The 72,089-nt window shown below is 35.0% G+C and overlaps 5 protein-coding genes across 5 annotated transcripts; 1 reads left to right on the forward strand and 4 right to left on the reverse strand.

The window, feature by feature from the left end:
* Positions 1–11,197: 11,197 nt before the first annotated feature.
* Positions 11,198–12,138, reverse strand: LOC127555339 (olfactory receptor 51B6-like). The gene is given in 2 exon segments (XM_051987570.1): positions 11,198–11,847; positions 11,850–12,138. Coding segments are annotated over 2 exon segments (936 nt in total). The 5' UTR covers positions 12,136–12,138.
* An 11,623-nt stretch (positions 12,139–23,761) lies between these two features.
* Positions 23,762–24,706, reverse strand: LOC127555329 (olfactory receptor 51Q1-like). Its single transcript, XM_051987556.1, has one exon. The coding sequence runs from the start codon at positions 24,704–24,706 to the stop codon at positions 23,762–23,764; it is 945 nt and encodes a 314-aa protein (XP_051843516.1).
* Positions 24,707–40,161: 15,455 nt separating this feature from the next.
* Positions 40,162–41,109, reverse strand: LOC127555325 (olfactory receptor 51Q1-like). Its single transcript, XM_051987553.1, has one exon. It carries the CDS (start codon positions 41,107–41,109, stop codon positions 40,162–40,164), a length of 948 nt encoding a protein of 315 aa, XP_051843513.1.
* An 8,464-nt stretch (positions 41,110–49,573) lies between these two features.
* LOC127557473 (olfactory receptor 51B5-like) lies at positions 49,574–50,524 on the reverse strand. The gene has a single exon (XM_051990786.1). It carries the CDS (start codon positions 50,522–50,524, stop codon positions 49,574–49,576), a length of 951 nt encoding a protein of 316 aa, XP_051846746.1.
* Positions 50,525–65,803: 15,279 nt separating this feature from the next.
* Positions 65,804–66,748, forward strand: LOC127555338 (olfactory receptor 51B6-like). Its single transcript, XM_051987569.1, has one exon. It carries the CDS (start codon positions 65,807–65,809, stop codon positions 66,746–66,748), a length of 942 nt encoding a protein of 313 aa, XP_051843529.1. The 5' UTR covers positions 65,804–65,806.
* Positions 66,749–72,089: the final 5,341 nt, after the last annotated feature.

Consider the following 72,089-nt stretch of genomic DNA (forward strand, 5'->3'; position numbering starts at 1 on the left):
TACTGGGGAATAGCTAATCCTCAGCCACTTGTCCACTTTATTTCATTAGAATTTTCATATGCCCTCCTCACCTGAGTCATAGTCCAGAGGTGCCTCTGTCTCATATGAAGGATCTAGATAAAATATTTAATCTTCAGAGTCTGCAACGAGCCCCTGCCCTCAATAGAATATTTATAGAGAACTCAAATTCTCTAGAGATTCTTCATCTTTCAGTATATTCAATTCCTAGGGAAAAAGCTTCCCTTCCTTCTCACCTGCCTTTGTTAGAGCTAGATCAGTGAGTTGGAATCCCTCCCAAAGGCTTTCAGGTTTCTGACTTGAGGAGGGAGTTGGATAATTAGACTCTCACTATTAAGGTAGTGTAAAGTGAATAATGGATGGGAGACTATGTAAAATGACTACTAAGTCCTCCAATGAAAATTTTGTTTTAGATACTCTACTTTCCCATGTTTATTTTCCCTTATGGCAGACTCAACGTATTCATTGGGTCTCAGCAGCTATCCCAGAAAATCACTCTCACTCATCTGACATCATCTATTAAAACTCCCTGCACCTTTGTTCTATGATGACTCAGCAAAAAGTTTGAGTTTCTTTCATACTCCATGAGCTAGCCCTGAATATGATTTACCTCAAGCTCTATTCCATAGATTTCCCAAGGATATTCTAGATATAATATGTCCAAGTTTGATCATTGTGCTATTGAAGCCTAAATGCACTGTGAACAATTACCTGATGCTATTTAGGACCTATTGAGAACCAAGTAGTATCAATATCAAATTCACCTGTAGTTTTTCTATCTATCTGGGGACACCTGAATAGGATCTAGAGAAACTATGAAGCCCCCTCTGACTTTTAGAAGACTAGTTATCCTCCCTTTAGTTCTGCCCTTTCAATGGGTAGCCAGTTTAAGAGTTTTCATGGGAATTATCCAAGCATATTCTTGAATTACTATATGTTTGCCCACTTAGAGCAATTATTTCCTCAAGAAACACAGTCTACTCTGTAGTGGGAAGAAATTAGCCACTGAGTAGATGCTCGTCAATTGGGGAATAGCTGAATAAGTTATAGTATGCATTTTTAAGGGAAGGCTTTTTTTTTCCTACAAGAAATGATGAGCAAACTGATTTCAGAAAAGCCTGGAAAGACTTACAAGAACTGATGCTGAGTGCATTGAGCAGAACCAGGAGAACACTGCACACATGAACAGCAAGATTGTATGATGATCAAATATTTTAGACTTAGTTCTTCTCACTGGTACAGTGATCCAAAACAATTCCAATAAATTTGGAATGGAAAATAGTATCCACAACCAGAGAAAGAATTATGGAGACTCAATGTGGATCGAAGCATCCTATTTTTCACCTTTATTTTTTGTTTTGTTTTTTCTTATAGTTTCTTTTCCCCTTTTATTCTGATTTTTCTTTCTTGACATGACGAATATGGAAATGGATTTTAAATTATTGTATATGTAAAAAATAGAAAAAAAATAAATACAAGCTGAACTTGAAATTATGGGACCCACATGCTAATGCTAGCTATGAACTCTCTATGTAGTTAGCATTGGGAAAGTTACCTAATCTATCTGGATCATGGCAGCCTCATCTGAAAAATGTGGAGGTTGGACTAGATTTCTATTGTTCTTAAGTGCTTAAAAAATGCTTGTTGACTTAGATGTTATGAATCCACAGAATCTAAATCCTTAATTTAAACCACCCAATTCTACTCCTTCTGGCAGCTGGAACACCAGGGCTAGATGAGGCACTGGGAGTCTGGGTTGAATGTTACCCTTAACATGCCTGCTACTGCACTTTCCCCCATCTACACAAATGTTTCATTCAGCAGCTGAAAATCATCCTGTAGCAAAACAGCCTCCTACTTCTTAGTGGGTTTTTTATACATTTACCCTGTTATGTCCAAAAAAATGTGAGACCTTGAATTTAAAATGATATCAAAAGCAAGAAATTGGAGGAGAAAGGTGAAGGGGAAAGGCTGATTCTATGCTGAAGGTCATATTTATCTTTGCTCTATTTACATTCTCATCTTCCATCCTACAACATGATCTGCTGCTATCTTTCCATTCAAGGGAGTATCATCTAGTTTCCCTCCTAGTTCATGTGGATTACAGAGTCCTTATAATTAATACAAACTCATATGCATTTGCTCCCTCTCCTCTCCGAAATGGCAACCATTTGAGGGTTTCTTTTGTTATATTACATTTTTCTGACAGAGCCCATGTCCCCTGAAGTTCCCCTCAGGTGTGAGAAAGGAACTGGAATTCTTTCTGCTCCCCAGTATGGCTTCTTTTTGTACCTTTTTTACCTGCAGCTCATCCTCCCCGTAAATCCCATTCCTGCAGTTTTCCATAATCTCCAGAAGGTGGCAGTCTTATCTCTTCCAAAGAGCACTAACTCTTACTTTATTGCCAGAGTGTATCACTGTTCAAACCCAGTTCTGCTTCTGAAGTCTTATTTTACTCTGCCTAAGTCATAGCTCCAGGTCTCACTGATAGTCTCACAAGAAGATAGAAAAACTCCTAAATTAAACTTCATAGATTGATTTTTATTCTTTTTCCTATCCCCCTTCCCACTCAGACATGCAGTGAACCTCCTGCCCAAGAATGTCCCTCTAACAGTAATTATTATGTCTTCTTAGCTGTGATTTAGTTTGAATCAGATGAGAGTCACAGGGACTGTTTTTTTCCTTCTCAGAAGGATTTTCTTTTGCCTTCTTTGTATCCCCAATACTTAGCTGGTATCTGGTGCATAACTGAAGATCTTTTGAAAAGATTTGGGGGATCCTATATTCTTAGTGAAAATAAAGATGAGATTTTCCTCAAACATCTAATTAAAATTTAGTATTCAGTTGTATTAGTATTCAATTCAATTACGAATTTAAACGAAAAACATTCTGAGAAGAGATCTTAAGACTTCATCAAAATACTAAAAGGATACTGACACTAAAAAAAGATTTAAGAAATTCTGATGTTTGGAAAGGTGGGAGTGGAGTATACACTTTTCTGTCTTTTCTAAATATCAGCTATGCAAGGAAGGCTACCCAGTCCTTCATAAACTTGTTTTAATGTAAAAAATACTATGGGATGTAATACCCCCACATAAAAACCTTGTTCACATATACATTAATTGATAAATGTAGGAATTGAGCCCTCTCTGATTCAGAAAGTAATTGAGTGTCAGAACTGGGGAAGTTAATTAATTGTTCATTGCTTTCTTTGGTTAGAAGTTATCTAGAGGATTGTCCAGTTTTAATTATCACATTTATAGAAGGAAGTTTCTAAAGTAGAGAATATCTAGGATTATGAGATGCTCGAGAAACTAGAGGATCACAAAAACAAAGAATGTCAAAATTCAAAAAGGTCTATGGAATGTTTACATGAACTGTCACATCAAGGAGGGGTTACATTTGTCTGTTTGGCCCTCAGAGGCAGACTTGGAAAAAGAGAGAGAAGTCAGATTTTGGTATGATGTATCCTCCAAAAATCAAAGCTATCTAAAGGTGGGATAGTTTCCTGTCCTCATTCCCCACTCTCCTTGTACATCTTCATGGAGGTTTTTTGAATGAGAAAAGTTGAATGGGTGTCTATCCCTATAGATAGATAGAAAGATAGATTTATAAGATAGATAGATAGATAGATAGATAGATAGATAGATAGATAGATAGATAGATAGATGGATGGATAGATCGATCCTATAGCCCATATCTCCTGAAATTCCCTTCAGGTATAATGGTCAGTCACCCCAAGGTCTGTGATTAACGACATAACCAGGAAGTTGTACACGGGCTCATGGAGGCTTTGGTCATATCTGATGAAGTAAAAGAGAGTGACATGAACAAGAATTACAGCAAAGAAAGGGATAGAATTCCAAATGGTGAACTTCCTGCAGTTCTGGGAAAATAATCAACAAGAAAGGGATTGTAATTGGCATTTGGCCACGTTGGATAACTCCAGCAGATGGAGGAGAAAGAAGAGAACTCTTTTTCTTGTTCTTTCTTTTCAAGGTGAAATGTCATGTCAGCAATACTCTAGGATCTGCTTTCTTGAAAGAAATTTCAAGATTAAAATAACTTAAATATATTAGCAATATGGTCCTATTTGCTTTTTTTTAATCACTCTCAACTTTTATTAAAATTATAGGCACATAAAAGGCACTTAAGTAATTGGGGAGACACTTCTTTTTCACTATAAACATACTCAGAACATTTTTATCTTTGGAAAATCTTCACTTGATGCTGTTATCCCTTTTAAATATCAAGTTCTAATGTCTTTTTTCAGCTATTACAGGGGAGGAAAACAGTCTCTTTACTTTTCTTCATTTCTTTCACAATCTTTAGTCTTACATATCCAACTGCTTTTTTATACATCTTGAATTAAATATATCATAGACACCTGAAGTTCAACATGTTCAAAACTGAGCTCATAATATTTCTCCCTAAAATTTCCTTTTTTATCTTTCCCTTTATTGCAAAGGATATCATCATCACCCTAATCATTCAGGTACAAAACCTAGGTATCATTGTTTAATTTCAATCCCAACTCACCCCTTTTTACTTTTATGATCCAAAGCGAGTAACTTAACCTTTATTAGCCTCATTTTTCTCATCTGTAAAATCAGTATTAGTTGTGCATGGGAGGATCAAATATTATAATAAAAGATGTCCCCAAAGTATTAATGTAGTTTTAATTTAATTGGCTTTTGACTTTATTAGCTTAAAATTGCACATACACATATACACATGTACATGCATATGCATATATATATATATACATGTTTATATATACAAATATGTAGGTGCATTAGGATATAGAGAAATAATTAGAATTTTCTAACTAATGTAATAGAAGGTAGAATATATATATTAGAAAGTATCTATATGCATAATATATGTATATTTAATGTACTAATATATAAGTACTATTTATATTATTAAAAATATGAATATTGTACTCTGCATAGAGCAACTACTTAATAAATGTTATGATGTTAAGTTCAATGTAACCAATGTTTATTAAACATGTCTTGAATTCTAGGGCTTTATAATCTACTGGGCAGGATATGACATGTGAAGAAATAAGGATGATACAAGGAATGGGATCATGGGGCAAGAGATCAAAGAACTATAGGGAAATATTCTTTGAATGTGACTGACTACTTTACTCTGACATTCTGAAAAATTGTTTTGGCCCATTGACTTAGTAGCCTAATGGTTCACACATTGAACTTTGGGCTTTTTATAAGCTAAAATATTGAGTGATTTAATAATGCTTTGACTCAACCCAGACTGTCTTCCAAATACTGACTAATTATCACTAAGGGAATGAATCAGCTGTATTTTCGAGTTTATCTGGTGTTCCCTGCTACAACCCTGGGCACTTATCTGACCAACACCAGGGATGAGAGACCTTCAGAGTACTAGTCTGAAGAGGTAAGGGGAGAGATATGAGACGAGGGCAGGGAAATATTCATATCATCATTAACAAGTTACTTAACTTGGTGTGTTTCCTCATTTGAATAAAGAAATTGGAGTAGACAGGTTTTTTCAGCTCTGAAATTCTATAAATCCATACTGTACTCTAATCATCCCTCAGATGTTACCTTACCTTGATTCCTAGGGATCCCTATGGTCACAGTCATACCCCATATCTCAGATTTACCTGACAATCTATTCATTGAATTACCATTTACTGAAAATCTACCATGTTTAAAACCTAAGGTTTCAGTTAACATGAGATAATCTGAATTTCTAATAGATGTAATATATTGAGCATCTTGAGCACAATGAAGTATGTAAATGGGAGCAGAAACCCATAGTTGGCATTTGGGGAGATATGATGAATTAGGACACAGAGGGAAGAGAACCAAAGGTAAAGAAGTATGTATGTTTAAAATGGCCACAATGATAAAAGGAAAAAAGTGAGAAGGTGAAGAATTAAGAATACAGGAAGTTGTGGAAGAATTGACTACTGATGAGAGAGAAGGAAGTTTTAAGAGAAGCAAGTCACAGCTAGAGAAATTGAAAGAGAGAATTTCAACATTAAAAATTATTGAGATAGGCAGTTATAGCTAATGGTGAGATATGACCTTTATTGTAATGTTCAGGCTAGCTTTCTGGAGGACCTCCAGACAGGCCTTAGTCTCAGCAGTATAGTCACCACAAGGATAGTCAGAAATAAGAATCTAAAGTCTTTATTCTCACAGTCTGTCTCCTTCACAGTCTGTGTCTGTTACAGTCTGATCCAGTTTTGATCTTAGTGGAGGAGTGCAAGAAGCAGAAAAGCCACCAAGAGGAATGGTTAAAGATAGAATGTCTCATTTCCAGTCCTTCTCAGCCCTTAAATATCTTGGTATGATTACATCACAGCATACTGAATATATGTGAACTAGAAAACCATTATATCACCATGCTAAGTACTAAGTATATGTATACTAAAGAATCATCATTTCATCAATTCCACTGAGTTAACACCTTGTTTTAAATATCCTTGTTTCAAGTACATTCCTCCCGAGTTCCGATCTTCTACACTTTACTATAGGGAAATGAGTTCTATTCCTTAGGACCATAAATTTGGAAGTTACAGTGGAAATAATTCTCTTGTCCATCACTCTCCTTTTATAGATTAAAATAATAGAAATTATTTACCCAAAGTCATAGCAGTCAGGATTTAAACTGAAGTCCTCTTGATTACATTTTTTTCTTTTTTTAAAAATTATATTATAGCTTTTTATTTACAAGATATATGCATGGGTAATTTTTCAGCACTGACAGTTGCAAAACCTTTTGTTGCAACTTTTCCCCTCCTTCCCCCCATTGTTTCCCCCAGATGGCAGGTTGACCAATACATGTTAACTTATATGTTGAAGTATAAGTTAAATACAATATATGTATACATGTCCAAACAGTTAATTTGCTATATAAAAAGAATTAGACTTTGAAATAGTGTACAATTAGCCTGTGAAGGAAATAAAAAATGCAGGCAGACAAAAATAGAGGGATTGGTAATTCTCTATAGTGGTTCATAGTCATCTCCCAGAGTTTTTTCACTGGATGACTACAAATTTTTCACTCTCACCACCACATCACATTAGTTAAAGTTTAAATGTCTTCCAACATTTAGCACAAGATTCTATGAAGTAGGCTTAATAAGTGTCTGTTGAATTTAACTTTTTTCTGACTAAAAACAGCTCACCAAGGAGAGAACAAAAGGAGAAGCTAAAATATTTCATTCAGGGAGGGTAATGTCACTTTGTCCAGGATAAAATTGGACCTTTCCCAATTTCGGAAAGAATCCTATTCTAGAGAGTACAATTTCTTATGTCACTCATTTCGTTGCAAAGAGGTAATTAATTGAGTCAAAGCTTAGTATTTTGGTACTAACCACCCCCTCCTCAAACAGCCCTTTCCTTTTGCAGCCTCTTCCCCTAGCTTATACCTTTTCCCTTCTACTTCTATTCTCCCTTTTATTAGTCTCCTCTCTTTCTTTCCCTCTTCCCTTCCTATTTTCCTATAGATTGAGACAAGCTTCTTTGTGAAGCCAAGTGTGTCTGATATTCTCTCTCTGAGCCAAATCTGATGAGAAGAAGATTCGCACAATGCTCATCTCCCTTCCCTCTTCCCCTCAATTGCAATTGGTCTTTTTTTTGTTTCTTCATGAGATGTAATTTGCCCCATTTTAACTCCATTTTCTTCTTCTTCCAGTAGAATAACCTTTCCTTCTCTAGAATATCTTCACAATAAAATCAAATTATATCTGTACCCTCTAAGTATACCAATAACAGAGATACAGATCTCAAGAGTTAAACATATCATCTTCCTATGTGGAGATATGTACTTTTTAACTTTTAAAAGAAAGTTATTTTTTCTTTTCTTTTTACATTTTTATGCTTCTTTTGAGTTTGGTATTTGATAATCAGATTTTCTATTCACCTCTGGTCTTTTCATCAAAAATAGATGAAATTTACTTGTTTCTTGAATGTCCATCTTTTTCCCTGAAAGATGATGCTCAGTTTTCATAGACAGGTAATTCTTGGTTGCAATACAAATTCCTTTGCTTTCCAGAATATCAGATTTCAGTTCTTCAAAATAGAAGCTTTTATGTCCTGGGTAATCCTGATTGTGGCTCCTTGATATTTATATTGTTTCCTTCTGGCTGCTTGTGATATTTTCTCCCCAAGTTTATAATTCTGAAATTTAGCTACAATGTTCCTGGGAGTTTTCATTTTTGGATCTCTTTCACTAGGTAGTCTGTGGATTCTTTCAATGGCTATTTTACCCTCTGATTAGAACTAGATATCCTAGAGGACATCTGGGCAGTTTTCCTTGATGATTTTCTGAAAGATGATGTCTAGAGTCTTTTTTTTCCATCATAGTTTTCAGAACATTTTTCCCTAGATCTCTTTTCCAGGTCAATTGTTTTTTCAATGGAGTATTTTACATACTCTTCTATTTTCTTTCACTTTTTAAAATTTTATTTGACTTATTCTTGAAGTCTCATTGAGTCATTCACTTCTATTTGTTCAATTCTAATTTTTAGTGAATTATTTTCTTCATTTAGCTTTTTTATCTCCTTTGCATTTGGCCAATTAAAATTTTATAACAAGTGTTTTGTTTATGCTTTTTTTTTCCATTTCACAGATTTTGTTTTCCAATAAATTGGCTTCTTTTTCATAATCATTTTGTAAAGAGTTATGTGCCTTTTCCATTTCATCAAGTCGATTTTTTAAGGAGTTTTTTTTTTTCAGATAATTTCTGGTGCTCCTTTTGCATACTCACTCACAATGATTTCATTTCCTTTCCCTCTTTTTCTTCTAACTCTCTTTTAAGATCTTTTTTTGAATTCTTCCAAGAGAATCTTGTGAAATGGGGACCAACTTACATCACCCTTTGGGGCTTCATCTGGAGTTGATTTGCTTTTAGAATCCTCAAGGTTTTAAGTCTGTTCTTCTCTTTCTCCATAAAAACTGTCTTTAGTCAGAGTTCTTTTTGCTATTTTGCTCATTTTTTTTAAAAGATTGAAGTCTGCCCTTAAGGCAAAGGGATGATAGTCCCTTTAGTTTGCCCTGGGACCAGTGCTACTGACTGATTTCTAATGCAAGATAGACACAGCCAGGTCCTGTATTCTTCTGGGGCTCAGGGATTCACAATTTGACATTTGTATTTGCTTTTGGGTGTCTCACTGAAAATCTGCTGAACCACCAACTTGCAACCAGGACAGAGTACCCTAAGAGGCTTGCAGTAAATTTCCCAATGGGCAGACACTGCAATGCCCTGGCTCCCCTCCCCAACTTCCTGCCCCAGGCTCCCTCCCTAAGAGGCCTTAGAAGCCTCTCCCTCTGCCCAATTGAAACAGACCTTTTCTGAAGTCTTTTCAAAGTATCTTCTTCTGGAAATTTGTAGTATTACAAATATTTGTGGGTTTTGTCACTCCAAAACCAGTTCAGAGGCTTAATCTGCTGTTGATTTGAGGGACCACTCAGAAGAGTTCAGATACAGGTGTATCTACTCTCTGCCACCTTGGCTCTGCCCCTCAGGATTTTTCTGTAGAAAGGTGATCAATTACTTATGAGGAAAGTGTTTTCTCCACTTTATTAAATAAGTTGAAGTAGGGTTATATTTTCCCTTCAACCTCCCTTGACTTCCTCTATCATGCAGCAATTTTTCAAACAGAAATGTCATTCTGGCCCCGGAATTCATGCTTTGGAAATACCCTAAATGACTTCAATCTCTCCCTCTGATTGAATGAGATCTTATTTTATAAGGGTATCTCATTCCTCTACAAGCTGCATGTCTTACTTTTTTCTGTGAGGGCTCCAGCACTGAATATCTTTTCCCCCACCTCCACTTTTTATTTTTCTTTTATGTGTTTTCTTACTTCATTAGGTTGTAAATTTCTTGAAGAAAGGCACTATTTTTGTTTCCATTTGTATTTATATTTCCAAATCTTAGCACAGTGCCTGGTATATAGTAAATATTTAATAAATGCTTATTAACTGACTGGCTTATTAGTGAGGAAGAGGTTGTAAATCTAGTAATTAATGAATATGTAAACATATACCTGAATTAGAAATAATGAGAACAAATTTGGGTTTTAGTTAATAAGAATAAATACAGTAATAAATCATTTAGCACGTCAAGTAGCAGACCAAGTCCATATAGAGTACATATGAGAATGGTAGACACCTACATCTATTATATATACATAACACTTTCACAACAAGTATTGTGAGAATTCCTTCCCACTTGAAAGTATGCTACTCATAATATTAAAATGAAATTTTTATTAAAAAAATAAAATAAAATGGAAATCCTTGAATGATCAAACATCAGTTATAAAGTTATTTTAAAATCCCCAGAGTCACTTAAAGTCCACTTCTAGGGAGTTCCACTAAAAATTCCACTGATCACAAAGCTTACCTTTACCTATTGCTTAATACTGGTCAAAGGGGAGAGTGTGGAGAGACATTTATTTTTGTGTATTCAACTTCTTTATGGTTTTCCCCAACTGGGTAGTTCAGATACTTTTTTAATTATAAAGAATTGATAATTCTCTAAGATCATTTAGTGTTATATACACTGGGAAATTTTCCAGTCTTCTCTTCCTGTCTCCACGTGCCACTGATTGTCTATAATTTATTATTTTTCTTCATATTGTCTGGAATTCACACGTCACTACTTCTGTCCATGACCATATATGCCTCCAGATATACTTGATTAATTCACTCAGTTGGGAGAGAAAGAAGAAAATGGCTAAAATTATAATTTGTTACATATATAAAAAGAATATTTGGCCACCTACCTCTTCTGATCTAATGAATGATTACCAGGAGCAGGGTACTAAAGTGACTGTGGTCATCTATGAAAAGAGGAAGATGATAAAGTGAATATAGAATTAAATAAAATAATAAATTTTCTTTTTGTGTGTGTTATTCTTTTTTTTTTATCATTCTTAAACCCAGATTGTATCTTCTTTCTACCAAAGACTATCATATGGGAGTAGAGCCTCAAATTTATTCCTAATATGTTTCCCCCCATATTTTTTGGTACGACACTGAAAATGTCACAACATATTCTAAAGGAGAAGGAAGGAGAAAAAACATGTGTCACTGAATCTCTTTGAATATTTCATGACTTTCCATCCCCCAAAACCCATCCTTTTTCCTTTCATGACAGAACCCTGTCAAGTTCAAGCTATGGGTCTACGCAGAGAGAAAATACGAAGAATACCTTTCCGTATCTGCTTGGTCTTGACACTATAGATAATAGGGTTCATTAATGGAGGAAAGAGGAAGTACACATAGCTCATGGTAATGTGAACCACATGTGGTACATGCTTCCCAAAACGATGTATAAGTGTTAGACCTGTTACTGTTACATAGAATACCAAAACACAACAGACATGGGAAACACAGGTGTTTAGAGCCTTAGCTCGCTCCTCTCCAGAAGCAATGTTCATGACTGTCTTTAGAATTAATATGTAAGAGAAGAGGATGATAAAAGAGTCTAGGAAACCTGTCAATGCAACCAAAACAACAGGGTAGATGCGATTGAAGGTAATGTCAGCACAGGCCAATTTGATAACATCTTGGTGGAGGCAGAAAGTATGAGAGAGTAAATGAGAATGGCAATAAGGAAACCAGTGTAGTCTCAGAATTAGGGGTATAATGGAGAGAAAGGCTCTCATGAAGACAACAATCCCAATCTTTATCACACGAGAATCAGTAAGGATGGAAGTATATCTCAGTGGGTTACAAATGGCAACAAAACGGTCATAAGCCATAGCAAGTAAGACACCAGATTCCATGACTGAGAGTGTGTGGATAAAATAGGCCTGGAGAAGCATGATTCATGACTGATCTCTCTGTAGTTCAACCATAGGACTCCCATCACTGTAGGCATTGTAGTCAGGGTCACTCCAAGATCAGTGGCTGCCAGCATAGCTAGAAAGTAGTACATGGGCTCATGAAGGCTGTGGTCATCCCTGATGAGGAAGAGTAGAGTGCCATTGCCAAAAATAATAGAAGCATAGACAATAAAGAATGGGATGGAGATCCAGCAGTGTGCTCTCTCCAGGCCTGGGAAGCCAGTCAACAGGAATGGGGCTGTGCTGCTGTTGAGCCACATGGTGGCAATCCTACAAATATAAAAGAGGTATTTTTTTATAAGTACAATCTAAGGTAAATATGTCTTTTCTTTCAATTTTTCCTAATTTCCTTAGTGAATTGTTAGGCCAATAACACATTTTCAAACCTACTTCCTAATTAATTGTAGAACAGAATAGCCAGGGAAAAACTGATCACTGAGAACCAGGATGGGTTCACCAAAGCCAGGAAATGAACCTCTTCTGGGCATTAGGGACACTGAGTAGAAATAACAGGAGAGAATGTCACTACATTGATAAATAAGAAAAATTCTATAGACATTAAATATGTGAATTTGTCAGTGCATTTGATAGATTGTATAATTATATTCTTATGAAGAAGATACTCAGCTGGTTGAGTAATTGAAACCAAAAAATCTTAACAAATGACCAATGCCAGACTTTTAATTTTGAATTCTAAGCCTATAGTCCTATATAATCATTCTGATTTACAAGGGGAATATTAATATTCTCCCTTATCTCACCTAATTCAGACTTTAAAATACTAGTATATCTGAATCAGTGAGTAATTGAAATTGTTTATTAAATGCTTTGATAACTCAATGCTTCTTTTAATTCTATTTATTTTATTTTAGTCATTTGAAATTATTATTCTGAAGAGTTTATAGGCTTCATTCAGCTGCCAAAGTAGTCCATGAAATACACACACACACAAAAAGGTTAAGAATCTCTGCTTCATATAGTAACTAACACAGACTGTCCTCCTTTATTTTAATCTCTGAAAAAGAAACGGGACTTCTTCTTGTCAAAGTTAACTCTTTTATTTGTCCTCTTTGTAAGATTACCTACCATTTCCTCAAGGGAACTTGCCTTATTCAATTGAACATTCTTTATTTCTCTCTAAAAACACAAAGGAAAAAATCACCTAAAAGACTTTTGTTGATTTCAAGTTTGTAACATCTCTAGAACACAGCTTTTTCTCCCCTCTAATATTGCTACCACCCTGGTTCAATCCCTCATTATTTCTCACATTGATTTTTTCATAACCAGCTAGTGGATCTGCCTACCTCAAATCCCTCCCCATTCCAATCCAACTTTTGTTTAGTTGTTAAAGTAATTTACTGTAAGCCTCCTATTCCATAATCATCAACAGCTTATCACCTCCAGAATCAGATAAAAAATCCTTTGCTTGCTATTCAAAGCCCTTCATAATCCAGTGTCACCCCTCCTACACACACACACACACACAGAGAGAGAGAGAGAGAGAGAGAGAGAGAGAGAGAGAGAGAGAGACAGAGACAGAGACAGAGACAGAGACAGAGAGAAAGACAAACAGATTTAATTACCCATTTTATATTCTTCAGCCCAATGAAATGGCCTTGCTGCTCCTTGAAAAAGATACTCCATCTCTGGGAATTTTCTCTAGAGGGTCCTCCATGTCTGAAATATTAACCCTCCATCTCTTTATTGGATTCCAAGGTTTCCTTCAAGTCCCAAGTAAAATTCTGACAGGAAGGCTTTTCCAAGCAATTTTAACTCTTAACTTTTTTTCCTTTTGAAAATTATTTCCTATTTGTCCTCTATATAGCTTGTTGGTTCATTTTTGTTAGTCATTTCTCCCATGAAATGGTAAACTCCTTTAGGACAAGGACTTCATTTTGCCTTTTTGTGTGCTCAGTGCTTAGCACATTGTCTGGTATATAGGAGGTGCTTAGAAAGCATTTCTCTATTGACTCTGGATAAGTAGAGTACATCTAGTGGAGAAAGAAGTAACTCTTTGACTTAATTTATCATAACAAGATAACCTAATTTCTTGTATTATTTTTGGACAGTATTACTAGTAGCTCTAGGAAAGTTTTATATATAGTATATCTAGATCTTAGCAAAATATTTGATAAAGAATCTCAAACTATTTTTGAAGATGGAAGGATGTAAACTAGACTAGTGATGTCAAACTCAAATAGAAACAGATCAAAGAGGGCCACATATTGACTTAGAAAACCATAAACTATGGATTCTGTCAATACAAAGTTATTATTAAATAAAATAAAATTTAAATTTTAAAAAAAAGAAAACCATAAACTGACATTGTTTATATATTTTTGCATTGTCATTTATTTGGTTATCAATTACATCTGAATGTGCCTCAAGCACACTGTGTCAGGCACAAATATGCATATATAGGAAACAAGGTAACAGATAAGTATATGTGTATGCATGTATGCATGGATATATCTATACATATATACATACATATCCATCTATGATATATGCATACATACTTGAACACACATGTATGTATAAAATATTATGTGTATATATATTTTTCCCTCAAACAGAACTTGAATGGGCTCCTCTTGTTTATACTACAGTGGAGATTCTTTTGGAACAATAGAAAGTGACTGCTTATGCCTGAACTTTGAACTAACTCTGAAATTCTATGAAATAGTCACTGTCCTTTTGGAGTTTAAATTATATTGCAAGGGGCAATGTGGATGGAAACATATATTAGGGGGGTAATTATGTGTGTACCTACATGTTTACTCAAATATATATAATATTTTAAAGAGAATGTGAGCTACTTGTGAACAGGAGATATTTTATATTTGTTCTTTTATCATTTAACACACTGACAAATAATAGGTGCTCAAAAATTGCTTGATAAATTTAATTAAAAAGAATTGAAAAGAGAGAACACCCTAACAACTACAGAGATTACAAATGAATTCTAATAGCAGATACTAGAAGGATACTAAGGATAACTCTAAAAGGGAGGATGAGAATACACCTATCTCTTTTGAAATATTTCTTCTGCTTTTTTCCCCCTGCAATTACTTTGGTTTATGTCTAGATGTCATGGTGGATAAGGAGGCAGAATCAGAAAGACTCCAAGTTCAAATATAGCCCCAGACACTTACCATCTGTATGACTTTGGGGAAATAATTTAATCTCTTTGAGCTTCCATTTTCCCATTTCTAAATGGTGATATTAATAATGGGATCTACCTTAGAGGATTGCTGTGTGGACCAAAAAAGATTACATGTACAGTGCTTTGCAAATGTTAAATTACTATATAAGTGTTAGAAATAGAAACAATTGAAATTAAATTATTATTATGAAAACTGAATCATTAGTTTTCTTTCAAAACCCTTGCTTCTGTCATACTTCTCAGTTTCTATCAAGAGTATCGCTATCCTCTGAGTTTCCCAGGCTCATATCTTAGGGGTCATCCTTAACCTCTCATTCTTCCTTTCCCCCCAAATCCAGTGGATTGCCAAAACTTATAGATTTTACTTTAGTAACATCTTTCAAATCCTTCTCTCTGACATTGTCACTACCCTTCTACAAATCCTCATTACCTCTTGCCTGAGCTATTTCAATAACCTGCTAGCAGATTTGCCTGCCACTAATCTATCCCCATTCCAGGCCATCTTCCAATAAATTGTCAGTGATTTTCCTGAAGTGCAGGTTTGACTATGTCACACACACCCTCCCTGCCATCCCCCAGACACATACACACAGGATCCCTCCAAGAGTTCATTCAATAAACTCCGATAACTCCTTATCACCTTTAGAATAAAATTTTGTCTCTCATTCATAACTTATCTCTATTCCCATCCTTCCACTTTTCCAGACTTCTTTCACTGTACATCCTTCCATGTACTCTTCAAACTAGGAATTTCTGATCTCTCCTGTTTTTGGAAAAAGACAATCCATCTCCAAACTTCTGGCATTTTCACTAGCTATCCCATATGCCTAGAATTCTTTCCCATTCCTTTTCTGCATTCTGACTTCTCTGGATTCCTTTGAGTCATAATAAAAATTCCACCTTTGACAGGAATATTTTCTGAACCCTACATAATTCTAGTACCTTCTATCTGTTATGTATTTCCTATTTATCTTGTATATAGCTAGCATATATTTAGCATGTTGTCTCCCTCAATAAAAAGTGAGCTTCTTGAGGTCAAGGGCTGTCTTTTATATTTTTTGGTATCCCCAACATTTAGCACAATACCTGATACATAGTAAACACTTAATAAATGCTTGTTGATTAACTGTTTCCATTCTATAAAATTGCACTCAAGGATCTGAGTTTCCTTTTGTCTCTGATTAATTCTTAGAAATAGAAGCTGTGAATAGCAGGTACTTAACAACTGTTTGATGTCTAAATTGTTTCATTGTAGTCTCTATCTCTTATGACTCTTCCTTTTGCTAGGGCAGCAATAGCTCTATTTGGAATCTCCTGGACTTCATTTTAAGGTTCAATACTGAAGATGTACCAGTGCAGTTCTTTGGATGGCTAGTCAACCTCCTCAATCAGATGACAATTCTCCAGTCTTCTTATGTATAGACTGACTATCCAACCAACCCTTCCCCTCACAAATCTACTGACACATATGTTAATCAACTTACTTCCAAAGACACTGAATGATCCTCCTATCAATTGATTGGTTTATACACACACTGAATGACTAGCAGAGTATGACCCATATTTTTAAAAATTTGCTTCAGGTCTCATGGTGCAGTCTCAGGAGCAATAACATATCAGAAATGTAGCCAAAATTGTCTTTAAAAACCATTCTTACTTTGAAAATTTACTCTTATTACAATCTGCCTTTTCATGTCCTAGTAATTCACCTCGATCTCTCTATAAACACTACAGACTACAAAATAAGTACAAAATAGGCAAAATAATAAAACCCATTTGCCAGCCCTTGAATTGACCTTTTCTCTTTAAATATTCCCGTTAGACCATGTCTATAGACCACCACAATGACTGCAGAACTGTCCATTTTTTCAGTGCCAATACAGCCAGCTACCTCATATTGGGAAAATGCTGATCATATCCCAAAACATTTCTGATTTCAACAGTGCCAACAGATAGGCCTCACTCAATCATTCATGCATCAATTCATTCAACAAATAATTATTGAGTACATACTCTTTGAAAGACTTTATTGGGATCTTTGGATCCAGAGGCCTGAAAATTTTTCTGGGATCTCAGGGCAAAAATTACCTGGTAGATATGGAAAGATGGCAGAACAGAACCTGAGGAAGATAAAAGAAAATATAACTGAATATGGATTTCTTCCATTCACAAAATCTCCCTAGCTCATAGTAAACATTCCCTCATTCTCTCCCAAAGTCTTTTTCTCCTTCCTTTTTAAATTTTTTTTCTTATCTTTTTTTAAATAGTATCTTATTTTTTCAAATATATGTAAAGATTATTTTTAACATTAATTTTGGTAAAACTTAGTATTCCAAGTTTTTTCCCTCCTTCCCATACTCTCCCCTCCCCCAAACAGCAAACAATCTGATATTGGCTAAATATATGCAATCATTTTCAGCATATTTCCATATTAGTCATATTGTGCAAGAAAATTCAGATCAAAAGGGGAAAAAATAATGATGAAGAAAAAAAACAAGCAAGTAAGTTACAACAATAAAAAAAAAGGTATCCTTCCCTTTTGTATAAAAGCATTCCTTTGCCTCTGATGGGAGAGGGAAATCTAAATTCAGTTTCTGGATGATCCAGTGAAGAAGATTGTACATAAAGACATCTTGAATGTCAAAGTTCACATTCTTTAGTGTAAGGTAAGATGCTATGTTTGAGGGATCTCTTACACATAACACTTAAGAAGTTATCATTCCATGCAGCTATAAAACCTTACAGAATCCTCAGTCCTCCAGAATATCTCTTTGTTCCTACAAAGCTCATCTGCCAAAATGCCTGGAAGAAAAATTGCCACTGAATTCCCCTTGCTTTATCTCAGTGTTATCTGAGATCACTATAACTGTAACCCAGAAATGGGGGTTGACAAGTTTATAGAAATATATTTGGAGTATTTAGCTGCAATAGAACATAGAAAATACTTTGTCCAGTATATTTGTTTTACATACCAATAAAGGACAAGAGGACTTCCTCTTGAGTCAAATTCTATAGTTATTATTATCTTCATTTTATAGATAAGTATACAGGATTAGAAATGTTAAGTAATGTGTAGATGAGCTTACAGCCAGTCAGTGTTGGAGGCAGGATTCACTATACTAAGGGTAGGGAGAATAGAAAAATTATGGGGAGCAGATTAAATTTTACCATTTTGAATGTAGTTTGACAGGGGATTCACAGATCTATCTTCTTTCTTACAAAGCTGCAGATCTCACAGTTGGCAAGGCCATCTGAAAATTTCTGAGTGTTTATTGAATTTTCGTCTATATGTAAGTATAAATGTAAGAGGTTAGTTTCCTCACTATATCATCCTTATCCTCCAAGGAAAGATATAGGTCAATAATTCTGTGTCTATTCCTTAGGGTTTCTCAGTTCCTACCTTGGGGAGAGAGTAGTCTATTTAGTATCTTGGGCACCAGAGGGGATTATTCCAGAATCACAGAATTTACTATTTGGAAGGAAACTCTGCCTAGAGGTCTCACAATGACTCAAGGCAGCCCATTCATCTCTTAGATAATCATGTTAGAAAGTTTCTTGATTGAACTTAATTTTACCTCTTTTCAATTTCAACTCATTGTTCCTGCCTTTGTGCTCTGGGACCAAATAGAACAAGTCTAATCTTTCCTTCATAAGAATGTCCTTCTGATATTTAAGGGAATTTTCTTGTCCTTCCCCTTTCTTCAGTCTTTTCTTCTCCAGGCTAACTGCCCACTCCAATTCCTTCAGATAATTCTTATATGATAGAAATCCAAGGTTCTTCAGTATTCTGGGAACCATCTATTGAATATCATCCACAAAATTCAGAGAATTTCTATAGATTAAAAAGGGGGATAAAGACAAAAAGAGGATCTCAGTCCAGTCTTCTACTATGAAAGGGCTTAAATATTCTTCCTTAGGTTAAATTCCAAGATTCCAGATGTTTTTCATACCCACTTTTATATATCTAGTCTCATTCTCTGAATACAATTGCTTTAGATCTGTGCAACTTTGTGGGGAAGTTTATTACCAACAGTGTGAGCTAGCAGTTCAAAATTATTTTGTTCTAATTTCTAAAGGAACATTGCTCTGGTATGTGGTAATCTATTGAATATTGCCCAAATATGATTTGACAAATCATGGTGCATGAGGAAATATATAAACTTGGAAGTACTATAAAAATGTTATTTCTTTTGTATTGTTATGACCACTATTATCTCTATCCTTGAATCTTTGACATTTCTAAATAAGAAGTCCCTGTCTTAAGTAACTTCTGAGACAGTACCTTCCCTGTACCTACTAGGCACTATATAACATTCCCATTATTCTTATTGCTTTTCTCTAATTTGGATGTCTTTCTTCTCATTATCTCATGGTTCTTTTAACAAAAAAGTGATGAATATCAAAATTATATGAAATTAGTAATAGTGAGGCTTGTTCCATCTATAAATTAAAAATTGTGGTCTTTTGACTTTCAACAAAAAAATTTGACTTTCAGTATTACACACACACACACACACACACACACATACAGCTTAATTTCAAGTATATAAGGACAGAAATCCACGGATCTATGATCTGATAAACTCTAAGTGCAATGCCACTATATAGAGATATGTATCACTATAAGATCATTTTACAATTCACTGTGAATGGAAAATCAAGGAGAAACATAGTGATCTGTATAATAGCAACAAATGTGATCCCTACTCTAGGGAAAGGACAATTTATATAAGCAAATACAACTAAACATTTTGAACTTTCTTTAGAAAGTATGGCATCAAGCATATCTGTAGCAACTCCCTTTCATGTATCTGTTTTGAAAAGTTAACAGAAATTTTTTTTCTCCTTCCCACCCTTTGCCCCATTGGAGAAAAATAAAGATAAAATCCCAAATTTCTTGTAATATTTGTGCATAGTCAAATAACTAAGCAGCAGCGGTTTCCAGAGCTCTTAGGCTATAGATGGTAAAGGGATCAGACAAGTGGTCAGAAGGAGATTTTGGAACTTTTTGCTTGACTGGTACAGAACTCTGTTGCATTGCCCAGACACAGATTTCAATCCCTGGGCAAGGGCAGCAAGGTGAAAAAGAAAACTAATCATGATTCCAGAATGAGAAAGAGTACTTCTGGTTGATCACCGGCCAGAGCACAAGCTGGGAGAGAAGTGAGCACACTTGTCACACTTCTTAGATCATATCACTTTGAAAAAATGAAAAATCCATAGGCATCCCAGCAACAGAGCTCAACTTATCAAAAATAAGATGAAAAAAAAAGCAAACAAGGAAAAAGAACCTGACTTTAGAAAACTATTTTCTACAGAAAAAAAAAAAAGTGAGGATCCCTCAGGCTAGCTGGGTATGGCTGGAGCCTAAGTAGGAAGCACAGAAATTTTTACCTAGTAGACTTCTTGTGGAATCAGGGTCTGAGTCTGGGAAGAGAAAGTGAACCTCAATTGATTTGGAATGCCATTCCCAGCTGTGCTGCTGAGACACAGCTCTGAGAGAGAAGAAATCCGTGCTGGATGAGTATGTAGGGAGTAGGGCAGGGACGTTGCTGATTGTGGGTACTTGCAGGAGAGTAGAGCTCTTAGTTTGGGGTTCGTGGTCAGAGAAGACAGCAGAATGGAAGCTTGAGGCACCACCCTTCACCCATTATTAGAAGTACTTACACTAATATCTCTTATTAAAAAGAAAAATAAACCCACAAAAAAGAAAGAACTCCATCATTGAAACATATTATAGGAATAAGAAAGACTCAAGTTCATCTTCAGAGAGGGACACTGTAGTAAAAAAAAAAAAAAAAAAAAAAAACCTTCTACCACAAAGAGTAATGTGAAATGGCTCTTTGGCCAGAGAGAACTTATAGAACTCAATAAAAAGTTTAAAAATCAAATAAAAATAAAAACCATCCAAGAAAACAAGAAGATTATGGGGGGAAAAACCAATTGAAAAAGGAGATACAGTCTCAAGGATGAAAATAATTCTTTGAAAATTAGAATTGGGCAAGGAGAAGCCAATGAAACTATGAGAGACCAAGAAATAACAAAACAGAATCTAAAGAATGAGAAATTGGAAGAGAATGTGAAACATCTTATTTTTTAAAAAGTGACAGATCTGAAGAATAGATCAAGAAGAGAAAACATAAGGATAATTGGACTGCCAGAAAATTGTGACCAAAAAGAGAACCTTAACACAATAATGCAGAGAATAATTGAAAATAATTGTCCTAGAGTGATAGACCATGAGGGAAAAGTAGAAATAGAAAACTTTTCTTCTTCTTCCCCTCATCTCCTTCCCCAGATGGCAGGTAGACCATGTATATGAAATGTTTGGTTGGCTTGTTCTTTTGATTGTCCATAGATATGAGTCAAGGACCTGGAGTCTTTTATTATAATTGCCGATAAATCTTGTATAATTCTAATTTTAGGTCCAGCATATTTGAATTGTTTTTTCTTATTTCTTGCAAAAATTTCTCTTTGATCTGGGGATTTTGAAATTTGGCAACAATATTTTGGCTGTTCTTGAGTGTGCTATTGGTTATTAAACTATGATTCAAGAAATCATAGCCAGAGATCTCTGAAGGCCTCAGAGAAGGCAAACTAGGTAGAATTAGTTAATACTGCAAAGATCAGTGGCCAGAGATACTCTGACACCCTGGGAAAAAGGAGAGACTGACAATGTGAAATGTCGGGTAACACTAGAGCTTTCGCAGATGAAGTAATTGCTCAGGATTAAGTAGTAAAATGTTATTTTACAGAAGATGAGAGAGAATTCCAAGAAAGAAAAGCCACAAGGAAGAAGGAATGAGCCATGGTGTTATGATATGATAGTATTCTGGTTGGTTTTCTGGAGGTCTCTGAAGCAGCTTTCCTTTCAAAGAGTAATCACCACAAGAATAGCCAGGTGTTAAAGTCCAAAGTCCAAATTCTTTATTGTCTCCTTGCCTGGAGCCCAATTAGCTTTCTTGAGGCTATTCAGACAGGCCTTGGTCTCGTGGGGGGACGAGGAGGACAGGCCAGCCACCAAGAGACTGATGGAGATGGAATGAATCTGTCTCTCTTTGGCTCTGAGAGCTTGAGCTCCCACCTTCAGTCCTCTTGTCTTCGCCTGCTCAGTCTCCGAGCCTCTTGGTACCCCAGAAGAGCCACCAGGAACCTGACCAAAGATGGAATGTCTCTGGCTGAGTTTGTCCCAGCTTTATATGCTCTATTTTAATTACATCATCATAAGTGTGAATCTTGTGGAACTATATTAAGTATGAAGTACATGTACTGAACTAGAGAACCATGCTAAACTAGATAACCATTGTATTATCAATTCCACTGAGTTAGTACCTTGTAAGAATCCTTGTTTCAAATATAGAGTTCTGGCCCATAACATGATACCATCATGCAAAGTGCTGTCAAGCTGCAAAACCAAAACCCGTTAATAGGATACAGACATGTGAATAATGGAGGAAAAGAGGGAGATGAGTCCTCAATCACTGTCCGTCTGTCAACGAACATTTATTAAGTGTCAGCAACTATGTTAATGCCTGGAGTAATTTTGTAATTATTTATTCATTTCCAGTGCTGTGTGTCTCTTTACGACCCTCCTTTGGGGTTTTCTTGCCATTTCCTTCTTCAGTTCATTTTGTGGGTGAGGAAATTGAGACAAACAGGGTTTGGTGACTTGATCAAAGTCACTCAGCTAATAAGTACTGGAATCAGATCTTCCTGACTCCAGGTCTCATGTGCTATTCACTGCACCACCTCACTATTTCATGACACTTAACTGCATCTTAGCTACAGATTGGGGACATAAAGGAAAGCAAAAATCAGTCCATGCCTTCAAGAAGATCAGATGTAAATGGGATGTACAATGTACAAATAACAGACAGGGATTTTTGGTTTATTTGCTTGTTTGCAGAAATGAAAGATGGCTGATTCAAAGGGAGGAATGAAATGGCACCTTCCAAAGTTGGAATAAAACTATTGTTTCTCTAAAGTGTCTAAAATAATAGCTTATTCTCTGCTATTTATAGATATTTTAATTAATTTTTTAAAATTTAACTTAATTTGTTAGCTTCATCCATACAAAGAAACAGAAAACTCTCAGGAGAAAGATAGGTATACATAAAATTCAAAGCTACCAAGGTGAGAAGAAAATAGTAGTCTGATTCCTGAAAAATATTGAGGGTGAATCCAATCTATATGGGCTTAGAACTTCAGCATTGTTCCATGGGCAACCTTGTATGTTTTCAAGCCAAAAAGAATAGAAATTTATAGATATAAAGATAGACTTACAAAAGGACATGGAACAGTTTTTCTTTGTTTTTTTTTTAATTTTGTTGTGTTGATTTTGTTCTAACAATATATAATATTACATAGTATTGTTTTTCTATATCTATTTGATCATAAAAAAATTCTATTTTTACTGGGAACAGAGTACAATTTTTGGAAATTTGATCTATATATACATGTACAAACACATTCTCTCACTCCTCTTACCATGCAGATTTTCTCTAGGTGTAAATGTATATTTCTATGTGTGCATAAATATACATTTATATTTATTTATATGTGTATATATACATATTATATTTTCATTTTTCAGCTTGGAATTTGTTGCAAATTTGACATGTATAGAAATAACAAGAAAAAAATAGAAATCCTTGGCTATACCTTGTCTGATTAACCCAGTTATTATATCTTTGTAATTTCATACTCCTATACTTCTATCATCAATTTGCCTTCCCCTGGAAGAGATGGTGAATTCCCTGTCGGATCTGCTTGGTCTTCACCGTATAGATGATAGGATTCATCACAGGAGGTGATAGCAAGTAGACATTGGCCATAATCACATGGACCAGAGGAGGGGCATGTCGGGCAAAGCGGTGAGCCATGGATATTCCCACCATTGGTACATAAAGGACAAGCACAGCCAAGATATGGGACAAGCAGTTATTGAAAGCTCTGAATCGCTCAGCCTGGGATGCAGTGCCCAGGACACTATGCAGGATTAATCCATAGGAGACCAGGATGAGGAGAGGGTCAAGCACAATGATGAGCAATACCAGTCCAAACCCGTACCAGCTGTTGACTCGAGTGTCAGCACAGACCAAGCGGATCATATCTTGGTGGAGGCAGTAGGAATGGGATAGGAGACGAGAGTGACAAAAGGGCAGACGCTTAAGCAGGAAAAGTGAGGGCAGTACTGCCAAAACACATCGAATGATAATGGCTATCCCAATTCTTCCAATGACATTCTCTGTGAGAATAGAGGCATAGTGAAGTGGGCGGCAGATGGCAACAAAGCGGTCATAGGCCATGGCCAACAACACTGAAGACTCCATGAATGAGAAGGTGTGAAGGAAAAAGACTTGGGCAAAGCAAGCCTCAAAGCTGATTTCCCGGACATTGAACCAGAGAAGTTGCATTACTGTGGGTAGAGTGGTAAGGGTCAGGCCCAGGTCAGTTAGTGCCAGCATGGAGAGGAACAGGTACATGGGTTGGTGGAGTGAAGGCTCTGTCCAAATGACAGTCAGAATGGTAGTATTGCCCATAATAGAGATTGTGTATAAGCAGCAAAAAGGGATGGAGATCCAAATGTGCATAGCCTCAAAACCCGGGATGCCCATAAGAATGAAGTAGAATGGCAATTCAGTGGCATTAGTGGCTTCTGACATGACTGGCAAATACACCTGTAATAAAATGACTTTAAACTTACTTTTGTCAGAAATTATGCTCTTTGCAGCATTATTTTTTTTAATAAAATAAGGAATTTAAGGCAAGTAATTACTTTAGGAGTATGTTAAGAGTTCAATAATCATCGAATTTTGAAATAGTTGAGTGATTTGATATCAAAAAAGAAACCCTGAAAGTAGGTAGAGCTGATGTCTTGATATAGGAATCAGAAGAATATATCTCATGCTATAGATCTTTATTAATCATCTGTAATTTATAATCATCTGAAATTAAATGAGAACATTCTATCACAATCATACTGATAGATACACCAATCCTACGTCTAGATACTAATTACAAAATTTATCTTAGAGGAAAGACATGATGGAAAGAAATCTCCTGGCGGCACACATCAAGAGAGCACACACCATTTCAAATTCTATTACACACCCAGTTATAAGAATTCCAAAAGGTCTATGTCAATAGAGCATGCAATGGTGATTCAAATACTGTTCTGTTGATCATGTCTTACCAGCCTTAAGTAAAAATGACTTGATAACACTATTCCCTCATCTCTAATTTAATCAGTCCACTCTAGTGAAATTAATCTCTCTATTGGCCCATTCTACTGTGCTCTTTGGGATTATAGCTCTCTTGTCAACAAATTGCCAACAAAATTATAATCTTAAATTTATGAACAACACTTCTTCCATTTCTTCATTTTAAAAGAACTTTGTTTCTTCTCTCAAAGCTCCCCTTATTGCTAAAATAGGTTTAGGATGTTCAATATGGAGTTATACTTTATTCCTCATTACTCCTTTCAGGTGATTCTCCTCCCAGTACATCACACGGGACTTTTCTCTTTTAAGATCAGGCACTTAATTTATACCACCTTCTCCCTGTACTTATTATTGTTATCAAATAGCCTTTCAGTTCCCTAAGACTTCAGTATCTGGTTCAGTTTTCTTCTCCATCCTACACCCAGCTCCATAATCCTCAAGAACTTTACTATTCAGATTGACAACACTTTTACTGTTCTAATCACTTCTTCAACTTCTCCAATTCTTTGTCCATGACACTTTGATGACATACCGGCACAGTCACATTTTAGATTCTACCATATCATAAAAATGTATCCTTTCCATGATAAATTGTGACAATATTTTTTCTATGAAGAGCTACCCATTTTTCTAACTCTTCCATTCATCAAAATAACAATAGTATCTGATATATAGAGTGTGTCAACCACTTCAGTATCTTTGCCAAGAAAACCCCAAAAAGGAATCACAAAGAGTTGGATAGGATTGAAAAATGACTAAACTACAATGCTAAAATCACTGGTCCCTAACCATTCCTAGTGTGAAAATCCTTTGTTGGTTAAATTCTGCTATCTGATTCATCTTCTGTTGCTACATAAAATGTCAATATATTTCTGTGTAAGTACATAAAAGAATGACACTGACATGATGTTAATTCCCCAAGTTCAATATATTGATTTTGATCAAATCCTTTTTGCTTTTGGGAAATCTTCCTATTTTATTCTTCCTGAACTGTTTACCAAAGAGAATATTTCAAACCTGTTCTTCATTATATTAACCTAAATTGTTTTCCTACATTTACAGCAGAAGGTCCAGCTCTCCACTTCCAAGGGAAAAAAATGATTTTATGTTCCAAGAATTCTCCAACCTTTCCTCTTCCACTCCTCAAAAATTTTCAGCACTACGATGCAAGACAATTCCAAAAGATCCATGATGAAAAGTACTCTTCACCTCCAGTGAAAAAAGTGATGAACTCTGAGTGAAGATTAAAGCCTGTTTCTTTCACTTTTTGTATTTTTCAATTTGTCTAATATGGAAAGATTTTGCATGACTTCACATATAATTAATATTTTGCTTGCCTTCATGACAAGTGGGATAGGGTGGGAAAATGAGAGAAAGGGAAGAATGTTTTTAAAATGTATATAATTGGGAAAGTTTAACATTATTTTAATTTTAAAAATTCAATAACAATATCCACTTTTCTTTCCTTCCTTATGGGCACATAGGACTACTTCTCACTTCAGTCCTAGTTCTGTTCTCAAGGGATCAAACAAAACAAGTATAACTCTTAACATACTTCAGATAATAGGATTATAAATTTAGAGTTGGAGGGGACCTTATAGACCATATAGTCAAACATATTCTACTAAATTCTGTAGAATTTACATAATAAGCCCAACATTATGCAATAGTGTCAGAATTAGGATTTAAATCTATAGGTTCAAGTTCCAAAGCTAGTGTTCTGTCTACTGTACTAAATTGCCTATATTTATACTTTGCTGAAGACTATGTCAACTAAGCCTTTATTCCAAATTGAGCATCTTCACTCCCTTCTACTATTCCTAGTAAGCCATAATTTCAAGATCTGTGATGTATTCTAGACAAAATCCTATGGTCAGTCTCCAGATTAGCTATATGCATATTTAATATAATCCTTAAAGTTCAATTCAAATAAATCTCTTTTAGGAAATCTTCCTTGATTCATCTGGTGCTTGCCAAATATATTAAAATAGAATTCCTTCTATGGATAGGTTAGTAACTAGCTAGAAATTTCATAATATTTTTAGTAATCATGTCAATAATGGGCTCTGATCCCAACTGTTTCATTTTACATCTCTTACATATTCATTGTAAAATATTGTACATCATAGTTATATATATATATGTATATACATATACATATATATATATATATTCTTAGTCTCTAAGTTTTCTGACATCATGATAGTTATCCTAAACTTTGTATCTCCTATAGTAGCCAATATATTTCTTTTCAATATGATATTGATATTGATAAATTTTTGTCTTACTGAATTTAGTAAATTTAATCTCATAGCTCTTAATATGAAAAATATTCCCATGGTTTTCCTTTTGCCTCTCCCCATCTTTTATTTCTTTGCAAGACACCGTACTTTCCTATCTCCAACTTCCTAATTCTTCATTACACTCCATATTCTTCTCTTATCATCACTTTGGGGCCAGTTGCCTCATTTTCTAAAGAAAAAGTAACACTTGTGAATATTTTCGCTAAGTGATAAAGGAAAGAGATTGACATTGTACAGGATCCAAGGCTAAAAGTCATCTTAGAAATCATCTATTTCATTTCATTTATTTTATAGATGAAAAACCAAAAGCCCAAAGTGTTTACATGCTCATACAGCTGTAGGTAATTAGAATTGAATCCCAAGTTTTCTTCCTCCAGCTACAATGCTCTTGAATATAACTCACTGAATCCAAATGTTATTTCTATGCTGATAATTCCCAAATCTACTAGTCCAATTTCTCTGCTCACCTCTAGTCTCACATTAACTATCAGACATCTCAAACTGAATATTCCATAGACTTTTAAACCTAATATATACAAAACTGAACTTCTTTTCCCACCAAAACCTACCCCTTTCCCCAATATCTTTATTATAGTCAAGGATACCATAATCCCAGTCACTAAGCTCTAAACCTAAATGTCATCTTCAACTCCTTACTCTCTGTTACATCCCATATTCAATCTGTTTCCAAGTCTATTCATTTTACCTTCATATCTTGAGTCTGTCATTTGGCTCTTCTAACACCCTCTTGTAGGCCCTCATCACTTCATACCTGAAATATCGAAATAGATTACTGGGTTGGTATCCCTTCTTCAAGTCTCTCCCTCTTCCAATACATCATCTACTCAGTTTTCCAAAGGGATTTGTACAAGCACAGTTCTGTCATGCTTTCCTTTAACTCAATAAACTCCAGTAGCTTTCTGGCATCTCTAGGTGGAAATATAAATTCCTACTTGGCATTTATATCTCTTCATCAGATAGCCCCTCTCTACTTTGCCAATTTTCTCATGCCTTATATTCCTTACCACAGTCACCATGTAACCAGTGATTTTTTTTTCTTTCTTGCTATTCCTCAAACAAGACACTCCATCTCCAGACTCTGGATATTTTCATAGACTATCCTTCTGCCTATAAGGCTTCCCTTTCAAATCTCCACTTTCTGCATTCCTGGGCTTCCATAAAGTCCTAACAAAAATTCTACCTTCTATAGGAAGCTTTTTCTAATTTCTCCTAATTCTAGTACCTTCCTTCTGATGTTTATCTCCAATTTATCATGTATAAAGCTTGTTTGTACATAGTTGTTTGTATGTCCTTTCTTCCATTAGACTTTGAACAACTTGCGAGCAGGTAATGTCTCTTTTCTGTATATCCCTAGTGCTTACCCCACAATAGGCACTTAATAAATGCTTATTAATTGATACCTTCTAGCTATATTGTGATTGCTCTCAGATTAATTTTCTTAAAGCATATATATGACCACATCACTCTTTCAAACATTGCCACTAAAAATATCATTTTCTACAAGATAAACTCCAAATACTTTTCTCTGGCATTCTAGACAATCAGGTTCTCATCGTGCCTTTCAGCCTTATTAACCATCATTCCCCCTCAGATACCAAATATTCTAATAAACCTATATTATTTACTATTCCATTGTTATTTTCTGTATATATTCATATTCCCCCAGTGTTTGTACTTCTTTTCTTCCCTATATTTCCCCTTTCATTACCTTCTTCAAGAACTTATGCATTCAATTTGATTCGATAAACATTTGGTTAGCATTTGTTCAAGGCATATTTTTTTCATTTTTCAAAGGCTTCCAAAATAATGTCTGGCGTGTAGATTACCCTGAAATGCTCAGAAATACTCTCTCTTATTCTTCTGAACTTTGCTTTAAACTTTGTAGCACTTTTTAAAAACACATATCTAATTTTTATTGCCAAAAATTTGTAAATTAACTCTCCACGTAGATTAAAGCTTCTTAATGTCAGATTCAAATCTTATTTTTTTAATGTCTATCTCCTCCCAATATTTCCAAGGATGGGACCCAGGAAACAAGTTTCATCACAAGGTCAAATGACCAAATAAACAAAAGAATGAATGAATGAATAGTGAACTAAGAATGTGTCCCTATGCTCAGTTCCAACATTAACTCTTCTATCCTTCAGTATTCTTTTCCTTCTTACTTTTTCTGTCTTTCCATTCATTCATATTTCATCTATTCAGAAAACTGAAGAAATACTGCGTTGAAAGGAACTTTAACAGTTATCTATTATAGTGCTTATTTAAGTAGAAGCCCCCACTACAATATATGTGAAAGAAAGCATTAGCATCTATTTGAAGACCCTCAGAAAAAAAGAATCCTCAACTTCCCTATAAAGTCCTTTCAACTTTTAGTTGGTTTTGCTCATTTTCAATCTTTTGTGACCCTTTTTGGAGTTTTCTTAATGAAAATATTGAAGCAGTTTGCCATTTTCTTCTCTAGCTCATTTTAAAAATGAGGTTATAGAAGTAAACAAGGTTAAATGGCTTACCCAGGTTCACACAACTGGTATGTTTTTGAGGCCAGATGTAAACTCAGGGCTTCCTAACTCCAGTCTCAGCACTCTATCCACTACTTCACCTAGCTGCCCTATATTCTGCTTTACAACATCCTCAGTTTTTAGGAAGAGACAGCATTATGCCATGGAAATTTTAATGGATTTAGAGTCAGAAGACCTGGTCTCATATAGTGACTGTATCTTCTGATTCTGGTAAATCATAGGTCTAATTTGTCTCATCTATAAAATGAGGTTGAGATAGATTGTCTCTATGGATTCTTACACCTTTAAATTTATTCATTTTATTCTTATATCAAAACTAAAAGCCTCTATGAAATTTATATTCAGTACTTCTCTCACTTACTCCTCATATAAACAAAACAAGTTCCTTGCCTTCCTTCTGTCTTCTCCATTTTCTTTTTCTTTCCATCACTTCTTCATATCTATTCCCTTCTTTACCTATAATTCCACTCTGTTCTGTGTCCTCCTTCCTCCCTACAGTCTGTCTCCCCTCCTAGAATATATCCTGATGGATAGTAACATGTGCAAAGAGAACCTAAATAGAAAACAAAGAGAGAAAATTTAGCTCACAAATATATTCTTTCTTGAAGAGACACATTTTGCTTTCACAAACTTTTCCATTCTCAAAAAATTATTCATCACTCCCCTAAACTGTCATTATTTTGAATTTTTTTTACTTCTCCTTTTACTGGAAAAATGTCCCTTTTCCTAAAGAAGTCCAAGCCCATTTCCTTCATAATTTAACATCAAGATAGCTCTTTGGAAGTGTGAATATTCACCCGTTAATGCAGATCACTCAATAATTTCTTAAAAATTTCTCCCTTTTCTCATGACTTCTTGGAGTGCATCTTCCCCAGACTGTGTTGACCCAAGATATGAGAGTCTCACTCCCTAGAAACTTACTCTTTACTCATTTTATGTCCTCAGAAAGAAAAGGAAAAGCAATAATTTCTTGTGATCTAAGGCTTCTTATACCTTATTATATAGGTTCACAATCGAAAATCACATTTAAAAAGTTGGAGGTATCTAACTTTCTGTTGCCTGGTTCTAATTTTCATCCTTCAAAGCACTGACAGATACCACACTGAAATTATAAATGATCAACAGCAATTAAAGGAGAGAATTTAGTTATTTTACCATCACTAGGATTGCTTGGCTTAGGAAATACTGAACCAATGGTTGGCTTCTAAGAGTCTGAATAGAGTCCCTGTCTCTATCCTAATAATAGTGCAGAATGCTGGTCCCTAGCCTTCCTCCCCTAAAATAGACCTGAATAACTGCACCTGAGGGAACAAGATAACTGGAATTTCAAACAATAAACAGAAATAGGAAGAGGAGGAGAACCTAAGACCATAAGAAGTCCCAAAGGAAGTGCAATCTCCAAGCAGCAAAATATTCAGTGACTTATGAATTTGTCTTTTATTTGTTACAGTCCATACTCTAAATACATTTGCTTATGCCACCCCTGAATACTCCATGAATTTGTTACTCTTGACATAAACTGGGATTGCCATTGGATTGCTGTTAATTAATCTTGTTTCATTTTCTAAAATTTATTGCTTTTGTATTGTTTTGTTTTTGTTGTTGTTTTGTATGAATCTGTCTAAGTTTTCCCTGATTTATAGATTCTGGCTATAACAAAAGTGCTAAGAAAACCTTTGAATGAAATATAAAAGCCATCAGTGTCATCATTAATAAATTAATACTCTCTGCCTTCATTTTTACACTTTAGTCAACGTTTTATATTAGGGTAACTTCATTCTTTCACTTTCCCTGACTGTGAATGAGTTTTGAATGTTTTATATGATGAAATATTCTATTTGAGATGTTTTTGATATACCTCCCTCTACCCCTAGCTTCCTGGATTGCTAAAGTAGAGATTTTATGGCATTGGTATATTAATGCAAGATCAAAAGGATTATAATCCTTGATTCATCACTCAACATACATAAGATATTGTCAAGAATTGATTGTTCATTTCAAGCTACTATGACTCACAGATCAAAAAAGGCATCTCTGAAAAATCTAAATTATTAGTGTATTTATTATACACAGCAAATGGATAATTATGAAAATCATAATAATTCTTTCTAACCTCCCAATGATCCCACTCTCACTTTCTCAGTAGAAACCCTTGCCTCAGATTTCACTAGAAATGAAAAGAGTCCATTCAGCAAGAGCTCTTTTCTCTCTTTTCCAGTACATCTGACAATACTAAGATGCTTTCTATAACTCTCTCCCTTTTTACCTATATCTTATGAAGGTGGGCACCAAAGGTAGATGAGCAACCCTGAAAAGACTTGGCAAATCCTCAAATCAGCTGTGCTAATCCTCATTGAAGATTAAGAAATGCTTGGCACTAAGTGACTGACTGACCCATACTATTTTAGAGGTTTGAGGAAACATTATTTTATTTATGTATTTGTTTTTTTCATTCATTCATTCATTAGTATTGCTAAATCTCACAGATATTGCACTTTCAACCTTCTTGTGGAAAGAATTAACTTGATTTTTGGAAAAGAAAAAGTTAGTTTGGAAAGTCTCATTGTCTGCAAATTACACCTACAGAATTTTTAGCCTTGATTTATATGATTTTTTTCAAGGAAAGGGAGAAAAATGAGCATCTGCAAGAATATTTGTTTGTGGAAACAAGAAGTTTTTTATTGATTTTGATCCTAGTTCAAAATAATTAAAAATCTTGATTTTTTATTTTAAAAGTTTTAGATTTAGCAGCAGTAGTATCTGGAGAGATTAAATTTAATTTGGAAATTTATATCTTATTTTTTAAATAGTTTTTTATTTCCCCCGAATTATATGTCAAACAATTTTTAGCATTCATTTTTACAAGATTTTGAATTCCACATTTTTCTCTCTATCACCCTCCTTTCCCCTCTTCTGAAAATGGTAGGCAATTTGATATAGACTATACATGTATGTAATACATGTTAACATATTAGTCATAGTTATAAAAGAACAAAGAGGTCAAAAGGAAAAAAAAACATAAAAAAAAAAAACAAAAGAAAAAATATTCTTCAATTAGCATTCAGAGTTTTTCAGTTCTTTATCTGGATGTGGGTAGAATTTTCCTTCATGGGTACTTTGCACTTGTCTTGGATATTATGTTGCTGAGAAGAGATCCTTCATTGTTGATCATCACACAATGTTGCTGACACTGTGTACAATGTTGTCCTGGTTCTGCTCATTTCACTTTGCATCAGTTCATATAAGTCTTTCCAGGTAAAACCATCATTTCTTATTGCACAAAAGCATTCCATTGCATTCATATACCACTTTGCTCAATTAGTCTACAATTCATGGGTGTCCCTTCATTTTCCAATATTTTGTCACCAGATAAAGGGTTGATAAAAAATATTTTTGCAATCTGGATGCTTTCCCCTTTTTTATGATCTCTTTACAGATCTAGTATACAGAACTAGTGTTGGTATTATTGGATCAAAGGATATACACAGTTTGGTTGCCCTTTGGGCCTAGTTCCAAATTGCTCTCCAGAATGTCAACAGTAATTTAATACCCCAAGTTTCCCATAACCTCTCCAACATTTACTATTTTCCTTTTCTGTCATATTAGCCAATCTTTTAGGTGAAAAGTGCTATTTTAGAGTTATTTTAATTTGCATTTCTCTTGTCAAAAGTGATTTAGAGCAATTCTCCATATGTTTACAAATAACTTTCATTTCTTCATCTGAAAACTAAATGTTCATATTTTTGACCATTTATCAATTAAAGAATGCCTTATATTCTTGTAAATTTGACTCTGTTCTCTATATACTTAGGATATGAGGCCTTTAATAAAGAAATTTACTGTAAAAAAGTGTTTCCCAGCTTTCTGCTTTCTTTATGATCTTGTTAGCATTGAGTTTTTGTGCAGAAGCTTTGTAATTTAATATAATTAAAATTAGCTCTTTTATATTTTGTAATGCTCTCACTCTTATTTGGTCATGAATTTTTCCCTTCTTCATAGATCTATCAGAGAGATTATTTCTTGCCCTTCTGATTTGTTCATTATATTACCTTTTATATCTAAATCATGTACTCAATTTAACCTTATTTTGGTATATGGTGTGAGATGTTGATCTATATCTAGTTTAGGCCCTATTTTCAATTTTTCCTAGCAATTTTTGTCAAATAGTCAGTTATTATCCCAAAGACTGGATTTATCAAACACTATGTTATTATGGTCATTTACTATCACGTCTTATGTACCTACTCTATCCCACTGATCTACAACTGTTTCTTAACCTTTAAGAATTTGAATGCTATAACATTTGATGCTTACATGTTTAGTATCAATACTACTTCAGTATCTACGGTGCCTTTTAGGAGGCTGTAGTTTCCTTCCTAATCTCTTTTAATTACATCTATTTTTGCTTTTGCTTTATAATTAGAATTGCTAAACTACTTTTTTTTTTTTAACTTTAACTGAAGCATGATAGATACTGTTCCAGTTCCTTACCTTTAGTCTGTATGAGTCTCTTTGCTTCAGGTATGTTTCTTGTAAGGATCATATTGTAGGATTCTGGTTTTTGATCCACAAGCAAGCAAGACAGATTTCTAAAGTTAAATATCTGATTACGTATATTATTCTCTCTTTGAGCCAATACAGATTAGAGTAAGATTCAAGCAATGCCCATTGCCCATCCACTCCTCTTTCCTTATACTGCAATACTTTATATGAAGTAATTTATCTTATTCTATCTCTATCCTTTCTTCCTCTCAATGCACTCTTATTTATTTTTATATCATTCCTTCAAATTCACCTTATATCCTTATTTTCTGTCTATGTATATATCCTCTAATTATTCTATTTTTAAGAATTGTAGGTATCATCTTCCCATTCATGGATGATAACAGTTTAGCTCTATTGAATCTCTCATGTTTTCTTTTCTCTTTTTTGCCTTTTTTAGACTTCTCTTGGATCTCAATATTGGAGATCAATTTATTTTTGACTCTATAGTCTCCTTGTTATTTAAGTTTTAAATTCTTCTATTTTATTAAATAGTCACTTTTCCTCTTGAAGTATTATGCTTAATTTCCCAGGATTGTGATCTTTGGTTATAGTCCCACCCTGTTTGACTTCAGGAAACTCACTTTCCATGACCTCTGATCTTTTAATGTTGCATCTGCCAAGTCCTGTGTATTCCTGATTGTGACTTCCCAATATTTCATTTTTTTCCTAGTCCCTTGTAGTATTTTCTCCTTGATCTGATAGTTCTGGAATTTGGATATTATGTTCCTTGATGTTTTTATTTTGTGATCTCATTCCTGAGGTGATCACTGGATTCTTTCAATGCCTATTTTGCTCTTTGGTTTCAGGATATCAGGACAGGTTTTTTTTTTCCCCATTTGGCCAATTCTACTTTTTAAGCAGTGGTTTTCTTTTTTCAAGCCTTTGATTCCTTTTTCATAATTCTCTTGCTTCATTCTCATTTATTTTTCCAATTTTTCTTCTATGTCTCATATGATTTTTAATCTTGTTTTTAATCTCTTCTGTTATTTCTAAGCTTCCAATTTTTGTTTGAGGTTTTGTCCATGGGTGTTTTGACATTGCTGTACCCCTCTGAGTTTGTATATTTTCTCTATCACAATAATAACTTTCAGTGGTTATACTCTTTTCAGTGGTTGTTTTTACTCATCTTTTATTGTCTTTTTTTTCCTTTCTTTTAAATTGAGCTCTCTTCCCACAGTGGAAGGAGCATAGTCTCAGGCTTCTTGTGCTAGTGACTGTTGCCTCTGACTTTTTACCTGGTGTTGCACCAATGTTGCCCTGAGGCCCATGGAGGACTCATGTCTGGTGCTAGGATGGAATGAGGATGGTTGATGCTGTCAGAGATATAGGAAACTGGCAACTAATCTGGTGCTGATCCAGGGTCCTAATGAGGGTGTCTGGTTTCTTCTGAGGCCAGTGATGTGTTTCTGAGTTTCTTTGGGGCTGCACTGAAGCGCTCTAGCCTCTGACAACTGTTTGTTTTCCCAGGATTATGCTGAGCATCTGGTGGTTCACAGAGCTGGAGTCTGCCTGACTCCATGCTGAAGCATGTGTGCATCTTGGAATTGGCATTTGCTTGCCACTGCACTGGGGCTCAGGATCTTCTGCTGGTTTGTTAAGTTGAGGCTTGCTGCTAGCTTGCAGGGATGCTTCCTGTCCTGGATGATACTCCTTTTTTACCCAAGTGAGACAGACTTTCCTGCCAATATTGCAAGTTTCTTGAGCCAACTGATTGTTTCACCTTGTCTTTTTGCTAGTTATGTTCTTCAAGAACTATTTTGTGGTATTATTTCATAGTTACTTGCAGGTGAATATGGGAGAAAGATGGTGATTTATTGATTATTTAATCATCTTCGCTTCCAGAAGTTCATTGTCTGAATATGATTTTTTTCCTATTCAAAAAACGTATTGGGGGAATATTTTACTCATACCCACAACAACCCTCCCACCTTCCTTTTTCCAAATCAGAAAATACTGAGTGAGTAGCTGACTATTGATTATAAATCACTGAATATTACAGAATCTGTGGAGAAAATTTGACAATTATTCCAAACTGGTTGCTATGTTCTAAAGTTATTCAATTATTGGCTTACTGCAGGATGGTAAGAAATAAGGCAACATAATGAAAAGGCAGACCTTTGTATATAACCCAATTTCATTTGATATAGAATATTGATGGTGTTGTATAAAAAATTTTATTCTCAGGATAAATATTTATACTACAGGCTGTCAAAGAGAAAGGCCACATTCAATGTTGAATCCATAGAATCTAATTAAAAGACTGCTGCAATGAGAAAGTGATATCGAGTTTCTGTAATCTGAAAGCCATTGTGGCAATCTTGATAAATAGTGGCTCCACTATTCTGAGAAAACCCCTGTGACATTTTTGTTAGCTTCCATGTAATGATTCGAGTTTGAATTTGAAAAATCCCAGAATACCTTTGTCTTATTAGCAATATTTTTTTGTAAAATTGATGATTGCATGGAAATGTTTTTAACAAGAAAAGAGTAGAAAGCTCTTAGAGAAAACCTTGTATAAGCTAAATGAGTGTGAAAAATGACTACTTCTCACAACTGTCTGGTATTGAGTGACAAATGTAAACTTGCTAGTTTTAAAATTAATTTAAGAATTACCTGCATCCTGCTTTAAGTTTTAAACACTGAACATCTGGAACTGCCTTTTTAATTTGAACAAAATTGGAAGTACATTGATTGCTTAGTCAAAAATAGAACAAAACTGATTTTTCTTCTACCACATGACAAATATGGAAATATATTTACAAGGACTATATATGTATAACTTATTTCAGACTATTTTCTGTCTTGGGAAGGGGGAAGGTAAAAGAGGATGAGAGAAAAAAATTGTAATTCAAAATCTTAGAAAAATGAATGTTGAAAATTATCTTTACATATAGTAGGAAAAATAAAATAACATTGAGGGAAAAAAATTTAAAAAGATAAAATGTCAATAGCTATCCACATGGAATGCTGTTAAGTACTTCCAAAATTTAGTTAGTTTCACATAGATGTATATCCCTCGGAACATTAATAATTATTTTACAAAATTAAATCCCAGGACTTTTCCAAATCAACTTCCCTATCATGCTGTTTTTTCTTTGAATTAAATTTTGTTAACTTTGTTAAACAGAACTGAGGTAATCCTGTTTCAAGCCCAGGCATGATAAAAGTATTGATATTGTTTCAACCTTGTTTTTCTTCCTCCCTTCATGGCAATTTTTTTTTCACTGTAGGCAAGATATTGTTATGAAATTTAGTATTACTACCACAATGCATCCCTGAGTCCACGGTGATTAGGCCACAAGGGCAAGGGAGAAAAAAAACAAAACTTACTGATTTTATTTCTATTGTTTTCTCCTTGTAGATATTGCTATGCTATTATTAGGAGGTTGCTGCCCTATCTTAGGGAAATGGCATTTACTAGACCTCTTTGTTTAAGAGAATAGATTGAACCAGCAAGTAATTTTGAAGGACATTTTCTTTATACAACTACAGATAACAAAGGTCTATTTCAGTTTAAAACATGTACATCAAAACCATCTTGTACTGACTAAGAAATAGAGTAATGGATCCTTGGAATATCTTAAGTTTTCAACACACAATAATGATTATAATAATCTATTATTTGATAAACCCAAAAATTCCAGCTTCTGGGAGAACTCCCTATTTCACAAAAAATTCTGGGAAAACTTGAAAATAATATACTAGAAATTCAGCATAGGCCTACATCTCAAACTTCACATCAAAATAAGGTCAAAATGAGTACATGATTTTGGCATAAATGGTGATACTATAGGCCAATTAGGAGAGCAAAGGATTGTTTATCAGATAGTTTGAGAAGGGAGGAATTTATGAACAGAGAAGAAATGCAGATTATGAAATGTGAAATAGAAAAATTTGGTTACATTAAATTAAAAAATATTTTGCACAAACAAAATTAATACAATCAAGATTAGAAGAGAAGTAGAAAGCTGGGAAACAAATTTTCTAGCTAATATTTTTGACAAAGGGCTCATTTTTAAAATATATAGAGAAATTATTCAAATTTATAAAAATACAAGCCATTCCTCAATTAATAAATAGTCAAAGTATATTTACAATTTTCAGATGAAGAAATTAAAATCATCCATAGTCATATGAAATTATCTAAATCACTATTGATTAGGAAGATGAAATTTTACAAACTTAGGTATATCTATCAGATTGGCTAAGATAATAGGAAAAGATAATGACAAATATTGGAGGGGATGTGGGTAAATAAGGACACTAATGTATGGTTAGTGAAGTTGTGAAATGATCTGACTATACTATAGAGCAATTTGAAGCTATGCCCAAAAGGCTGTCAAACTATTCATATTCTTTGATCCAGCACTGCCACTACTGGGTCTTTATTCCAAAGAAATCATAAAAGTGACAAAAGAATTCATATATGTAAAAATGTAGCAGCTCTTTTTTGTGGTGTCAGAGAATTGGAAAATGAGTAGATGCCCATCAACTGAAGGATGGATAAAATAGGTTGTATGTGAAAATAACAGAATATTATTGTTGTATAAAAAATTATGAACAGAATGATTTTAGAAAGGCCTGAAAAGTCTTACATTAACTGGTGCTGAGTGAAAGCAAAACCAAGAAAACTTTGTATACAGTAACAGCAAGATTGTGCGATGATCAACTATGACAGACTTGGTTCTTTTCAGCCATTCAGTGTTCCAGAACAGTCCCAATAAACTTTGCATGGAAAAGGCCATTCAAATACAGAAAGAGATCTAGGGAGATTGAAGTAAATCAACACATGCTATGTTCATTTTTTTCTTCTTTATTTTTTCCTCAGGGTTTTTCTCTTTTTTCTGATTTTTCTCTCCCAGCATGATTCACATGGAAATATGTTTTTTAAAAATGAATGTACACATATAACAGAAAATTATATTTTATATGTAACTGGGGAAAATACAAATTTTTTTAATTAAAAAATATAGTGAACTGTGCTTGAATTCATATATTGGAATTATCTTATTTATACTTATGTTTTGTGCAACACCCAGAAATTAAACCCTTGTGTGACATCATCTATGTAAGATCCAAATGCTAAGCTGATCCCCAAACAAGAACTCACTTTCCCCATAATTTAACCTCCCTGATCTCAGTTTCCTTATTTGTAAATTAAGAACATCAAGTCTTCTAGCTTTAAGTCTATGATTCTGTGATATGAAAGGCCCAACTGTGGCCCAACTCAAGGAAGCTTTTACACTGATCAAAGCCATAATCCTGAGAGCTTTCCATGTCATTGGTCACTTATTGCTCAGGACATCTTTCTTTGATTAGAAAAGAAAACTTCTTCCTGACATTTATCCTTTCTACCATTTATTTTTACCACATAGTGGTTTCTATTTCCATGAATTTCCCTATAATCTCAGAATTTATATTATCCACTATTAAAATTGACTATGCCCTCTGTTCTAACCTTTCACAATATATCCCAAGTAATCTGATAGTTCTTTCCCCTTAATCCCTAGTGTGCCTTCCCTCGACAAAGGAGGCGGAAGATTCCCTGGCGAATCTGCTTAGTTTTTACACTGTAAATAATGGGGTTCATCACAGGGGGGGATAGCAAGTAGACATTGGCCATGATCACATGAACCAGAGGAGAGGCATGTCGGGCAAAACGGTGAACCATGGACAGCCCTACCATAGGCACATACAGGATAAGTACAGCCAAGATATGGGACAAACAGTTATTGAGAGCCTTAAATCGCTCAGCTTGGGATGCAGTGCCCAGGACACTGTGCAGGATTAATCCATAGGAGACCAGGATGAGGAGAGGGTCAAGCACAATGATGAGCAATACCAGTCCAAACCCGTACCAGCTGTTGACTCGAGTGTCAGCACAGACCAAGCGGATCATATCTTGGTGGAGGCAGTAGGAATGGGATAGGAGACGAGAGTGACAAAAGGGCAGACGCTTAAGCAGGAAAAGTGATGGCAGTACTGCCAAAACACATCGAATGATGATGGCTATCCCAATTCTTCCAATGACATTCTCTGTGAGAATAGAGGCATAGTGAAGTGGGCGGCAGATGGCAACAAAGCGGTCATAGGCCATGGCTAATAACACTGAGGATTCCATAAAGGAGAAGCCATGAAGGAAGAAAAACTGGGCAAAGCAAGCCTCAAAGCTGATCTCCCGGACATTGAACCAGAGAAGTTGCATCACTGTGGGCAGAGTGGTAAGGGTCAGGCCCAGATCAGTTAGTGCCAGCATGGAGAGGAACAGATACATGGGTTGATGGAGTGAAGGCTCTATCTGAATGACAGCCAGGATGGTAGTATTGCCCAAGATGGAGATAATGTATAGGCAACAGAAGGGAATGGAGATCCAAATGTGCATGGGCTCAAAACCTGGAATGCCTGTAAGGATGAAGTAGAAGGGTTCTTCAGAGGTGTTAGTGATGGCCAGCATAACAAAAAGATGGACTTCTAGGTCCAATTTCTTTCTGCAATGACATAAAATTCATTTTAATTTTTATGGGAATTATTTGCTCTATAGTTTTCCAGTTTATAAAATATTATATTATAGAAATAGAATTTTAGGACTCTGGAAAGATTTTAATAATTCTGTTTTCCTTGTGTCAAATTATTATGAAATAAATAGAAAAAATAACTTGAGGCAGAAAAATGTTATCCAATTATTGTGCTCAAAGTATTTTACTCAAAATATTTCACTCACCTATCAACTGAAATGAGTAGAAAACTGTGCACATCTCTCAGATGGGTCCAAAGAACATAGTTGAAGTCATAGCTTTTGAAACAGAAAGAGACAAAGAGTCTGCTTTTGACACTTGAATGATACTCAAAAGATATACACAGGCTCCATTGAAGCCATGTGAACACTGAAAAAATTAAATGGAAATTTTCTGTTAGAATTCTAGCTTAAGAAGCCAAAAATAAAACTAGTTTTAATAACCCACTAATGTACATATTTCAGAGAGACCTACATGACCAGAGACTAATGAAATGAGGGAAGAATGGGACAGGGTTTTCCAAGAAGTAAAAAACAGTAAGTTATAGATCAGTAAAGGCAGAGATGAAATTTCTAGGAGTCAGCTGAAAATCAATCTCCAAATGTGTCTTATTGGTTAAATTATACCCCAAATTTCTAAACTAATAATTGAAACTGTGGGCATTCCAATACATAAGTTATAATTTGATCACTAGTAGTATACTTGTCACTCTTCCAACATACACTAATCCAACATTCACTTTGCTTATGTAATGCTCCCAATATCCCCAAACACCTTGAATTATTTGAAAGTTGAAATGAATTTACAAATCATGTACACACATACATATGTAATTTATCAATAAATATACATATACATAAATTTTAGCTAATTTCAATATACGTCTGTACACATAACCATTAATAAATACTCACTGACAAAAATTACAATGACAGTGATAGTCATCAAGCACTAGCATTACAAAGGCAAAATAGTGGCTATTCTCAATGAACTTACATTCTAATAGAAGAAGAATATACAGGTTTATATAAAATACAAAGAAGATCCTAAGTATACTTGGATTATCAATGAACAAAAGAGCCTTCATGAATGAGGTATTGTATATGAGTCTATACTCATGATCTACTGCTCCATTTTTCCTTGAATTGATCATTCAGAACCAAGTTAATAGGTGATTAATGACTGACTGCCTATCTGACCTAAAACCTAGAGTTTTGGAGTCCTTTATGTCTTTGCAACTATTCCCAAATTAAAAAAAAAAAAAACCTTCTCATTCCATACCCCTATTCTATACTCTAGAATCATTCTGTTTGTGGCCATGTGTCCATGTGTGTGTAGATATGTTTTAGCATGTATGTGTAGCTTCCTATAGTAGTCCTTTGGTATTTGGTATTTCCTTGTGCTCCTGCTAGATGATCCTGTGCTCTGCTTGAAGTGCTAGGAGAGAAACAATCCTTCAGGGTCTATTACACTGCAAAGGCGTCAAGTATGACCCTGAGGATGTTCTATAACAATAAGCCAATCTAAGGTTGGAGAAGACTATCACCAGGTGACTGTCACTAGGTGGAGAGTTTTTTTTTTTTGTTTTGTTTTGTTTTGTTTTGTTTTGTTTTTTTGTCCACAACTACTCATAAAGACATAAGCAATTGCACCAGCTCTGAAGTCAAGAGAACCTGAGTTCAAATTTGATCTCAGACACTTAATACTTCCTGTGTATCCCTGAACAAGTCATTTAACCCAATTGCTTCAGCAAAAAAAAAAAAAAAGACAAACAATTACTTTAATAAAATCATGGTCTTTGCATTAATGAGGATGATATGGTAGATATAGATAAATATGAATTGATATGAAATGACAATAAGCATAGAAAGATGACAGCTAAAGATTGAAAGCTAGAGAAATAAGTGGATAAATGATACAATTAATAGATAACAAATATAGTTTATCAAATGTATCTTACTCATAAATGAATAAAAAAAGCTTATTAATGACTTAACAGATGTCAAACAATGTGCTAAATGGTGGGGATACAAAAGCTTAAAAACAAAATAACCTCTGCTTTGAAGGAGTTATACCATACACAGAAAAGTAACAGTTTAGGAGAATGCTTTTTGACTGGAAAGTCACAGGAAGAGTTGTTAGAAGCATAGGACAATATTGCTAGTGCTCTCTCTCTTTCTCTCTTCCCTTCCTCTATCTCACTGTCTCATTTTCTTCAGTTCTCTTGTTCCAAAAGTCTTAATACAGCTTTAAGCTTTAGTAACATCAAAAATATAAATGCCACAAACTGACAAAATCATCATTTGAAAGATTAATTAATTAAATTTATTTTATTCTCCATTTATTTGCCTTTGTTGATTGAATATTAATTTTTTTTTTTAATTTCAACAAAATGGAGCATCCTGTAGTTGTGTATTCTGTGTGTGAATACACACACAGTTTCTGGATGAGCCTTTCTCAAACCAGTGGATCTTCTACTTGGCTATATTGGTTACCTCATTTACCTCCATTATATATTTTTTCTTGTGTTGTCATGTCAGAACTTTCATTTATACATCAAAACTTTACTTCATGAATGATATCAAGCCTACAATTACAAGAACAATTTTTTTGGTCACTGAGTTACAAGTGAAGAAACTTGATGGAAGTCATTGAGGTAATTTTAAACTTTCTGAAAAGGGGGAAATGAACTACTACTAGAACTCTTCAAACTTGAAAATTGACTGGAATTATGTATAGCATAAGACAACGGTTATGTTGAATTTAAATAAGAAATAGGTAGATATTTTCAAAATTTTGGTAATCTTTCAAATGTGTTTTTTAATGTATATGCTTTTACAATCCTAAAGTGATTAAAGCTTAAAACAGCACTAAAACCTTTGGACCACTCTTAAAATAAACTATTTCTTTTATCATGCTTATGGTAAACTTACTCTGATTTATAATATAGATTCCTCACTGAAACTATCACCATGACACTGCCCCAAAGACAGCTCTCACTGTTGAATGTTGAGAGAAAAATGGGCAACTAATCTTTGTTATCTCTTTACTCTCTAAATCCTAGTCCTACTCTCCTAATCCAGTGTTCTTACCACTGCCACCTACCATGTTAGACCTTACCAAATGCTCCTGAGAACCACCTTGTCTAACTGTAAATCTAGTACAGGGATCAGGGGGAAAGGAAGGGAAAGAAAAACAAAGGAAGGCAAGGCAAGGTAAGGTAAGACAAAGAAAGGCAAGGAAAGGGAAAGAAAAGAAAGAAAAATTTTATTGGATGATGTTGCATGGCCTTTTGTTGAATATCTTTCTTTAATTCTACTTGTTCTCTTTGTCTGAAGTCCATTTGGCCTTAATTTCCATCAAGATAAAGAGGGAAATTAAACAAGGATCTAATCAATATTTGTAAGAGCATAATCTCCAAACAAATTCATCCTCATTTAGCCTCCCTCCCAGTCCATATTCTTTATATCTAGTTGTATACACTTCTACTCCCAGAACCCATAAACTTGCCATAATATTGCTTTCTTTCTCCTCCCCCTCACTTGTGTGTGCCTATCCAATATCTCCTGTTCTCACATACCTTTTGTTCTATGTAGATTCCCATGTTCGTTGGAAGGACAGGCAAAAGCAAGATTACTTATAAAGTCCTCCTATGGATTATCATGTGATTATATGAAGTCCCTGCATTCTTCAATTCTTCAATACATCTATTAGAGGTGGGGCTCTGAGATCTCCAGCTAAGGGAATGCAACCATAGAAACTGGGATAGAGGGGAGGAGAGGATTTGGCTTAACTTTGTTTCCAAGAGGACAGGTCATGTGTCAAATATCTGGAGACTTCAATTAAGGATAGACTCATACTTATTAAGGAAAACTGTGTAATCGACAACAATATGTATGATTGATTCAGAATCCATTAATTGGAAGCCCATGAGATTCTCTGTAATACAAAGGTCCAAGACAATTCCAAAGGACTGATAATGAAAAATGCTGTCTTTCTCCAGAGAAAGATGAGATACAGTCTGAATGCAGATCAAAGCACACTACTTTTCACTTTTTTTGTTTTTTGTTTTTTGTCTATCTTCTTTTACAACATGATTAATATGGATATGTTTTGTCTAACTGCACATAAAAAACCTATGTAAAATTATTTATTTCCTTGAGGAAGTGGATGGGGAGAGAGATAAGGAGGAACAGGATTTGGAACTCAAAATTCATTCATTAATTTATTTATTTATTTATTATAGCTTTTTATTCACAAAACATGTGTATGGGTAATTTTTCAACATTGATCCTTACAAAACCTTCTGTTCCAACTTTTCCCCTCCTTCTCCCACCCCCTCCCTAGATGGCAGGTAGTCCAATACATGTTAAATATTTTAAAATACATGTTAAATACAACATATATATATATATATATTTGCGGTTATCTTGCTGCACAAGAAAAATGAGATCTAGAAAGAAGGTAGAAAAACCTGAGAAGGAAAATAAAAATGCAAGCAAACAATAACAAAAAGAGTGAAAACGCTATGTTGTGGTCTATACTCATTTCCCATAGTTCTCTCCCTGGGTGTAGCTGATTCTCTTTAACACTGAACAATTGGAACTAGTTTGAATCATCTCATTGTTGAAGAGAGCCATGCCCATCAGAATTGATCACATATAGTATTGTTGTTGAAGTGTATAATGATCTCCTGGTTCTGCTCATTTCACTTAGCATCAGTTCCTCTAAGTTTCTCCAGGCCTCTCTGAAATCATACTGCTAGTCATTTCTTACAGAGCAATATTCTATAACATTCATATGCCATGATTTACTCAGTCATTCTCCAATTGCTGGGCATCCATTCAATTTCCAGTTTCTAGCCACTACAAAGAGAGCTGCAACAACATTTTTGCACATATGGATCCCTTTCCCTTCTTTAAAATCTCTTTGGGATATAAGCCCAGTAGTGACACTGCTGGATCAAAGGGTGCACAGTTTGATAACTTTTTTTTTAACATAGTTCCCAATGGCTCTCCAGAACAGTTTGGATCCAGAACTCAAATTTTTTTTTAAAAAGTTATCATTTTTTTTTCATGTAATTGGGAGAAATAATAGAGTATTGCTCAAAAAATGTAGAAATGCTTTCTAAAGAAGGATAGTATCCAAAATCATTTTTGGTGAGCATTGACTTGAAAATTAAGGGAGATAATAGTTTCAGATCCGCAGCATCATTTGTCTAGACCACTTCCTAATAATTAAATTTAGAAAAGGGGAAAATGAACTAATACTAAATTCTTTAAAATTTAAAATTACTAAAATTCTTTAAAAGCAGTTTCATTGGTCATGTACAGTTTAAGACTAGTTGTCTTCCAGTGTCCTTTGTAACTCATATTCTGTGAATATTACAGTGGTCTAGGATGGCATTTATGAGATGATAAGACATGACAATATACATAGCAAGATGAAAGCTAAAGATTGAAAGCTAGAGAAATAAATGTTTAAGATTAGGTTCACTAGACTTCATATCATTTGGGGAAGCAAAAAAGAACAAAAGCATCACAAGTGAAAATGATATGATTGGTTATAAAGTCTGAAGTGTCATAGATGATGAAAAACAATTTGATAGGATGAAAGTTAGGAGTGCAGGACTAGCAAAAACCATTCATTCTATCTTATTGCTGTGGAAAGCTCATTGCTGCTGTCCACTTGTATGATTCATTACAGTTATAACAATAACAGATCAGACTTTCTTGAATGACAGTCAGCATTGCAGAGTTAAGAGATTTTCTGGGACACATTTGTATTATGCAAAGTATATTAGGGAGACATGGGCAGTAAGATGGATAAAGACAATAAATATATTTCTTTGATTTAAGGTGATTCATAAGACAACTTAGCTCAGAAAGAATAGCTGAATTTTTTAACTTAAACTCAGAGACAAGGAAACATAATTTAGGCAATTTAATAACATATTGGTGGCAATACAAAATAGAATCAATAAAAAATAAAATTAAAATCAATATAATTCTATCATAAATCAGATTTCAAGTTTAGAAGAATGATAGGTGGAAGCTTCTTTATTTTTACTATACTCTAACTGAAATTTGGAATTTCTCCAAATTATAAATTAAAAAAAAACAACAAATAAGCATGACTGTTAAGGGGAATAAAGACTTTAACAGACTGCCAAATGGATTCCATGACACAAAAAAGATTAAGAAACCCTAAACTAAATAATGACAATAGTCTTCTTCATATCTAAAATTCTGTGATTCTGTCCCTCTACTTAGTATCAATTATTCCATTCTTCAAATCCACTTAATTATACTCCAATTTGTTACAATAATAACATGAAAGAAGTTGTCAAATGCTTTAGCTATGAGAGAATTGTCAAAACATGATATATAGAATGCTGGATTTGGATCCAGAAGTCCTGGGTCTAGGTACCAACCTAGAATTAACTACTATACACATATGGCTGTTGTAATAAGGGAGCCACCCGCCAGTGACTACTGGAGGTCTAACTCAGACCTGTAGAATGGATCTCTTCATTTGAGAGGATGAGGATGATGATACAAGGAGACTGAGAGGCTGTTGCATTCTCTGACCTCTCTCCTCTTCCCTCTTGCCTCCAATTTCTTTCATTACTAATCCACAAGGAACATCTGCATAAGTAAAGGCTGCTTTGCAACTCCTTCAAGTGTTGTGATTCACAGCTGTGGAGGCTCTCTGAGAATTGACCTGCCCCTTCACTTAGGCATGGTCCTTAACAGTTATAGAATTATATGCATGCTTGCACTATTTCTTATAAGTATGATGTGAGGAAAACTTCACATCACATTGTATGTATTATATAATACATACAATAAATTTTTGTAATTATTAATTTGTAAATTAATTTTTGTAAATGTAATTTTGTAATTATTGTAAATTTTATAATATTAAATATTATAAATATTAATGTGCTATGTAAATGTGAATTATTAATTATTTTAAATAGCACTTCTGATCTCTTAGTGATATATATATATATAAAGGAAACGTGGTGATTTGATATGATTTTATTCGGTCCACAACCAATTATTTAGTGCTAACTATATATTCAGTGACTCTGCTAAGCAGAATTCTCATAGCACTTTCTAACTTCATTCACTCATGGTTTTCTGTTTTGTTTTACAAATACCTGTGCATTTGGATTTGTGTGTATGTGTGTTGTGTGATTGCATGTATCTCTTCCCCCCTCACTAGACTGGGTTTCTACTTAAGATCATATATACTGGGACTTTCCAATTCAAAAGCAAACTCAGAACAGTACACAGAATATGAATTTTACAACATATTGTTTATTATTGAAGTGAGAAAATAGACTTGAAACTTCATAATTTTAAAGACCTAAAAAGAATTTTTATTGTTGCTTCTACTAACTTTATTAGTTAAATCTTATATTAACTTGAAACATTTTTTAATGGTGGGCTTCTGAATGAGAATGAGAAATCTATATCCACTCCCTCCAAACTCCCCTAACACATACATATTCTGCAGGTACTTCAGAGAAATTAGACAGAAAAGAGTGAAAATGCTATTCTTCTGAGAATCCTGTCCCATAATGAGATGTATGGATATCCTCTTAGAAGCTTTTGGTTTAGTGAGAAAGACTCAGATCCAGATTTTGGGGCAAATATATCCTCCCCTTTCCCAGATACTACCTAGATTTGAACACCTTACTGATTGTCTACCTTGGATATTAATCTTATGTATTGAGGGAGATGGGAAGGGAATAAGACTGAGAAAAGAGATATAGAAAAGTGGTCAGTATCCAGGCTCCCTACCTTAAGCTTGCTGGGCTGTGAAAGTATGGAATTGGTGTGGTATATGGGTGACTGAAGTTGAAAAGAAAGGGAGTCAGTGCAGGAAAGATCTGCCGTACCCAGGGGAAGGAGATAATCTGATCTTCCATTGACCTGTGCATGAATTCCATTAAATTTTATCATCCATGCCATCCCATCTCTCATATGGACATGAGGAAATGTTAATATAGCATTGTTTAAATGTTTGGGAGATGGATGGAAGTATATAGGATGTACAATTTGGGGAAATGGGAGAATCTTAGTGTTTAGTTGCCACCCAGATTGCCTCATTATTATCTAACATATTTATACTTGGATCTTCTGTTTCCTATCTCCTTCCAGATATCAAATGACTGAAAACAATAAAGACCTAAGACTCTAAGTGTCATGTTTTATTCATGCAGAATGTAGGAGTAGATTTAGTGATCTCTAAATAAATTTCAAGATGATGTCTAGAGAGTTTTTTCACTGACTATATAATCTAAGATGAATAAATACCTAGAATTGAACCCACTGCAGAATTCTCAGAATTCTCAGAAATTCACATCCAAAGAGTTGTACCACAGAAGAAAGGCTAAGGCCTTAATCTGGGCAGACAGAACCTGCGGAGGATACCATTCCTAATCTGTTTGGTTTTAACACTATAGATAATTGGATTCATAAATGGAGGAAAAAGGAAATAGACATAGCTCATAGTGATGTGGACCACATGTGGGGCATGTTTCCCAAATCGATGAATCAGAGACAAACCAATCACTGTGACATAGAAAACTAAGACACAACAAATGTGGGAGATACAGGTATTTAAAGCCTTGGTCCGTTCCTCTCCAGAGGCAATGCTCATAACAGTTTTCAGAATCAGTATATAAGAGAAAAGAATTATCAGGGAGTCCAGGAAGAAGGTAAATGAAACCAGAACCATAGGATAGATGCGATTGAAAGTGATGTCTGCACAGGCCAGCTTGATGACATCCTGGTGGAGGCAGAAGGCATGGGAGAGAACATGGGAATGGCAGTAAGGGAACCAGTGTAGTGGGATAATTGGCGGTGCTACTAATATGAAGCCCCTCAGCAATGCCCCAATGCCAATTTTTGCCACTCTGGAGTTGGTGAGGATAGACCTATATCTTAATGGGTTGCAGATGGCAATAAAACGGTCATAGGCCATGGCAAGCAAGACCCCCGACTCCACTATAGAGAGGGAATGGATGAAGTAGGCCTGGGAGAAGCAGACTTCAAGGTGAATCTCCCTGTAATTCAGCCACAGGACCCCCAGCACTGTGGGCATGGTGGTTAGGGTCACTAAAAGGTCTGTGGCTGCCAGCATGGCCAGGAAGTAATACATGGGTTCATGGAGACTATGGTCATCCTTGATGAGAAAGAGGAGGGTACCATTGCCAAGAATCACTGAGAAGTATACAACAAAAAAGGGAATAGAAATCCAGTGATGAACTGCCTCTAAGCCTGGGAATCCGGTTAGAAGAAAGGGGGATAAACTTGTATTATACCACATAATGGTGTACATGTCTAAGACTCAGTGAGGTTGCTTAATATATAAGAGCCATTGGGTCCATCCTAAAAATATACAGAGTTACTTCCCACAGTGAGGTTGTTCAGTCTTATAGAAGAAAAAGAACTGAGATTTCAGGATATAGTTTGAACTTGGATCAAGTATTAAAGATGATGATTCCAAGGCTTTCCCTGTAGTTTGGCTCCTAACTTTAGCAGAATTCCTCAGCTTTAAATTCTGGTAGGGACCATTTTTATCATCATATCATCCCTTGGCTTTTTGTTCTTTGAAGTCCTTCTAATAATGGAATTGACTTGTCTTTCTGATTAATTGTAGTCCATTGTTCCCAACACATGTATCCAGTTAGACTTATTGTCCCAGGAACATAGGTCTCTCCTTTCTTTTTTCATTTCTCCCTGTAAGTCATGTTAGCAGCATGCTTTGAGACCTGCATTGGTAAGGGAAACCATTAAATTACTATAGATTATATAATTTATAGAATAGACTATTTAGGCTAAAATATCATAGAATTAGTGGTTTAAATTTTATAGTATAATTAGTCCAATCTTCTCATTCTAGTAATAAGGTAACTGAGTACTATTGGGGTTGAGTGACTTGTTCAGAGTTGCATAGACTGTAAGCAGCCAAGGCAGAATCACAAGTCCCTTCACCATAAATGAATGAGCAGATCCACTTCAGAGGGTAATTCATTTCTGTCTTTTTCCTTCATGAGAGAGATCTCATGAGAGATGAGAGATATTTCTAATCTTTTGAGGGGGTCTGTCTTAAAGTAATGTTTAAAAATGCATAAAAAATACAAAAGGGCTACAAAGAAAATCAATTGTATTGATAAATAGTTATGAAAAAAAATTAAGTTCACAAGCTCCCATTAGATTTTTGGAGAAGAGAGGAATTTGTTAAGGGGCAGGTCAATTCTCCGAGAGCCTCCATAACTGTGGATCATAGCATCTGAAGGAGTTGCAGGGCAGCCTTTGCTGACACATTCCAAGCAAATCTTGGAATGAAATAAATTGGAGGCAGAAAGAAGAGGAGAAAGGTGAGATAATGGAACCGCCTCTAGTCAGAGAGGTCAGAGAACAGCAACTGCCTCTCAGTCTCCTTGTATCATCGTCTCACATGAGGACATCCATTTTGCAGGTCTGGATTGTATCTCCACTGTCAAACAGCTCCTGTGTCACAAAAGGAATGTATGACCAAAGAAGAACTAAAGAACATTATGAAAGGCAAAATGAACAATGTTGATTATATTAAATTTAAAAAGTTTTGCACAAACAAAACCAAGAGAAACAGAATTTAAAAGAAAGTACAAAACTGAGGGGGGTAGAATCTTATAGCTAATATTTCTGATAAAATATTCCTAAAGTAAGTAAAGAATTGTGTCAAATTTATAAGAATACCTGTCATTTCCCAATTGATAAATGGTCAAAGGATATGAACACACAATTCTCAGATGAATTTAAAGCCATTTATAATTATATGAAAAAATGCTCCAAATAACTTTTGACTAGAGAAATGCAAATGAAAATATCTCTGAGATACCATCTCAAACTTCTCAGATTGGCTAAGATGACAAGAAAGGACAATGATAAATATAGGAGGGGATGTGGGAAAACTGGAACACTAATACAATGATGGTGGAGTTGTGAAATGATCCAGCCATTCTGGAGAGCAATCTGAAACTATGCCCAAAAGGCTATAAAACTGTAAATACCTTTTGACACAACAGTCCCATTATTAGACCTCTATCCCAAGGAAATCATAAAAGAGGAAAAAGGACCTCCATGTGCAAAAATGTTTATAACAACTCTTTTTTTGAGCAAAGAATTGGAAAATGAGTGAGTGCCCATCAAGTGGGAAGTGGTTGAACAAGTTGTCGTACATGAAGGTAATGGAATATTATTGTTCCATTAAAAACGATGAACATAGAAAAGCCTGGAAAGATTTACGTGAACTGATGCTGAGCAAAACAAGCAGAACTAGGAATGCATTGTACCCAATAATAGCAAGAATGTGCAATAATAAATTATGAAAGATTTGGTTCTTCTCAGTAGTTTAGTGATCCAAAAGAATCCCAATAGACTTTGGACAGAAAATGCCATCTGCAACCAGAGAAAGAATTAAGGAGACTGAATGTAAATCAATATATGCTATGTTCACTTCTTTTTTCTAATCTTTTATCTCTTCCATGGTTTTTCCCGTTTGCTCTGATTTTTCTCTCCCAATATAATTCATAAAACAATTACGAATAAAAATTCATAAAATTAAAACAAATTTAAATTAATTAAAATTAAACGATTAACAAGTAAAAATTGTTAAACAATTTAAAATAAACAAACTAAAATTAAAAATAAACTAAAAAAAAGTTCACAGGCTCCAATTTGAGAACTTTTAAGTCAATAAATTTCTATAACTGTTGTAATATCCCATGCCTTCTCATTTCTCCTTCTTTTAGTCTGTCATCTTTCCTGGCTCCTATATAGAAATTCTATCTGTCTTCTAGTTCTTTCTCTCTTTGGCTTCCTCCTTCCTACTTTAGAAACTTTACTTCTGATACTGTGATGTTGGGCAAGTCGCATTACTTCCCAGATTAAAATCTGTATCTCTGGTGGAAAGAAAGAGATAACATCTTTTGACCTTGACATCTTCTTATTGTCTGAGTTCTTTCCATATACAAGAGCCCCTGTGAACTATTACCATGTTTCCATGAAAATGTAGGTACCCACCTCTCTATCATAGAAGATCTTAATCAGATCCCTACATATTTCAAGGGGAATACATCTGTTACCTATTCAGATGTACTCACAAAATCATCAAGTCAAAGAATTAGAAGGTAACTCAAAGACCCCTATACCAGGAAGAAAAAAATCCTCTCTATAAAATACCCATTCATGGAGCAGCTAGGTGACAGAATCTAGTGAATAGAGGACCTGCCCTAGAGTAGGAGAACCTGAGTTCAAATCTGTCCTCAGATGCTTAACACTTCCTAGCTGTGTGACCTTAACCCCAATTACCGTGCCAAGAAAATTATCCATCCAGACTTTGTTTAAAGGCACATAGTCTTGGCTTTAAGACCATATTTTCCAAGGAAGCTCATTCCACTTTGAGAAAATTCCTTTTAATAAGATGTTTTTCTTTCTTTTACATCAAACTTAAATATGTGTCTTAGAATTGTCATAAATTGCTACTATTTCTATCACCTATGATCAGATAGAAAAGATCTAATGATTTTTTTTCCATAACAATACTTCAATGGTTTCCAGATAGATATCTTATCTCCTCTTTTTTCTTCTCTAGGCTAAATACTTCCATCCAGTCCTTTGACTGATCCTCATATGAGAAGGACCCAAGACCTTTCAGCATCATGACTGCCCTCCTCTGAGGGCATAGAGAGTTCTATGGGTGATCAATCCCCTTCTTAAAATGGAATGCCTAGAACTGGACACTACTCCAGATATGGTTTAATGTGAGCAATAGACACTATCATCTGCTCAGCCCTTCTCAGTATCATATTAGCTTGCTCTATTACAAAATCCCACTGTGGACATATACTCTTTGTCATCCTTCAGAACCCCAAGATCTTTATCTCAGATGGACTAACTTTTAGACAATCCTTTCTTATCTCATAATATGAAACTCATTTGTTGAGCCCAATTGTAAAATGTTACATATTAAGTCACCCAATGTTCTAGCCACATGGCTCCCCTAAAATTATGGAGATCCTGGAATCCAGATAATGCAAGTGAGTCTTCATTAAGAGATAGAAGTATCTAGGTGACACAGTAGGTAGAGTACTAGACCTGGAATCAGAGAAAGACATAACTTCAAAGCCAGGGTCAGATACTTACTAGCTATAACATCACTTTGAGTTAAGTGGTATGTGCTTTATGTCATTTATAGAATTTGAAATTCAGGAGAGGTCATTAGGCTTGCCTAAATGCACAGAGGAACTAAATGAGGAATACTTAAAACAAGTATTCTGATCCTAATCCTAGATCTCTTGCCACTGTTACCTATTCCCTTACTCTTTAGGCAAATGAAGCATATTAAAGGATATACTCAACCTCTTAAATTTGTAAATTGGGAATTGAGACACAGAGCAGGAAAAGAAACTACCCAGTCATTTAGCCACAGCTTCTTGGAATCCTACCCCCTGCTATAAATCCAGCCTTGGATATTAAAGACCTTCTCTGATTCATTCTACTCCACCACAGACTAAATGATTTTGCATCAGCCTTGAGATATTTACTGACTTTTACATTAATCAAACTGTTATCATGCTCAGTAACTCATAGATAAACTGAAGCAGATTGTCACAAAGTAGATATTGTCATTATGCCTCATCTTCTTTAATAATCCCTCTTTCACTTCTGACCCTTTCAATCCATTATGGCTTTATTATATTTAGAATCCTAAATTTGGTGGTGGGAGCTGCTCTGGGGTGCCTGGGCACAATCCCAAAGGGATAAAGGAGCGATAGGGAAATTCTAGAGATCATACTAGGAAAGACAAATGGGGAGATGAGAACAATATTTAGGAAAACTGAAATCCCTTTCCCTTCAGAGCTCACAGCCTCCTCACCCTTCTATCCAGTTTCTTCCCAAATCCTGATTTTCAAACACATTTCCCACAAAGAATGTGGCTTTTTAACCCCATAAAAAAAAGGAGAAAATGACATTGAGATCAACTATCTCCAACTATCCAAAGCAGCATATTATTCACCAGGAAAGTACTTGAATATGGAACTCCCTTGCATTTCTTAATGGTTATTTGGGTCATAAACTCATGGTTGCTCCTTTCTAATCAGAGAATTTAAAAATTTGGAAAGAACATTTTAAAAATTAGTATATCCAATACCCCAATACATAGATGAGGAAACTCAGTCTCAGAGATAGATAAGGATGTATATCTATGAATGCAGGCATTGTGGACTTCTATATTTGTCACTTACTATTCAAAGTCTTTAATTCCAGATAAAGGACTCCTCTAATTCATATTACCCCGTTTTCAGAGTTCAGGGAAACATAGGGAATCATCCCTGAAATTCTTTTACTTCTGAATTCTCATTGCTCTCTGTTCACCAAAGGCACTGCTGAAATATTGGGATGAAGTCAGAATTCATTGATACCTGGATGAGCTCTCAGACTGCAGGCTATAGTCTCTGATTTTACTTGGAATCCCAACTGGACTCTTGATATTTATGCTGTAAACTGGCTCCCCAGAGCCCTTTCCTCTTCCAAAACACTAGAGTCTTGGGTGATCTCAACTTCCCTCCCCAAATCCCCATTTTTATCCTGTGAAGATCTGGACTCCTTAAGGCATATTTTGAAAATCTCTCAACTTCTTCCCTGTACTGAAGGGGAAAGATTAGAGTAGATTTAGTCACTCAAGATTAACTTCTGTAGAGCAAGGAGGGAGGAGCAGACATAGGGTGTAATGCTGGAGAAACTGAGGCAGAAGAGAGATTAGAGAGTTTTTAATATTTTATTAATGGGAGAGTAAAACTGACGGGACAGGACTCTCATCTCAAATTATCCAGTCAGACAGAGATAAAAATATACTTTGATAAAGATAAAGATTCCTTGGTCCCAGGACTGGAGGAGACTGTCATCTCAAAGAATCCAGCGTCCAGCATACAGCCACCAGCTGCCAGCCTCCAGCAATGAATTGAGGAACCTCTACTTCTTAAATACCTTTTCTCTAAACAAAGGAAGGGGTGAGAAGTGTGGGAAAAAACTTCTGTCAGGATGGAGGAGGCCATAAACCCAAAAAACACAGAGACACGATGTCTGAATACACAGAGATAAAGATGTCAGTGAAATATCTTGAAATATTTTAAAGGGATATTGTATATTCTTGAGGAAAGAAAAGAGTCAGGAGGTCTACTCTCCTGTTTATCTTGCTAACAATTTATAACCTTAGAGCAAATGGCCCTCAATCTTAATGGACCAGAGCCCGGGTTACAACTTAGGGGATTGACACAGAACAGTTAAAGAAACTGAAACAAGGGAAACTAGTACAGGGAAACTGAGTCAGGACAGTTAAAGAGAACTGTGGCATAACAAGGACTATAGGACAAAGTTTTAGATTTGGTTTTAAAACAACTGGATGTGAATAATGGCTTCCATCTTTCCAATTGTGAGATTTGGGACAATTCAATGCATTTAAGTTCCAGTTCCTTCTTCTGCAAAGAGAAGAAAACAATGCTTGTTTTACCTGCCTCAGGAGACTGCTGTGAAGAAAGCACTTACAAACTTGAAAGAACTCAGGGAGTGTGGAATGTTTCTTTTTCTATCCAAAGACTTCAGGGTCTCCCAATTACTTATCAAATAAAATATTGACTCTTTTGCCTAGCAGGCTCTTCACAATCTATTTCTACTTTATTTCTAGTTTTGGTTTCTATTACTCAGCTGTCATGAATTTTACATTGCAATCAGAGTATTCTCAATATTTTCACAACAGGAAATTTGTGTGTGTGTGTGTGTATGTGTGTGTGTGTGTTTGTGTGTGTGTGTGTGTGATGTAACTTTACTCTTGATATTCACCAAAGGGAAGCTTAGTGCCACAATAGATAAGAGATCATGATTCAGATTCAGGAAGATGAGTTCAAATCCAATCACAGACATTTACTGGCTTTGTGACTTTGGACAAGTTCCTTAAATATTTTCTGCCTCAGTTTCCTCATCAGTAAAATGAGTATAATAATAATGCTACCTTCCCCCGAGGGTTGTCTGGGAGCATCAAACAAGATAACATATGTAAAGTCTTTGAAAACCTTAAAGCACTTTAGAAATATGAATCATCATCATTATCATCATCATAATTCTCCGTCTCTTACTTAACATCTTAACATAGTCTCTCATAGCTGCTGCCTGTTTTTTGAAGGCATGCTGGGCTGTTTATATTGGAGTGAAAATGGATGGAAGGAGACAAAAGAGAAGCATTTATTTAGTGTTTATTATGTATTGGGCACTTTCAAATATTATCTCATTTGATCTTTATAACAACTTTATGCTATTATTATTCACATTTTCCAGTTGAAGAAACTGAGGCAGATAGAGCCTAAATGACTTGCACACATTTATACAGCTAATGTCTTGTGGTCAGATTTGAATTTAGATTTTCCTATCTCCAAGATCAGTATTCTGTCCACTACAACTAAATAGTGCTATTAGCAGAACATTGATCTGATGACCAAGGGAATTGTATTTTTCTATCTCTTTCTCCCCTTAAGAGACTTCAGTGGACAAAGTACCAGTGGTGACTTCATGGGATACTGGGACTTTATTTCTGTCTTTTCTCCTAAAACAACCTTGAGCCAGGCACCTCATAGGAAAGCAGTGGCTAGGAGAAAGTTAAATCATGGGATAGTATCTCTGGGAGCTGCAGGAACCCAGGAATCACACCTTTTCTTTTTTTTTTTTTTTTACAAGTTAATTACATGACGACTGATGTAAATGGAGCTGCTAAAGAGATAAAGAGCTCACCATCACATTTTTCATATTTCTGCTACCTATAGAAACTCAAGCTATCACTTACTAGGGAATATACTTTGTAATTTGGTCAGCAGGTGGTACTATCCTTAGGTCACCAATTAAATGGAATAATTCAAGGATATTGTTTTTTCTGAATGCTGTAGTAACCCCTACTTGTCACCAGAGGGCGTTCAGGCAAAAAACTTTGGTAGGGTTCATGAAATTGTTTTTATTGATTTTTTATTAACTATTTCAACATAATTAAGTTTCTTAGCAGCCTAACTTTTTTTATGCATTTAAAAATATTATTCTGAGAAGAATTCCATAAATTTTACCAAACTTTGTCCAACTCTTCATGACTCCTTTTGGAGTTTTCTTGGCAAAGATACAAGAGTAGTTTTACCATTTTCTTCTCCACTTTATTTTACAGATAAGGAAACTGAGGACAAGAGTATTCAGTAACTGGACCAGGATTACACAGCTAGTAAGTGCCTAAGGCCAGATTTGAACTCGGAAAAATGAGTCTAGGTGATTAGATTTCTTAAAGCATAATATTAAAAAGAAAGTACTTCTGATCTAAGAGTATGGAAATACAAATGAAAAATTAATTTGAAATACTAAGATTGTGGAAATTTCTATCAGAACACTCCAATCAACCTATCAATTTATGTTAATAAAGCTCAGTTGATATTCTTTCCAAGGCAAAAAGGATGAAGACCTCAAATTAGCGGGTTGTAGCATGTGAGTGGGAAAAAGTGGAATTTATGAGAGATTTCGAGGTAGAATTCATAATTTACTTGGTTCTATTCTATTGAATTCTAATCTAATCCAATCTGATCCAGTCCAATTTAATCCACTCAAATCCTATTCAATGAAATGTAGACATTTATTCAGCATAGTTATAGATAGCATTATATAAAGTGCTTTATGAAAGAACAAAGTAAAAGCAAAAAAGAATAGTAATAGACATGCCCTGATCTCAATCTGTTTACATTGCACTGATAAGACATTACATGCTATTACTATAAAATTCTTGAATAAGTTGCTGTTATGAGATCAGTATAATTAGATCTAGATGAGATACCAACATACACTCATGTGGCTGCATGTTCATATTATTTCAAAAAAAAGTGGAATTTAAATAAATACATAATAGATTAATAATATATCTTCCTTCAACATGTTGCTCTTTGTTGTATATGAAATATATGTACTAAGTATGCAATAGCTTTTTCAATTCTAATTTTGCTTGAATCTAAATGTTTTAAAATTGCAAAACCTTGTGTTCTGAATTTTTTCTCTCTCTTCTCCCCACTCCTTCCCCTAGATAGTAAGTAATACAGTATATGTTAAACATGTACAATCCTTCTATACATATTTCTACAATAATCTTGTCGCACAAGAAAAATCATATCAAAAAGTAAAAAAAATGAGACAGAAAGCAAAATGCAAGCAAACAAAAACAAAGAGTGAAAATATTATGTTATGATCCACATTAAGTCCCCACAGTCCCCTCTCTGAGTGCAGATGACAAGACCATTGGAACTGATTTCAATCACTTCATTGTTGAAAAGAACCACATCCATCAGAACTAATCATCATATAATCTTGCTGCTATACAATGATCTCCTGGTTCTACTCACTTCACTTAGCTTCTGTTCATGTAAGTCTCTCCAGGCATCTCTGAAATCATCCTGATGATCATTTCAATAATATTCCATACCATTCATATTCCATAATTTATTCAGCCATTCTCCAACTAATAGATATCTACTCAGTTTTTAGTTTTTTGCCATTATGAAAAAAGCTGCCATAAACATTTTTGGACATGCGGGTCCCTTTCCCTCCTTTTATGATCTCTTTGGGATACAGGCCCAGTGGAGCACTGCTGGATCAAAGGGTATGCACAATTTGATTGCCCTTTGGGCATAATTCTAAATTCCTCTCCAAAATGGTTGGATCAGTTCACAACTCCAACAACAATGTATTAGTGTCCCAGTTTTCCCACATCCCCTTCAACATTTGTCATTGTCTTTTCCTGTCATCTTAGCCAATCTCAGAAGTATGTAGTAGTACTTCAGAGTTGTCTTAATTTGCATTTCTCTGATCAACAGTGAGAGAATCTTTTCATATGACTAAAAATGGTTTTAATTTCTTTATCTGAAAATTGTCCGTTCATATCCTTTGACCATTTATTAATTGGAGAATGGCTTGAAGTCTTATAAATTTGGGTCAATTATATATTTTAGAAATGAGGGCTTTATCAGAACCTTTGAATTTAAATTCCCCCCCTCAATTTATTTCTTCTCTTCTATTCTTGTCTGCATTAATTTTGTTTGTTCAAAAATGTTTTAATTTAATATAATCAATATTATTAATATTGCATTTCATAATCTACTCTAGTTCTTCTTTGGCCACAAATTCCTTCCTTCTCCACAGATGTGAGAGATAGACTATCCTTTGTTCTTCTAATTTGCTTATAGTATCACTCTTTATGTCTAAACCATGAACCCATTTTGACCTTATCTTAATATAGGATGTTAGGTATGGGTCAATGCCTAGTTTCTGCCATTCCAATTTCCAATTTTCCCTGCAACTTTTAGTAATAGTGAGTTCTTATCCCAGAAGCTAGAGTCTTTGGGTTTATCAAACACTACATTGCTATAGTTATTGACTATTGTGTCTTGTAAACTTAATATATTCCACTGATCAGTAACTCTGTTTCTTAGCCAGTACCAAATGGTTTTGATGGCTGCTACAGTATAGGTCTGGTGCAGCTGGGGCACCTTCACTTGAATTTTTTTTTCATTAATTCAAATTAAAAGTACACTCGAAAATACTAAACAGTACTTTTGGTGATGAAAAAAAAAAAACCCTCTGGAAAGTATGAGAATTTCCAACAATTAAGGAATGACTTAATAAGTTATGGTATATGGCTATAAGATTAATATTCCGTAACAAATGAGAAAATAGATAACTTTCAAAATTTACAGGAAAATGTATATGAATTGATAGTGTGAAATGAGCAGAAAGAGAAAAATAATTTGTATTATATTATATAAATAAATTATATTTTATATTTTAAAATATTGTACACAGAAGCTATACACACACACATATGTGTGAGTGTGTATCATAAATCACAGACTCTGTGTGTGTATGAGAGAGAGAGAGACAGACAGACAGACAGACAGAGAGAGAGATGTTCAGTTCTCTTAGTCGTTTTCAATTCTTCACGATCCCCTTTTGGGTTTTGCTTTTGCAAAGATACTACAGCAGGCTGCCATTTCCTTCCCCATTTCATTTTACAAATGAAGACACTGAGACAAACAGGGTTAAGTGGCTTGCTAGTAAATGTCTGAGGCTGAATTTGACCTCAGTTTTCCCTACTCTAGTTCTATATTTGCTTCCCCTTCCTCCAACTGTGATAAATTTGAAAAGAAGAGAAAACAAATAGATTTCTTTTTGGTTTTATTTTTCTTTAAACAGACATGTAGAAAAGTACTATAGAAATGAAATGCATGAACTTTTAGATAGGAACTATATTATTAATTTTATTTAACTGCTTTATTTTGTTACAGGTAATCTGGGAATAATCTATACATGTTTGTAATATTAAAAAAATCAACAAAATAGAAATAATACCATGATCTTCAAAATTTTACTATTCTGTGGCAAAATTCTGTTTACCCTACTCTACTTTTACCACTGACTAGGAGCCTTGACTTCTAGTTCCTGCATTTATTTTCTTACAAGATCATGTTAGGGCTAAAGCACAGGTAACAAGTCAAGAAGAGAGAGGACGAGGGTGATATTTATCAGTTATTCAAGGTCATTTGGATGGGGTCAAGGTCTTACTATATTTTCATTAGACCCAGACTACCTCTTATGGGATCTCACTATTTAGAAACTAATATCCTCTTCTTCAGACCTTGCTACCACTTCATGGCTTCTCATGTTCTTTTCCCCAACCCCTAATCTTGAGCTACCGTAACTGCTCACCAGCCCAGGGACTTAGGAGTCCTTAGGAAATAGCTGAGGGACCAAAAGATTCCCCAGATACCTAAGCAGAAGGTACCCAAGCAGAAATTCCCCAGAAATCTGACAAAAAGGGTGAAGTTTCCTGAGGAGAATTCATCTTGGATAAATGTGCCACCTCATGTGCCTCTGAAAAGACTCCAGTGACAATGGCAGAAATGAGCCCTTGGATAAGATCAGAGTTTTTTCCTCAGCACTGTGGCACTGGCTCTGGTGAGTGAGGGGGAATAGGAAATAGATGTGGGGAGTGGATTTGCCTTTAGATCTGATTTCCTTACCATCTTTATAAATGGAACAGAGAAGCCTATTCTCAGTATTCTGGCATGACTGCATGGACACTATTCAGCTTAAAGAGACAGTTTCATAGAATTTTTGACTCAGAAACTCACACAGAAAGATCACATTTGATCTCAAGTCCTGTCTTTGATATAATAGAAAATCTGCTCTTGAGTTAGAAGTTATAGGTTAAATCCTCTCCCTTCTATTTACTTATTATGTGATTTTGGATTAGAATAATTTAATCTTCCCATACTTCAATGTATTTTTCTATAAAAGCAGGGAATTGTGTTAGACAGCTTCTAAGGTCCCTCCTAAACCTGTAATTAAAATTCTCTGTCTGTTTTCAGAAAAATAACTTAGCTTCTCTGAACCTCAGTTTCCTTCTATAAAATCAGAGTTTTGGATTAGATGTCCTCTAGAGTCACTTCCAACTTGAGCAATTCTCAGGACAGCTTCAATTGAGACTTAAGTCAAGCTTCCTTATTCTCTCTTATAAGAGTCCACTTATTTCTGGAACAGAAAAGAGAGGATTTAGAAAAGAATAAATGGAAAATGGATATACAATCCTAGGGATATAATGTCCATTTCTACATCTGTATAATTCTCTTTTCAATACTAAACATCCTCTCATCTCCCTCAATATAAACCCTAAGGACCTCCCAAAGCATTTCTCAGCTCTCAAACAAGGACTGAAAATGCATGTATCTTTTTCCAGGCTGTTGTTTGGATAATTATAGAAAGGGTGGCTATATGATGCAGTTTTCTTCTCTCTCTCTCTCTCTCTCTCTCTCTCTCTCTCTCTCTCTCTCTCTCTCTCTCTCTCTCTTTCTCTTTCTCTCTCTCTCTCTCTCTCTCTCTCTCTCTCTCATTCTTTCTCTCTCTCTCTCTCTCCTCCTCTCCCCCCACTCAAGGACCGGAGAACATTGCCTGAGCACTAAATAAGACCAGAGAAAGACCAAGAGTGAATTTCTCTAAGGCATCATCTACTCCTAGGAAAACTCTAGAGCTTGACACTTTAGGTTTCTAGAGGGCTTAGTGATGCCCAGAAAGACAGAAACACTGCTTGAGCTGCTCTAATACAGTGATCCATAGAATTTTCTAAAATTTTGTGAATTTAACACATCTTAGACATGTCAATAGCCAATAATCACATGAATATAGTCACCTATAATAAAATATCTAGACCCCATATGCTATGTGTATTCATGTAAATATCTATAACTTTGTCTAGCATATCAAAGTTTTGTGAATAATCATGATTTTTCAGCTTGTGGAACTCCATTGTAATTTTTATGACACATATATAAATATGGATATGAATATATACATATATGATATGTATGTGTATACATACATACATACATACATACATGAGTCAGCAGGGTGTGGGGCAAACTAGTCTTAAAATCAACAAAACCTGGGTTTGAGTCCCACTTTTGAAATATATTTACTGTGTCATCCTAAGAAAATCACTTAGCCTTTTAGAGAGAATAGGCAACTCTTTAAGACCATTGAAAAATAGTTGCCAATCTGTGTAATAAATACACACAAGTAAAATCACAAATTTGACTTTCTGTGTATTTATTTATTTATTATTACTTATGTATGCCTGTTTGTATATGTATACACACATATGTGTACCCCTCTACTCACAAACATACTTATATCTATGCATATAGCTGTAATATTAATTTTGATCCAGATCTGTGATTTCAACTGTGTGGAACTTAGAATTTAAAATCTTCAGGAATTTACTGGGAGCACTAAATGGTTACTTGATTTGTATAGAGTCACACAGTAATTTTGTGATAAGGACTTGAACCCAAATCTTCCTAACTCTAAGATCCATTTTGTCATGCCAGGAGACAGAGAGGAGAGGTCAAGAGAGAGAGTGAAAGAGAAAGAGAGAGAAGAGAGAGATACACACACAGAGAAAGAGAGAGACAGAGATAGAGATAAAGAAAGATAGAGACAGAGACGGAGAAACAGACAGAGATAGATAGTGACAGAGAGAGAGAGAGAGAGAGAGAGAGAGGAGAGAGAGAGAGAGAGAGAGAGAGAGAGAGAGAGAGGAGAGAGAGAGAGAAAACAGAGAGAGAAAATAAGAGAGAGAAATATGCTGATAATATAGAGACAAATGGACAGAAACAGAAGCATAACTGAGATAAAGAAGAGTGTGTGTAATAAACACAAGTATATACAGTATATACAGGCACACATACAATTGTAATTGTGATTTGTAGGTACAAGGAAGCAGAATCTGACACCACCCTGTTGTCACTTTCTTCAAATAGATTTTGTTACCTCCTGTTACCAGTAACTTTAATCTTTTGAATTTTCATTCACACAGTATCTTTTCCTCTGTATTAGATTAAGAAATAGCTTACAAGAAATATAAGCTCTTTCTCCTTACTTTGTAAGAGATATGATAACTGGAGTTTGCTAGCAAAAAGAGGCTAGAATTCCAAACAGAGGCATTTTTGATACAAGGCTTCACAATGTTCTAGACAAATAGAGACAACCAAGAAAGGTAGAGCTTTACAGAGCTTCTACCTTTATTAAAGTGGGTCTGCAGATAAGAGGAGACTTTCTGTAATTTCATCCACAATTTTAGCCAGTAATGCCATGATAGAACTAGTTTCACATCCTAGGATACAGCAGCATAATATAGAAAGATATTATTTGTGATGATAAACTTGCAAAGACCTATCCAGGTTCTTCTGGAAAGACTTGGCCATTGAGTTAATAAAATGGGATTTTCTCCCTTTCTTTGATTGAGATCCAAGTCACAAGCCCAGGGACACATAGTTAGTAGATGTCCTAAATGACACTTGAATCACTACTCCTTTGGTTCTCTTCTCTCTATTACTTCATGAATCACCTCAACACTAATGCAACAGAGTTACTTTGAGGATCAAATGAAGTAGTACATGTGAAGTCCTTTGCAGATTTTAAGTGTTATCTGCACATAAGTTCTTAAATGGAAAGCAACAAGTTGAAGTCACAGGGAGACAGAAAAAAAAATGTTCTAATCCTTAAAGCTCTCAAAAAAAAAAAAAAATGGAATGGAATGGGATGCCCTGGGAGATAGAAGATTCTCCATCAGTAATTTATCACGTGACTAGGAAAAGGGAAAAAGTGACTGGGAAGTATAGTATCTGATCACAGATACCAAAGTAAAGGCCAGATGACTACTGATCAGAGATTTTGTGAATTGGCTCCTTATTCAGGCATAAATTGAACTAGATGATTTCTGCCTCCCTCATCAGTTCTAAAATCATATCATTCTATGTGTCTGTTTCCTATCCCTCAGGCTTTCCAAAGAAAAGACAAATCTTTCTCTTTCTTGCTGTCCCTGAATTAGCACTGGGAAAATGGGCAGTATTTAAATAAGTCCTTTGCTTCAAGAAATCCCCAAGGCTTGGGAAGTATAAATTACAGCCTCCAGAAGGGAGTCTTTTTTACCTGTAAAGACCCCCCTTCCAACATGTGGTCCAACAGCAGCAACAGTGCCCCCTTTTTGCTGACTGGTTTCCCAGGCATGGAAGCAACTCACCGCTGGATCTCTATCCCCTTCTTTACAGTATATGTTTCTGTTATTTTTGGCAATGGCACTCTTCTCTTTCTCATAAAGAATGACCACAGTCTCCATGAACCCATGTACTATTTCCTGGCCATGCTGGCAACCACAGATCTTGGAGTGACTTTAACTACAATGCCCACAGTTCTGGGGGTCTTGTGGCTGAATCAGAGAGAGATTGGCCATGGCATCTGCTTCTCTCAGGCTTACTTCATCCACACACTGTCTATAGTGGAGTCAGGTGTCCTGCTCGCCATGGCCTATGATCGCTTTGTTGCCATTTGCAACCCACTGAGATACACAACTATCCTTACCAATTCCCAGGTGATAAAGATTGGGACTGTGGTACTGATGAGGGCTGCTTTATCTATTATGCCCATAATTGTGAGACTTCACTGGCTCCCTTATTGCCATTCTCACATCCTCTCTCATGCTTTCTGCCTTCACCAGGACGTCATCAAGTTGGCTTGCGCTGACATCACCTTCAATCGCCTCTACCCTGTTGTAGTTGTGTTTGCAATGGTTCTAGTGGACTTTTTAATTATCGTCTTCTCTTATGTTCTGATACTCAAGACAGTCATGGGCATTGCATCTGGGGAAGAACGGGCCAAGGCCCTCAACACCTGTGTGTCCCACATTTGCTGCATCCTTGTCTTTTATGTCACTGTAGTTGGACTGACTTTCATCCATCGCTTTGGGAAACATGTACCGCATGTGGTCCATATCACAATGAGCTATGTCTACTTTCTTTTCCCCCCATTAATGAACCCAGTGATCTATAGTGTCAAGACTAAGCAAATACAGAATGGTTTTCTCCGCATGTTCTCTCATCATAAAACTGGAGCATAACCTCTCTTTAGATAAAGCATATGAAATCCTGAGTTATGGTTTGCAGAGATGAGTTTTGGTGGAATAAATAATTCTAATATAATAATAATGGAAACTATAAGGAAGTCATAGTTTTATAAGATTATATATTGTAAAGAAATGTAAAGGAGAATTGATCCTAAAGAAAAAGCTAATAAGTGTAAAATCAAACATGACTCACCATCATCAAGAGAAAGGGATTTTAATGAACCCAAAGGAAAAAATGCACAGGGCTATTTACAAAGACACAAAGGGAGGCATAAGAGCAAAGGATAGGTTCCTAAGAAATAGCATATTAGATTCAGGATCACAAGAAGGCTAGAAAGGAAAGGAAAAATCAGTGCTCTAGTTGTGAGGTCCATTTTTTGAATATGTAAAAGTCTTGAATAACCAAGTTTGGGAAATTTTCCCAAAAACATCACTATTGGAGATCTGGGATTACAGGGACCATAGCTTATAATTTAAGACTTCATATTATTTGCAAATGCAGTAGATTAGTAGGTGATAAATCTTGGTTCCTCATTTTAAATTCCTTTTGTATTTTGTTTGGTCCTGGGGGGAAAAAAAAAAAAAGCCCTGGATTTGTAGTCCAAAGACCTGAGTTCAAATTACAACAAATCCCAAACTGCATGATTCTCTCAGGATTGTTAAATGAAAACCAGATTAGATTTGGCCCCAGAAGTTAGAACTAAAAACAATTTGTGGACTTACAGGAAAGTATATTTGGGGGTCAAAAAAACAAAGAATTTCTTAATAATTAGAGCTGTTAAAAAAAAAAAAGTATAGCTAGATCCCTCAAAAGATATGAACTCACACTAGAATTCTTCAACCAGAAGATAGGCAATCATTTGTCTATAATACTATAAATGGATATCGGGTGAATGAGGTTGGATTAGATGACCTCTCTGAATCTTTATAACTTTGAAATTCACCAATAATTCTGTGATATATACACATTGTTTCTTCTCATCTTAATGGAAGATTCTAATCAATATAGCCTAAAAAAAAAAAAAAAAAAACTTAAGCTAAAAGTTGTTATGGAAAAACAAGCATATATTGAACCTATACCCAGTCCTGGATTCTGCAATATAATCAAACTGAACTCGTCTCCATTTCTCACATATATCACTCCATCTCCCATCTCCATGCTTTTTGCACTGGTCAGTCAGTTCCCATCCCTGGAGTGCTTTAAAAATGCCACTTAGGCACCATTTTCTACATAAAGCCTTTCCTGATCTCTTGAACTGTTAAGGTCTTTCTTCCCTCACTAATTTGTCTTTAAATAACTTGTCTATATTTATATTTATTGATTTCATATTAATACCATATATATTTTTATATGTAATTGTTATCGCCTCTAATGGAATTTACTTATTATGAGTAAGGACTGCTTCATTCTTTGTCCTTATATCCTCAAAGCCTAGCATAGAGTCTGGGAAAAAAGTAAGAATTTCATTAACATTTATTGGCTTATCAATTGATTAATTGACAATTGATTTAATTGACATTAATTGATGTAAGATACAGTTCAACTGGATCATCTCAAGTATTTTGTAGATGAAACTAAAAGGACAATAAATAGAATTGAAATGCTACATGTCTGCTAACTTTTTATTGCAATTTATTCTCATAAGAAAGAATAATAGAAATATTTGGCCTCTACCACATAAAGACTATCTAATTCCTTATCTTCTTCACACACACTCAGTCTCCAGACTACTTATTCTTTTAGCGGTGAAAATATTAATAATGTCTTTCCTAAATTTCTTCTTCTCCAGGCTAAATATCCAGAGTTCCTTCAACTGTTAACATAAGTCTCCAGTCTTCTAAGTGTTCTAGTCCCCATCTTTTTAGTCACACTAATTTTTGCCAATGTCCTTTATGCAATTGTTTATTTGGACAGATTGTTGGAACAATAGAACTTTAAGGTTGGGTGGGATGGGGAGGGGGGGAACCTTGGATCACTGGGATCACTTTACAATCACTGACAGATTATTAGAACAGAAGCACCCCAAGGTCAGGGGAATCTCCCTACTGCTGTCTCCCCTAGAAGCTATATTCCATCAATTTTGCTTTCCTTTTGTACATGTTATATTTATTTATTTTCGTATATTTCTGTTTCACCACAGTTGAACATAAACTTCTTGTAGACAAAGACTATTTCATTTTTGTCTTTGTAACTCCAGTCGCTAGAAAATTGTCTAGCACAGCCCAAATTTTTAATTAATGCTTCCTGAATTGGATGCACCAAAACATAAAGTCCTTGAGAGCAGGCATTGTTTTTCATTTTGTTTCCATTTCCCCATGGCCTATCATAGAAAAATATTTATATTGTAGATGCAAAAGACATTTTTGTTTAATATGACTTAGCAGAATTCCTAGGCCATGTAATGCTGAAGAAAATGAGGCAAGATAGAGATTAGAGAGTTTTAATATTTTATTAGAGAGCTTGATTGATTGACTGGATTGGACACATGTCTTAAAGAATCCAGAAGCTAATGAAGAATTCCAGGGATTTTTATAAGACTCCAACTATCAGGGAAACAAAGACAGGGATGGTGAGAGCACTGGTGAGTGAGAATTTCCAGGAACAGACCATAATTTGGTTCCAACAGGTTGAGGATAAGGTAAATCCTTATAAATTGGGAGTGAAGAAGTTGGTCAAACTAGAGACAGAAAGTCTGGAACAAGAGATATGTTTACCTATTTCTAAATAAACTATCTGCAATTTATGGCTCTATGGAATGCTAATAGTCAGAGTCCCAGCCCTAATTTATATCAGTCCTAATGGTCAGGGAAAAGGGGGGGACATAGCATACTAGCTCAGGGAAACTGAAATATCATAATTCAGGGAACCTGAGGTATTATAATTCACAGAAACTGAGGCAGAACAATTCAAGGAAACTGTAGCATAACAGCCACAATTCCTCATTTTTAAGAAAACTTTTAATGTCATTTTTTCTTTACTTGTCTACTTCTGACTATTGATAACAAATACTGCTCTAACTATTCAGATCATCTAATATAGTGAAGAGCATGACTATGGGCCACATCATTACAGACTTGTTGAAGTTCTAAGTTTTATCCGAAGCTCAATCTTAGTGTTTTGTTTTTCTCTACATATGTTTTCTCCCTTGTTAACCTTAACAACTCACATAACTTCAATTATCATGTCTAAGCTATTAAATTTCAAATATACAATTCTATTCCAGACCTCTCTCTTGAGCTCTCTTGCCACATTTCTAATTATCTTTAAAAGAGGAACAAGCAGCTAGGTGGTATAGTAGATAAAGCACTTGGTCTGCAGACAGAAATACATGAAATCAAAACTGACCTCAAAGACTTATAAGTGGCCCTGGACAAATCACTCAGATTCTATCTGATGCAGTTTCCTTCATAGTGAAATGAGAGTAATATTGTGAAGATTACATGAATTAGAACAGGATGGGATAGACATGATCAAACAATTTATCTGATGTAGACCGATGATTTTTTTTAATAGACTGAATGTTCAATGAATCAAAAGTTTAACACATCAAATCCTTTCCCTTAAAAAAAATCTCCAAAAATCTAACACAACCTTATATTGAATTAACAGATTTTAGTTGCATTAACTACTAACTTCTGTAAATTAATAGTGCAACAATAATCCCCATCTAAAATTTAAATGATCTTAAATTGCATTGATTACTCAATTAATTAAGTTGTGAGTGGATTAGAACAAGATGAAAACTAGTCTCATCATACTCTGCTGTCATTAGACCACAGATGAAGTAATGTATTTTGTTCTGGGAGTCACATTTTAGAAAGGCAATTGACATATACATATTTAAGAAAGAAACCAGGGGAACAAAGAATTTTTTAAAATGTTACAAAAGGATTGGCAACTGTTATACAAAAAAAATATATTTCTCACAGCCTAAAGTAATAACCAGATGCACACAATAACCCTAAGTGGGACTGGGCTTAGGATGTATACAATGATGGGAATGAGCTTAAGAGGACTTCCAGGGTCAGTATTTTTGGAGAACAATAATTGACCTTACCTGTAGAAGCACCTCACAGGTGTGATGCCCAAGTAAGCAGAAGAACAGAAATTGGCAAGTTCACTCTATGGTCATGCTTGTCACTTTGATCTAGTGTGTGAGACTAAGTTCAGGTTCTCGTGAGAAACTTAGAATCCTTTTTGATTCAGCAAGAAGAATAAATAACTTTGCATACCAGGAAAAAAAAATTACAAAACATAATATTTGTATTTAGCATAAGACAGTACAACAGAGGTGCTTAATAAACACTTGTTTCCATCCTTGTTTCCTTCTTTCCAATTTATTCAGCTGCCCAGGATATAGTATACCCTCAAGAGGAAGGAAGCAACTATGAGTTGGTACTTAATAAGTGCTTAATTCCTTTCTCCCACCCTTTGTCTTCCTTTGTTTCCTTCTTATAAAACATCATTACCTGTCTGCCTCATAGTAACTCCAAATTCTATATATCCAAGAGACTTCACCACCTTTTATCCTCTCTCCAAATAAATCAACAAATAAATAATCCTGTCAGTTTTCCTAATACTCATCTGTTAATAGTATTACCAATCTTCTAGTCATCCAAGATCTAACCCTTATGGGTCTCTACAACTCATCATAATCGGTTACCAAAATCAGTCATTTCTCTGCTACAATATTTTTTGTATTCAGATTCTCTCCAGTTAGTCTGTCACCATCCTATTTCTAGCCATTGATTTTTGTATTGTATTGTATTGATGATTGTAATAGACTAGTAGAAATGAAAGTTATGCTCCAGGTGGGGTGTCACATAGGCAGAGTACATTAGGTCAATTAGCAACTTAAGTCTCAGATTGGTAGAGTTAAGAAAAGCAATTGATCGACATAAGAGTTGAAGATGGATTAATGAAAAAAATAAATGCAGTAGTTCCAAAAAGGGAAAAATATCTATTACAGGCTTGAAAAAATGTTCCAAGTCAGGCTAATGTGAAACTAGGTGCTCTTTAGAAGATATAGTTCAGCTATGGTAAGGAATAGAAAAGTTACTTTTTTTTTTTTTTTTTTAATAATAAATTTTATTTTATTTAATAATAACTTCGCATTGACAGAATCCATGCCAGGATAATTTCTACACGACATTATCCCTTGCAATCACTTATGTTTCGTTTTTTCCCCCTCCCTCCCTCCTCCCCCCCCCCCAGGATGGCAAGCAGTCCTATATATGCTAAACATGTTGCAGTATATCCTAGATACAATACATATTTGCAGAACCAAACAGTTCTCTTGTTGCACAGGGAGAATTGGATTCAGAAGGTAAAAAT

This window comes from Antechinus flavipes, chromosome 3, assembly GCF_016432865.1.
Source record: "Antechinus flavipes isolate AdamAnt ecotype Samford, QLD, Australia chromosome 3, AdamAnt_v2, whole genome shotgun sequence".
In the NCBI taxonomy this organism is placed as follows: domain Eukaryota; kingdom Metazoa; phylum Chordata; class Mammalia; order Dasyuromorphia; family Dasyuridae; genus Antechinus; species Antechinus flavipes.

Coding starts and splice junctions, on each gene's coding strand:
- LOC127555329 (XM_051987556.1), bottom strand. CDS start 24,706: ATGTCAGAAGCCACTAATGCCACTGAATTGCCATTCTACTTCATTCTT.
- LOC127555325 (XM_051987553.1), bottom strand. CDS start 41,109: ATGCTGGCCATCACTAACACCTCTGAAGAACCCTTCTACTTCATCCTT.
- LOC127557473 (XM_051990786.1), bottom strand. CDS start 50,524: ATGTACACCATTATGTGGTATAATACAAGTTTATCCCCCTTTCTTCTA.
- LOC127555338 (XM_051987569.1), top strand. CDS start 65,807: ATGTGGTCCAACAGCAGCAACAGTGCCCCCTTTTTGCTGACTGGTTTC.